Genomic DNA, 72,089 nt, shown 5'->3' with positions numbered 1-72,089 from the left:
GCGGCACGCTTGCGCATTCAGATATGTAAAGGGGCTGTGCGAGTGCGACATCGTGTTGCACGCATCCGTGTGGCGAAACTTCGTACTTTAATGCATTTTCGAAAATGGACGTGAAGGCTAATAAACAGACGCTATGGCCACCTACATGCGGGCCACTTCCTGCCTGTAGTTTGAAGCCATCGATCGATATGTTTGCCCGCTCTTATCCGCTTATCGAGAGTCGCTTGTTAGCTGCGCAGAACTGTTGCTGGCCTGGAATAAGGTAAGCTTTAAAAGAAACTGTAGATTGAGGTGCTCTTTCAGGAGACCACGTGCTCGGACGCACATTGCCGTGCAGGGTGTACACAGTTGTTTATCCAAGCATGTTGTACATGTATTCTTGCTCTATCCTCTGCGCCTTCACTTATTCCAGTGCAGAAGGTAAGAAAGATTTGCCTAATATTTTATTTTATTTTTATACCCCTTTCCCATCGATATGTCTCTATCCCTTTGAATCTCACCGCCTTTCCTATCCTGTCTCGTCTTTCTTTCTCGATTACTCGTGTGCGGAGCTTTCACACATGCTCATGTTCTTATAAAAGTGCCGTCAATACTTTTAAGTGGTTTCTTGGTGATTTTATTTTAATGCGAAACTATCTTTGCCACATTCCAGGCTTATTGCGATATGTCGGTAGGTCTTTCCTGTCTCACCACACTTCGAATCTCGGTAATAAAAAACAATTAATGACCGACAGTGCAATCGAGCCTCTGCATTCCAGCACATCAGCCCAATGCTCCAACCCCTAGGCCATGACGACACGCATGCTCCTCTTGTGCCAAAGCAGACAGCTCTTTGAGACATTTGGCATTAGAGTCACGTGCCATTTCTAAGTGTTCTTTCCTCATGTCAGCTCGCGCTCTGAGACACTGTGTAAGACTGACTGTACAGCCTCCGGGGTCGGCCTGCATTACTCAGTACTTTCCTTGTAGGAGCTGACGTTACGTAGAAACTGTGCGACGCTGTATCGTCTTCCCGACCGGTCCAGGTACAACAGGATTTAACGTTTCATCGCCGGAGTGCAAATGCCATCGTCGTTTTAACATACTCCCCATGAAATAGCCATAGGTGCGTATACGATTGTATAGCACGCAGTCGCTTATGACGTCTCAATCCATGTTCTCTCGCTTAGGCTGGTCCAGTACCTATGTAGAACTCCCGTCGTAAGCTCGCGTCAAATGGCCGGAGTAGAAATCATGCCGTTGGTGTCCCAGGATCGTCATCCCCGTCGTCTTGCTGTTGTTGTCACACACATACTCGCGTCACACGCATCTTACACAAAGACGTTGGTCCACCTGGTAACGCTTTGGGTAATCCTAAATGATGCAAACAAAGCATCGTAGGTACTTGGGAGGGAACGGGGTGGATTGCCATTCCCTCAAAGTGCGTCTGTTTTACTGACTAACGCTAGGAGCATTATTATTAAGCATGATTCGTTATACTCCCTTACATATTATTCTGGTGCAGATATCGACGCCCTATCATAACCCCCTAACAGCGCTATATGGGACAGTGATATTTTCCATGAATCAACTGTAATCGCAATCTACCATCGCGATCTCATTGAGCGTCAATGGGGTGGTGTTCTACTCGACATATCTATTTCACGCAAATCCTTTCAAGTTGCTATCGAAACGGGGCCTTCGTTGTATTCGGGAACCATACAATAACAATCGGCGTTTGTTATTGTTCCCCTAATGACCATTCTAACTTTGTTTCTGAATTGGACGATGCACTCTGCAGTCTTATTTTAACACGGTATCCCTCGTCACCTATAGTTTTGGTAGGTCACCTTATTTTCCTAATATATTATGGTTCTATGATCCACCCTCTTCGACACCATATTACTCGCAAAGTAGTGACTTCCTGGACTTCTGTTGTACCTTTTCTTTTCGCAAGTTGTACTTCGGCCTACTCACGTCACTATTGTCACTGCGAATACACCTGACGCAGTACTGGGGCACTATAACGTAAAGCTATTCCAAACTGTTTCTATTCCATTTCTGCCATTAGACATCCGTTATTGGTCAGAAAGTTTGCGGCTGCACCCACATCACCTTTTTTTTTTTGTCACGCGACGTCACAAAACCACGCCACATCAAAGTGACGTGTACGCATTAAAGATGCATTAATATGCCGAACAAAACCGAACGGTTTTCAAAATAGCCGGAGACTGCCCCGTTCTGAAAGACGTCGTAGTGGTCATTCCAGGCTCCCCAGTGCATTGTAAATATGCCAAAATCCTCAAATTTCATTGCGTATATTAAAAAAAAAAATGTCACAGTTTCGCCCTAAGGGCGAAGCAATGAATGCGATAGCAACACAGCAATGTCATACGAAGTAAGGTGAGCGGCTTTGGTAGCAATATGAATTGTAGTAAACATGAGCTGATTAAGTAAGCAGGTGTGCTGCGGCGTAAGTAGACCGACATGAAGAGAGACTCGATGACCACGAGAAGGCGCGTGTGAAACGGTGGTGTTGATGAGAAGCGCTTCCCGTGGGCAGCGCGTGCGAAGGGACACACCTGTAGCGCTGCACTGCCGACCCAGGCAGCATTGCATGTGTAGCGTGCGTTGGAAAATGTGGCCCGACTATTACTAACTGATTGAACAAGCCTGGTGTGAGCGCGCACAAACAAACATGAATAGATCACACTGAATGACTGCAGACAACGACTGTCAAAACGCTGGCAGCAAGCGCATACGCTGCAGCGGGCGAAGGTACGTGCGGTCTATCGCTTCAACAGAAACTGAGCGGCGAATGCACAGTGCATAAAGGTCAGAGCCGTGTGGAGATAAGAGACGGTGCGGTCGAGCGACGAGCGCGGTTGTTGGCAGAGTAGAAGTGCCCCCCCCCCCCCCCCCCCCCGCTCCCTCCGGCGCTGGCTTCCCGCTTCCTTGCTTGCGCGTGGGAGATTGAGTGCGTTCGCTCTCCGTGATAGCGCGCGTCCCCGCACGCTTCCGCTCGGGCATACGGCACGCGGCGAAGATTTTATCTATAGGGAACCTCACGGCGACGGCGATGGCGACGGCGACGACGACGGCGAACTTGCGAAAGAGTAAAATCAGCACTACTACAGTTACTGACTTTTCACAGCGTATACCACAGAGTATACCACAAGGAAAACGCAATGTCGTGTACTTAGCTGCTGTCGCAGTGAAACAAGAGACGTAACCCACGAACTGCATTTACGCGCGTGAAGAAAGACACTGCTACTACTACTAGTAGTAGCAATAATAATAAAAGAAGTGGCTTAGAAAAAGTACTACGCCAGAAAAGCAGATGCGACATGCACGTAGGCGCCCCTGACGTCGAAACAACCTGCCAGACAACCTGAAGCCTCGTGGGATGTCGTTTGCTTCTCGTCAGTATGCGCTTATTGATCCACCCATTCGACTGACAACGTCCGCAAATTGCATATCGATGGAAGCCAGTCAGAAAAACGTTGCTGCTTCAGTTTTACTTTTTTTTTCTATCTCGCTTTGCTAAGGCCGGTCAGGAAGGAACTTTCTTTTCGACACCCCTTTTTCTGGATTGCGGTGGGGCTGCCCTAAGTAGCGTCAGGTGACAGACATTTCGAAGAGTGCCGCAAGTGACTTGGAGTCAGAGCTGACACGACGCGGTGGTTTTTACGACGTGAGGCGTCGTCTGCTTGGTGTCTTCTGTGAGGCTGGACAGACAGAAATAGCAGAAAAAATTGCGTACCTCTACACGGACTGAAACAACTAGCCCGGCGTATTTGAAAGTTGCAGCTAAAGGACAGGCTAGTTCCAGCTAAGTAGTCTGCATTAAAATTGTATTTCATCTGTACCATAATGTTTCCGTGCCTAAAGATGATTTTTTTCAAAAAAATATAAGACGTCCTGGCATGCATTTTTGATTCTCGTGAAAAAAATAAACGTTTCTTGAATGTGTTTTCAAGGAAAAATGCTTTCGATTTTGTCAAAACCGGCCTAATTTTCATTACTATAGAGAGAACAGCTGCTATATTAAAACTCAATAAAACATATATTTTATACCCCCAATGGAGAGTTTTTTTCTCTAGAATGATCGAAAAATATTTGCTACAATAAGCCTATTTCATTGAAATTTATTTATACTTTCAATATGTTTAGCCAGTGAAAAAAAAATAAATAAACGACACATGAAGAAAACGACGCATGATATCTATGTGCTAGCATTATGCTATTTGAAAGCAACCATGTTCGTGAAGACGTACTCAAAAGTGCGATAATTTTGAAGGGTCAGGAATTTCACGGTGTTTCTTTATTATAGACACATATTCACTGTCCCTTTCCGTTTGAATCCCACAGGCCACATTTTGATACGACGCAGTATTGCTTAGAGACACTCGCCCAGTTCACACACAGCACGACGCGAACAAATGCATTGTTCGGAAAAGTGCTCGTTGTTCGTTTAGCCGAAATACATTTTTAAGCAGAAAGAACAGAGTAAGACGCCGATGAATCAAATATGATATGAAGGCTTGACCATCATAGCATTTTTGTGGTGGTGATTGTTTTTACAGCGAAGCTTTATATGGCTAGGCGAAATCGTATATGGTTAGCCGAAATGGCCTGTGTACAGAAAACTATCATCATCAGCAATGGCTCGAGGGTCGTCATCTTCCGCAGCTGGCTCGTTGGCGCCTCTAGGAGTTGCGCTCATGCTCGTGCTCGGCACGCGCTTGTGCCACTGCTCCCGCGTTCGTCGTTGTTGTCGTCGTCGTCTTCCACAGCTGACTGTGTTGTCGCTCATCATTCCAGCGTAGAATTTCACTTCTCTTCTGTCGTCGTAATGGGGAGGCCGCGTTTACGGCGGTATGAGCCATTCATTGTCTTACGTAACGGACAGATTTAATTTTGAAGCAACCCGCCGTGGTTGCTCAGTGGCCATGGTGTTGGGCTGCTGAGCACGAGGTCGCGGGATCGAATCCCGGCCACGGCGGCCGCATTTCGATGGGGGTGAAATGCGAAAACACCCGTGTACTTAGATTTAGGTGCACGTTAAAGAACCCCAGGTGGTCAAAATTTCCGGAGTCCCCCACTACGGCGTGCCTCATAATCAGAAAGTGGTTTTGGCACGTAAAACCCCATAATTTAATAAATTAATAATTTTTTAATTTTGAAGCAATTTAATTTCGAAGAATCGCAAGCGGCAATGGCGGGTGAATGCTGCTAACAACGCCGCCGAGCAAACTCGAGACATCGAACGCAAGTGACAACGGCGGACTGCGGGCATACCGTCAGTGACGTCATTCTCTCCGTCGCAGCCGAACGTGTGTGTAACCTCATAATTGAAAAGTACTTTAATGAACCCTCGGGATTAACCCAGTGATAAACACAGGGGCCGCACGTTTCAGCTTCGCTAGTTAACCATCTTCACGGAGTGGAAGGGCCGAAAATTTTTTTTTTGTCTTCCAAACTTTTATACCTAAGTATACTTTCTCCCGCATGAAAGCTACGAAGAAGTACTTATCCAGTTCTATTAGAATCTGTAGCCTGCACCAACCAAAAAGGAAAGAGGGGGGGGGGGGGGAGTGAAGAATGATTTTTTTCTTGCTTGAGAACACAGACTGTCATTGAAGGAGGCAATACGTAGGTAGGACGTCGGCCTCCTCGATTTCTGGCTGCAAGCTTTAGACCGAAAACAAATTAAGTTTCGTGGAGACGCCCACACTGAGAAAACTTATGTTGCCAAATGTATATGGCGTGTGCGCTGAAGCAGGGCAATTCTTTGTGCAACAAAACAAGAAGAATGTACGCTTTGTGCGGTCAACTATGACGCAATTTTCGTTGTTGTTGTTGTTTGCAGTACGAAATCAATTTTTCTTAGTATCGTCAGTTATTATTTGCGGGCCATAATGTGCCGTCTTCGCAAACTCCACATGTGTGCTGTACTTAAATAAAGAACCTGCTGGCTCTCCCATAATCGAGAGTAGATGTAATCATGAAATGGCTACCGGCAAAGCAGATTGGTGCCGCGACGCAGATCTGAAAGCTTACTGATCCGAAATAAACCTGTTTTGAACTGAACCTCGTTGCAAGTCTCGTCTCGGAAAAACAATCATCCACGGCGCGCCGGACCCTGCCGGCCTGGTCATGCAGCGTGGCGACACCTGTCGAAGGAGGCGGCGCAAAACCCGCGCCGCGAAACACATGGACCATTGGCGTTGACAAAACCACAGGCAACCCCATCTCAGCGCTAAAAGATGACAATAAAGTGTATGGTGCACTGTACCTGCCTTTTCAACGTCGCTATTATAGAAATGACTAATTAAACTTCAGCGTACAAGAAGTTACAGCTTGAGTGATATTGTGAACAAACATTAGGAAGAACTCGGAAGCAATATTTTTAAAACTTGTTTGGGCGGTAAGTATATCTTATGTTATGCGGTCCTGTGTAAGGGGTTGGGGGCCAGAGACCGCATTTTCTTAAATTTTGACTGGTTGCCCAGATGACCTCGTTTTGCTCTCGCAACGATGCCCCGATGTTCTCGTAGGTTCTCGTTTCGTCCTCACGCCCATTCTCGTCTTGGGTGCCCGGGTCGGATAACGGCTCTTGATTTTGATTTGATTTGATCTGATTTGGCGTGTATTTCTTTCAAACGAAAGGGGAAGCCAACGCAAAAGGCGGTAGGCTTGACTGGGCCTTGGCTCCCTGTTACTTACAGCAGCACACAGGAAATGCATATACAGCAAGAAAATACATGTGTAGATCAAATACATGACTTGATATAAAATACCAGGAAATACAATCGTTAAGTACATAGAAAACAACTATGACTATGCATCAATACAATAGGTTAATATTTATACATAAAAAAGATCACAAATAAAAAAAAACTTGTCCTACAGCGAGAATTCCACATCTAGTGAAGTTTTGTTGATGACAAATGGTACCTGAAATCGAGAGACCTTGAGCGAACACCATTTCGCTCAAGGTCTCTTGAAGGTCGCAGACAGGGGGAGCTAAAAGCATTTCATGCCTAAGGTTCCATGTTTGCGCTGTCTGTAGAGTAGCTTGGGCTATCTAACCTCTGACTTTGTTCTCTGAAAATGAAAGGGCAGCTTCTTCCATTAGCTCTCTTTCACCTGCAAACTAGTAGGACATAATGAGCTGAATTAATTCCGAGACAAGCCACTAGAGCCCCGCTCAACTTTCTCACTATGGCGAATATGCCACAGACGTGAACTTGCGAATAGACTAAACTATATTCGAGACAATGGCGAATTAGTAAACCTTCTCAAGCAGAACCCTGACACAAAAGACTGCTTGTTATTACACGTTTCCCTGGTTTGATGGTTTGAGAAAATCAAGAAAACGAATGAATGCGCGCCCAGACAAGCCACTAGAGCCCCGCTCAACATTCTCACTAAAGCGCATATGCCACAGACACGAACTTGGAAATAGACTAAATTATAGTCGAGACAATGTCGAAATAGTAGACCTCCCCAAGGAGAACCCAGATACAAATGACTCTTGGTCTCCCTCTCGCTGTGTCGTAATGGACTGAGAACCATCGTAAAGCACGTGCCTCAACAAATATACTTCTTTTGGGAAAACCCATAGGTGTGCAGTGATCAGACGCGCGTAGCTTCATGCAAGAAATGTGTGAAACTTTCGATTCATAGGACTATTTCTGATTCCACAGTTAATTAAAGTTGCTGCATGAGCTAGTTACCGCAATGCTAACATGCGCGGCTGCTTGTTGTTCTATTACTACGTCTTCTTTCGGTGGTTTGCCTAAACTAGATTAAAAACGCGTTTCTGTCTGATTGCCATACGTTGCACTCTGCCAGTGGACTACGTTCATCCTGCTACATTGAGCGCAAAAAACAGAGAGAGAAAGAGAGAGAGAGAGAGAGAGAAATTGACTTTGAAAGCGTCAATCCTTCATCCGTATTGCACTAGTTATCGTGCATGGCGATGCCTTGTTCACGACGTTAGCGGAGTTATCTAATCTTAAAACTTAAGGCACAATATGCGACGCTTCAGTCGAGAAAGATTTCAATCTGGTGGTATTTTGCCACAATGCAAAGAGTGTGAATTATGTGATGGTTTTGATATTATTAACTATATTTAGGCAGCGATTGGCGCCTTTATAAGCGGTATTGGCTATTCCCCCTCTCTGACACGGTAGTTGTGCTCGTAACATTGTGCTCGTAACGGTAGTTGTGTTCGTAACGATTCAATTGTGTTCAATAGCGTTAGTTGTGATTTGTTCACAGAAACAAAAAAAAAAGCACAGGCGCAGTAGCGTACACAAAGTTCGGGTACACAAAACGTAAATATTCACACAGTGTACGTGCTCACAAAATATAAAAATGTTCTTGAGCAGTTATAAATGAGGCACGCCTGTCTTAGGGCCCGCCCAGACCCCATCCTGCCTACCCTCAACTGTACCTGGTCAAATTTTGGAATTGACTGGTTGGAAATTATTTGTGCAAGTTGTGCGTCCTGCCTGTGTGGAGCGCAGTGCGAGGAGATAGTCCATGTGCTTCTGGGACACACCTTATACTAAGTTTAGGGAAATAGCTGGAGGCGTTACTGCTTTCTATCTCCTTAGTCGGACCCCATTTAGTACTACCTAGCAACCTTTGCGCACAACTTTGCGTGACAACTGCATCTCTATTGCGTCAACAGGACGAAAGGTCCTCAATTAGGCACACCCTTGGTGTAAGTTTACATGGAACTAATTCGAAGCCAATGTGTACTCAGACAACGTGGCACGCGCCTAAATACTTTAGTTTTCGACGCTTCAGCGTTGTCAGATTTTTTTTTCAGAATTACGACACCATACCAGAAAGCTTTCTGACCAATAGTATCTTTAAAGTAACTTCGGCCAATACAAAACACCGGTCCGGTTTTTGTATTGTTAACTTGAAAACAGGTGTCTTCTTTGTGACGGTCCTGGCTACAGTGTGTTTAGAAAAGAGCTCTCGGCCACCCTAGATAGAGTGGGAAACCGCTTATTGCTAGAGGAAAGACTCCTGGAACACTAGTACAGACACTTTCTAAACACAAAATGCTTTACACGCGACCTGATTCGCTTTCTGAGGACACGCCTTTTAAATGTGGTCGCCTACTATATACCGCACTTATGTGCATAGCTTATGTTCTTTTTGTTTTATATCGCATCTTCTTCTATCACAGTTCATTATATTCACCCCCTCCCCACCACAGGGTACACCGAATAACTTCCTTGTCTTTCCCTGTCTCTCTCCCCTCCTTCCAGAAGGGAAGTGATATTAGCGCGGGCACAAAAACGAAGTGCACAAGCTGTGGGCGCTCGTTGCAGTAGTCACATTACAAATCATTGTGTGGCGATGTCACAATAGAGATACTATTATTTAAGGAATAGTTTCGTCTTGACCTATTCACTTTGTGGCGGCATAAAAAAGGACAACGAAAAGAAAATACCTCACACCCTCAAATATTTCTATTAATGACTATCGCGGCACGCAAATAGTTTCTCTCCCGATATTCCGTTCTCCTTCGTATTTATTGTTTACTTGCGATAGCAAGATATACTAAGTATTTACACTTGTTCGTGAAGCCTCTTGTATGAAGCTTAATGTATGTCACATGGGCCTCAGAAATGTGAAATCAGGCGAAATGTTATATTCGCCATAGCCGGTTATACTTACTGTTTGCACTTGTTCATGCCATCTTTCCTGAAGCCTCTTCTTTTATATCTAGTCATGCAAGAGGGGAAAAGATGAAAAGGATTCATTAGACTTAAACCAAATCTCGGAGGGAACAGCAGTAATCCAGCGAACATGTGCTAGATGACACCACAAAGCCACGCCGGAAGAAAAACGCGGAGGCTTCGCCGAAGCGCGTAGTACCTCCTCCTTGCTTAATGCAAGTTCAACAACGCTGACTTGAAGCGACGATTCGTGAACAAGCTTACATATTTAAGTGGCACCATGTGCACGAAAGACATCAACTTCCTATGGCAAGTCTTTTCAGTTGGAGTCTTATACGAATAGACTTAACTTTTTTGCTTCGTCAAATGTCACTTCTGCCAGCAAGATGTTGCCTTCGTTATCATCGTATGCGCCAGCTTCAAGGCTTGACTTATCCTTTAGTTTGCCTTAACTTGATAGGAGTACAATTTGGACAGTCAGTCGGCCTTATAGCAGTAAGCTGACGGCTGCTTGCGCAAGCAAAAAAAAAATTTAGCGCAATAGAGTATACGTTATTGGGACCTCTAGCACACGTAGAGAAAATGTCACTGCCGGCGACAGTCGGAGAGCCCATGCGGAAAACGAGAGCTCAAGACTGTCAAGAAGTGACCTAAACGAAACGCGACAGGCATTAAGTCTACTCTGAGCTTCCTTGGACGTGCCCTGACATGGGAATTCTAACGGCACCGCTTTTAATTTATGCTCCCTTCCGTTTCATTTGAAAACCATGTGTTCGCAGTTTTATATCTCTTTTCTGTATGTTTGGCTCGAGCTATTTCCTCCCGTCACTTCAAGTTTTGCATCTGCTACCAGCTGTTGCAGGCAAGTGGTGGCATGGTACATAACCCTGCTAGAAAATACACTGAAGCACTTAGAGGGACTTATGTTATGTATTTAGGCTATACATAGCAAAAGAGTGCTGAACTCTGTTGTTGAGGCTTTTTTTAGTTCTATTTGATTGCTAGGAGGAGTTCTATTTGATTTGTTTTTGCTAAATATAACAGGAAAGGTAATGCAAATACAGAACGCTGTGGAAACAAGTTTATACCGAAATAACAAAACACATTGCAAACAAATCCATCAAGCCTGGAGGAAAACAGCGATGTAAAAAAAGAAAAAAAAACAGGATGGCAAGAGTACAACAAAAGTATGAACGGTTCAATATTATACAGAGATATACAATATTGTTTACACACAAAAGGTTAAGTAGCTGTTCCCGAGAAAATCACCTAGTTTTGAGAGATGGTATTTCTTTGGTGATAAACGACCAGGGTCCAATAACTTTTTTGCACATGTCTCTGGCCTCAAATGAGCCACTTCGCATCTCATGGCGGGCTCGCAACAGGTGTCAGTGTTATTATAATATGGCTCAACAGCCAGTTTCCCTGCTACTTCATTGCCTACCATACCGATATGGCTTGAAATGCACTGTAAACGAATGTGATTTCCATAAAATGTTGCAAGAGTTGATGTTTTAGTGTATTATTTTTAATATTTTGTCGGTAAGGGATAGCGTATACCCAGCGCTGGACCAGTCTACTGTCTCTTTCTGTGTGAGTGTTTAAGTGCGTGCTGCGAACATGAATGTCAGCTCCAGCAATCAACTAGCCTGCCTCCCCGCATTCACAGTGTGTAGATGCGTTTTTCACACTACAAATATTCATGATGAGAGTTTCCTTATGGCACAGGGTAAACTCAACATAGCATTCCAGCTCTTCACATTTTCGATGCTATTTCCCAACAAAAGATTTGTATTTAATTCTAGTCATGTAAAAGGCACGCTCCCGAATTTGTGTCCCTAACACTTTAATCAGGAACATAAGTGTTACGGGTATGTTAAAAAGCTTTTTATTGCTTGCTGTGTGCCTTGTTTGCCTGAAACTAATATTACACCGAGCTTTAGAAATATTTGGGAGCAACACAGGCACGTCGAAACGTTTACGAGTTTAGTTTATGGAGGAAAAAGTGAGAAATTCAAACTTTGATGACTCCACTATTAAGAGCGTAGTTACGCTGACTTCGAAGCCAACAACATGCCTGTGTTTCACGGTTGTTCAGTTGCTATGGTGTTCTGCTGATGAGAGTGATGTCGCGGGTGCGATACCCAGCCGACCCAGCCGCTGTGGCGGCATTCCGATTGTAGCGAAAAGTAAAATGCTATAGTGTCTCGTGGTTATCTTGCTGGTTAAAAAAGCCATCAGGTGGTCAACTACAATCCGGATGCACTCCATTACGGTGTCTCGAATAGCCACTGAGTCTCTTTGTGATCAACGCTCATTGCTACTTCGTTAATCAACAGAAAAACACGTACCACAAGAATCAACTGCCAAGGGCATCTGTTGACTCCAGATGCGGCGTAATTGTAAATATATAAATATTAAGTGAAGCAAATATTGAAGTGGAGCTTGTAATGCAACTGCCATTCGCGTTTTTGGGACTATTTTAGGGGTTTCAAGATGTTGTTTACCAAAAAGCTAAAGATTAAAGTAATTAGCGGTATGCTATTCACTGCAGTTAGAAGTACATAGTTATAACCTGAACGTTGGAGGGCGATTTTTCTGTTGAACATCGTAAGCTGTGTTTCTGTTTGTTTTTGTCACTTCGGGCTATAAACGCAAGGACTACCACTGGGTGAAAAGAGTTGGGCATACAGGCTGAAATTCGCGTGATCACTAGTTTGTCGTTTTAAAGTAGAACTTCCTTGTATTTCATCACAATTAAGTGACTTTCAGTTAATGGGCTCAAGCGGCAGCCAGGTTATTATAAAATGGATTTTACGTTCAAGTAGCCGTTTAGCGTTAGGTAAATTGGGCCCAAGCACCTTCGAAAAAAAAAATCACGTTGCATTCATTTCCTGCAGTGTAAAAAGAGCTACTTCGACACCCCAGAAGTAAAAATATGCAGACATGCGTTTTATAAAAAGGTACTTAACTTCGTCCAAGTAACGCTGGCAAATTTTGGCTTAACTTGGCTTAGAGATAACACTTCCACAGCACCACCGGCTTTGTAGCACTCTTTGAGAATAAGAGAGGATGTTGAATTCTATAGAGATAAAAGGTAATTCTTTGCCGACTAACAGTAGCTCTGGCATACAACTCCAGGCTCAACGGAAACTCACTCCGACAGCCCTGCGCGAAGTGCAAGGAAAACTGTCGGCGTGTCCGCTAATCCGACAGGGAAGCCTTTAGGCAAGCGGTCCTTCTTGGAGCTATTTGTTATTGGCTGACAAAGTCGTGCTGTGCTATCAAACCACCGCGCTGACATGCAGAACCTGTCCTCGCGTTATATCGAGTGCGCAGTCGAGCACTCTTGCTATTATAGAAGCAGGACATTCTTCGGGAGAAGGCGCTGTCAGAGCTTCAGGCGTCGTATTCATTAAGTCCTGTCACCTTACGTCCTACGAGTAGAGTAGGTGGGCCGTGCACGATCACTTTACGAAGCCCCGGGATCTCATTCTGTGCCACTCATTAAGCAGGCATCGGACGCAAAAACAAACTCGCTCACGTCGTGCTTCTTTGGAATCAACGCCAACTGTGATAGCACATCGCCATTTGACAACATGGAGGCACGCGAGCGGCCCACAAGACGAAAAAAATCCTTCGTGACAGATAGTTCTGTCTCATCGCCACGTGAAGAGCAAACGTCCCACAGTCCTGGTTCACATTGAGTTTTCTTGCGATGCTGTTTGATGCACGTCGTCGCTCCATCTTTAGGCTGCTCGTCCTTTGAATGCGAGTTTGTAAAGTATAAATTTATTCTAATACAGCTACGCTCGCCCAATTACGTTATAAATCAGCTTCCGTCGATTGAGGGCATACTGACACTTCGACTTAGAGACAAAAGGGGCAGGTATAATGTAATAATTTATTCCTCTTGCCCAGTTCCGAGTAGCAAAGCGCATATTCGAATATGGTTATTACCCCTAACTTCCCCTTTGTTTTTCTTTCTCGTTAAAAAATCTATTCTATTCCTTCCGTATAATCCAACGCTAGAGTCAACCTAGGGAGGACCTGGGTGAACCTGGGGTTCCGGTACACTGGCGAAGGAAATATTGGGAAGACAATTGTTCATTATCCCAGTCATTATATCGGGCAATTAGACATTTGAAGCGGCACTATTTATAGATGGAGGAGGAAAGAAAGCGAGAAGGCAGGGATGTTAACCAGAAATGCGTTTTGTTGGCTACCCTACACTGAGAGACGGGAAAAGGGGAGTAGAATGATGAGATAGAGAGACACAATGTGAAGAAAAACATAAGGACAAATAAGTTGAAAGAGTGAACGCACGTACAACTAGTAGAAAGCTTCAGCAAGAGGCTGCGGCGGCGCGCGTGCGCCGCAGGCAAAAAAGCATACAATACATTTACGCCTAAAGTTGAAAGAGTGAACGCACGTTACAACTAGTAGAAAGCTTCAGCAAGAGGCTGCGGCGGCGCGCGTGCGCCGCAGGCAAAAAAGCATACAATACATTTACGCCTTATGTTGTAGGTTTGAAGTAAGGCAGCATAATTACAGCGTGAAACAAATATGGTCAGTTTACGGCGACGGTGATTGCGACCAATGTAGCGTGCCGTCCGATCGGCACACCGCATCGGCTGCCGTCACGTCGTCCCATAAGTGGCCATACATGTCTCATGCTGTATTTCAGCTGCCGGTGACGACACCGCCTTCTTTTAATATCTTGGCTGGTGAACCGAGCCTTGCGGCGCTGACTACGGTGCGTGATGATCATTAGTCCAGTCGGTTTACCTTCTAACAGTGAAGCTGTTTAAGGCAGCCGTAATTTGTGGTGCGTAGCAAGACACTGAAAAGAAAGAAAATAAAATAAATTATCTTGCCGAGGCGGGATTCGAGCCCGCGTACCCCCGGTCCCAAAGCGAGCGTCGTTCTTTATTGCCTTTGTTCAATTCACACAGAAATATGGTGTACAATCATGCCAGCCCATCAAAGGCTGAAAAGGGAAACAATCAAAACTCGGGCATGTAAATCAGCCCTTCTAACCTAGGAAGCCAGTCTGGTTCGGGTTCTTGAAGTTTATGCACGGGAACCATTATGCTTATAGATTCGCGAAAGTAACTCTTTATTGGCCTTGCGTCAAGATCAGCATGACGATCGGCCATTCTTGTCAATCAAATACTATGTAGGCCCAGGAGCATTATCATGGAAGGAAAGGAAGGAAGGAAAGAGTGCAGAAGGAAAGGCAGCGAGGCAGGGGGCATTATCATGTCGAATGGAATGCCTTCGTCGTTATTGACCGGTAAAAATCTAATGCCGTAGCTATCTATTGGTAAGTCTTTTTTTAATTATGGAGATGAAATCGTCGCCGCGCGCCGCCGAACGCTGTATGTGCGAGTGAAAGGGCGCGATGGACGCGCGCTTTCACGGGGAGTGAACGCACGGCGGAGAACAAACGCGTGTTCTGCGCCGTGCTCCCTTAAGGGCTGCAGAAGTAGGCATCTCTTTCCGAATCCTTTACCATCACTATATATGTAGAACAAACGCGCCTTCTTCTGACGCACGAAAGGCCGTGGGGGGGAGAGGGAGGGAAGGGAGGCGACGTTTAGCTGCGGCACCAAGTGCCTATTTATATCAGAGGCTCCAGCAACAGTCACCAACGCCGCACGCATTTTGTGCGAACGCGGGCAAAACGCCGACGGCGTCGACAACAGTTCTGCGCGTTGCCGGTGCTGCTGCATGTCCAAGTTTATACAGCTGATAAAGCTACTATCATTACTCCGTATAGCTCTCTGCAAATTTGCTATCGCAATTGATGCTTCGCATTTCAGGTGAAACTGCGACAACCTTTTTTAAGTTCTTTGAAGAATGTCCCAAAAGAAGTAACCTCCGCAACAATCTAGAAAAACGTGTTCAATTATCACTTAGCTATAGATCCACGCTTGCAGAACGCGCATTTATGCGAACCATATGATTGCGCTCGAGCGTTGTCGTCCTCGTCCACAGCTGCGCGTTCGTACGCTCGTGCTCTGCGAGGTGAAGAGGTTTTTCGCGCTATGAGAGCGAGGGAGAGACGCATTCACGCAGGGGGTCTCCTGGAACGCGGTGTCGGTGTTGCAAGCTGCGCTGTGCAACGCGCAGTGACGGCCGTAAGTACGAAACGCGCGAAAATAAATTATCATCATCATGAATAATGAGATGATGATGATGATGATGAAAATGTATTTATTGGAGGATGGCTCGAAGGCCTATTATGTGGAATAGGAAGGAGATGAGATGAAAAGTTCGCGCGCACTTCCGGAAAATGCTGGGCTACGATCGCCCAGCTTCGCTGTTTCAAGCGTTGCACGGCCGAGTGCAAGGTTAAGCGTTTTTTCCCCTTAGTTTGAGTTTTTCAGTATCATTTTGGAAGGTGCATTCGATTCACGAGTGGTTCACTGCTCCACGTGCGCCCATTAGCGGCGCGCGATGCACGACAACCCTCGATTCTCTGATGAAGAAAAATCGCGCTTCTCCACTGCACTGCTGGCGAGGCGGTGTCCTCGGGGAACTAAACGAGGCATCTTGTTTACATTTGGTCAAAATAATACGGATTATGCGGAGGTCTGAAGGCTATATGGGTGATTTGTTGGTGAAGCTTAAAGTGTGGTGGTAAGTTATGGCCCTTACAGCGAATTACTTCCGTGAGCATTACAATGTATTTACGTGCGTTTTAAGAACGGCGTACAATTTAGCTAGCAGTACTGGAATTAGTATATAAGCCAACGATATCAAATTTGGTAAGGGGGGGGGGGAGGGGGGCTTCATGGCCGATGGCTTCATGGCCGATGGCTTCATGGCAGATGCGAATGATGGATACAAGGGGTTTTGAAGTCCCAAAGCAACCCTGGGCCTATGAGAGACACCATATATATATCGGAGTGCTAAGGATTAATGTTGAACACCTGGGGTTCTTGGACGTGGACCCCTGCCTAAGTATTACACGAGCGAAAGGCAAGTATTGCCTTTCGCCTCATCTGAATGCATCCACCGCAGTTGGGAAACGCACCTGCGACCCATTTTTCTGCTCAGCAACACAACGTCATAGGCACTGCGCCAACGTGCCAGTTGACGCTGTGCATCTGAAGCTATGAAAACATGTGAATGAAGTACAGTCCTTGCTAAGCATAGCCAGTACACTTGTCTTATTAACTTCTGTTTTCTACGCTTTTCTTCCCTCTCCTCGATTGCACCGCAAACGTTCACCAACAAGCAAAACCACCGAATGCGACGGACTGGTGTGGAATATCGGTGGGAATATCCTCATGCATTTCGTGTCCTCAACGCCTGAATGAAGGCATGTGAGGGCGCGCCAGGTACACCTATAGAGTAAATGAAATATGTTGTTGGAACGTATTGCTCTACGCAAAGGTGATAAATATGCCACACAACGCTCTCCGAAAATGTAGCGAAAAAAGAAGAAGAGCAGGATGCCAGGTTACTACGTAGCACGCGAGATGAGAGGGCGTCCTTCAGTGTGTGTGACTACTCAAATAGCATGAGTTCCCAGTATTAATAAGAATTCAGTGTAGCAGTCGAGGGGGCGAAGCGTGGCTTAGTTTTGAAGCCTTCATTTTGAAACTGCTCACACCAAAGGGTAGCAAAAAGAGAACAGAAAACACGGCAAATTGGTAAATGACTCTGACAATCCTGAATTCTGTCTTCTGATTTCTTTATACTGCACGTATTTGTGCGCTCTCGCAAGGAAAAAAAAAAACGAAGAAAAAGGAAGAAAAGAAGAAAGGTGCCTAAATTTTGTCTTTGTACATTTATTTTAAGTATTCGTGCTTTACCATACTGATTTAATTTGTACATTTATATGACGGTAAAGACGTATTGTTCTCGGCGCAAGAAGTTCGGGCTTACTCAAATATAGTCTGACGAGGGACATTTGACATGCTATATTGCAAAATTCCTTCTATTCGACATTGATTAGGTTCAAAGAGTATTAGAATGTGGGAAAGCTTTGTGTCTTATTTTGATCGCGTACACCCCAGACCTCAGTCGGGGGCTGACATTAAGCCGTGGATTCTCTCGAAAGAATATCAGTTGTCCTTCGAATTCAACGAGTTTAAGGTCATCGCACTGGAACTAACAATTCCCATTTATTGAAGAGATTGCGCTCACAAAAGTGTTATGGTTCTTCAGCGGCAGACGAACACTTCGTTTTGAAGTATATCTTTAAGAATAGAAAATTGCGTTAATGTCAAGAATAGTTGTCGATGCTCTTGCACTTGCTGCATCGGGAGTGGAAGTGCAGCAAAAGTGAACAAGATAGCTCGCACTGTGTCTGGTACTACAGGACATTTATTCCATGGACACTGCGGAATGGGTGAGTGCTTTTGCTCGGAGCGCGAATTTAATTGTGGCTGTGTACTGGCGTGCTCAATACCAAAATTAGAGAAGTGCTTCAATTGGTTGTTCTTCAGTTCGCCCTCGACAGACAGAAAGAGATGGATAAAGGCAGTCTCCAGCTTACGTATTCTCGCCTACATGTTGCTCTACAGGGCAGGGGATGCATATGGAGATGAAGGAGTAAGCTGGAAAAAAGGCTAAGTGAACAACAAAGAAAAGAAAAAAAAGTTGCAGTGGCTTAGCTCGGCTATGCCAGGATATACGTAGCGTTAACAAAGGTTCAGATGATTATTCTTAGCTTTCCTGGTTGTCTCCTACGCTCAACCGCTAATTGCCAGGCAACTACTTCGGGATCCGATGAGTCAAGCTTCTCCGTTCTTCTGCGCTGTTGAGCAGCATCTGCGCTCTCCTTCTCCATGGCTATACCACACTGACAAACGCCAGTCAGAAGCGCAGCGGCTCCAGCGCAGTGTCAGACGGCGACTGCACAGCGAGCGAGCGCGCGCCGGCGCCAGTGCGTCTACCTCGGCTACGACGTCACTCCTCTGGAATGCGCAGACCGGCGGCGGTGAGTCGCGCGCGGCGGCGGCGGAGTGCGCGAGAGGTGCCGGCTCCGGTGGCTCCGGTGCGCAAGCCGTGTGACATCACTGATCCTTGCGCATGCGCAGCACGGCTCTTGATGTGCCGCGCGAAACGGGCTTGGCTAGGCCAGTGAGCCCAAGTGTCCTAAGAGATGGAGGCTGGGTTTCGGTACAGAAAATGTAATCTTGTCGACTAAAGTAAAAATCAAAACGAAAGAAAAGCAATGACTGGGGAATTTACCAGGTTGGAATACTGCCTCTCAGCAAGATCATTGTTTTAAGGTATAAACGCAAGAAATTCAGTGCTTTGCGTTGCATTGATGGGCAGGAGGAGAGAGATCCGACACCGGATGCCGGTGTCAGATCTCTCACCGGCATCCGTTGTGCTCATTTGACTGTCATAGCACCGATGCTGTCGCAAGGGGGTTTTGCAATTTGGCCATCGTGGAAAACAAAACTGCTGTTTGCATACGCGATGTTTAGTCAAATCCCGCGATAGGGGATCTTCAAATAACAGGTAGACACGTCTCGATCATTTTCTCCAGCGAAGCTTGTATTGGCTTACAAGTATCGGTGGCGTTCTAGTCACGCAAAAAATCAAGTGTGGCGCATACCTGCATAGCATATGGGGGTATGAGCCAGGGATATGCGAGTGTGAGCCAGGGAAAACAAAGAATGAAAGAAAAAAAGAGGGATGACAATAAATAAATAAATAAATAAATAAAGAAAGAAAGAAAGAAAGAAAGAAAGAAAGAAAGAAAGAAAGAAAGAAAGAAAGCTGCGCCTGCGCCGGATCACGTTACGCGCGCGACCAATCAGGGTCCTTTGGTGTGTCGCAGGGAGTGAAAAGGAAGGAAAGGGGGTTGGCGCGCACTCCGCCGGGCTTCCCTCGCCTCCGATCAGTTTCAGCGCCCGGATGGGAAGGCGGCGAGTCTGGCGCTGAGCCGTGCTCCCTCAAGGGCTGCAGAAGATAGCGCCAACCTTTCCCTTTTCCTCAAGAACCACTTATATATATATATATATATATATATATATATATATATATATATAGGCGGCGAGTGGTGCGTTCCGCCGAGCAGCAGGCTGCGTTTGAGCAACGGCGGTGCGAACGCTCTCGGGAAAGGGCTCGTCATCGACGTGCCGATTCTAGCGTGAGGGCTTCCGAAGCCCAGGCGAAACGTCAGCGAAGAGGCGCGGACCTCTAGTTGCGGGAGCGTTATGTTGAAGCAAAACGTGAACGAAGAGCAGCCGACCGCGAGTTGCGGGAGCGCGATGTTGAGGCCAAACGTCAGCGTCGTCTTGCCCTCCAGGAACCCGACAACGGTGGTGCACGCCTCGGCAGCGCTAGCGTCAACTTCCCCGGTGCAACAACCAGGTTTCACCGCGAGTTTCTCAACCAGAACTTCGGAGCCAGCTGCAGCGCGTGTGACCGGTTGTGGTTCGAGCACAACGTGGTACTCGCCAGTGCAATTCGTTCCGAGGAACACCGAAGAAGCACACGACAAGCTTCGCTTACCACCACTAGCCGCTTTTACATGAACGCGACAACTGGCGCATCGCATCGCATCACATTAACTTTCTAGCGCATCGCATCCATGTAAACAGGGATAACGCGCTTGCAAAGCGCGTCGCATTAATGCGTCAGACAGGGGTGGATGGAGACGAGAAGTCGACTTTCGGAGTGCATGTAAACGTGATCACATCACATTAAGAATTATGGCCAATGCAATTTGCTGTGCATCTTCTGCGCTTGCCGAGCTGCGGCGTGGTGAGACGCCGGATTCGTCTGCAAGCGCTGGCTTGCCTTCGATGTGCGACACCGCTACCATCGCACCAGGGCTTATGCGCTGCATGTAAACGCTGGCGGATCGCATTACTCGTGATGCGCTACTGTCGTATTCTGTCGCATTCATGTAAACGCGGCTACTTCCTCGACAGGGTAGGGGCTAATAATAATTTTTTTTCTGCAGAATGCACCAGCAGTTTTCACAATCACCGAACATCCCGCACGTTTTTGTTCAGCGTCACCATACGTAATTCCTCGTTGGAAATCGAGGCACATCTAAAGCGTGACGTACTTACGTCATAGTTTCCTGTGCGCTTTACATTTCACTGTGTGCAATATTCTTTCTTTATTTGTTGTTCATTTCGTGACTCTACAGATAAAGATGGTTTTGGTAACGCAGGCTGTGACTGGGAGTTGCCATGACGGCCAGCACAGCGTGCCCTGGCTGTGCATATTCTATAGGATAATATGCCTGAGATGCTCTATTCCTGCGGCTATTCCTTTTTGCTGCTTTTTTATTTTCTGATTTGCTTTTGCTTTTTCCATACATTTCGAAGGCGTTGTAATTTACTTCTGACCATCGGGATAGCAGGCCTTTCGGTGACCTTTCTTCCCTCGATGTCATCACTCTATAAGCAAACGACCACTTCATCACCCTCTATATACCATGTGCGCGGGCATGGGTAGCATGAAAGAGTCAGTACTACTCCTTTAATATTGAATTACTTGATTCTAATTGCACTCTTTCATTGAGCTGAACAAACGCTGCCATAAATTAAGAATGCGTCTTGCTAACACAGCGAAGGTCGTTATGCAGGTCTCTCAAAAAGGTGTCAACTTCTCTTTAGCTAAAAAGTAGTCCTCTATACAGAGCGTTTTATTTTGGCTGCCCCAAACTTTTAAAAATTGCCTGGGTCAGATAGCACAATTCTAATCCTTCATCTAAACTACTCTATGAGGCGGCCATTAGTTTCACGAGAAATGAGAACGCCTAATGGAATAATGAACATAATTATCCTAATTACATTTTAATGAATTACATTGCAGCACATATTTCATTCTACGAATGATAGCCGGTGAGTTCACAAGGCGTATGCACTTGGAACGAATTCTCAGGACTGAACCAGTTTCGAGATATTAATTTTCAAAGTGTCCGATGAAATTCATTGGCGTTCTTCACTTTTTATTGCGATAGCAATTATATGGACACTCCGAGCGGATTTCTGCCATCGTCGCCGTGAAGTTCCGTATAGAGTCCAACGGCGATGAAAAAGTCGCCGCGCGCCGTATGCTGTATGTGCGAGTCAAAGTGCGCGAGGGACGCGCGCTTTCGCGGAGAGTGAACACACGGCGGAGAGCAAACGCCGCTTCATCCGTCGCGCGAAAGGCCGTGGGGGGACGACAGGGAGGGAGGGGAGGCGACTTTTAGCTGCGGCACAAAATGCGTATCTTGCGACCGGGCGCAAGGGGAACTGGCGACTCAGTCTCCCACGCGAAAGGAGGACAGCGGGAATGCAGCGTGGGAGGGAGGGAAGGGTTGCGGCTTCTGCTCTGCGATCAACTTGTACTTTGAGCGGCGCCGGGCGGTCGCGCGCACCGTATCTTGAAAGCGATCTGCAACACGGCTCCTACCTTTGTATGCACTGTGATTTCGCCGCTCCGTTTCCGTTGAAGCGATAGACCGCATGAACCTTCGCTCGCTGCTACTGGCGCGCTTGCTCACGCCAGCGTTGTGACAGCGGTTGTGTGCGGTGACACAAACAACGCGCATAACTGTTATCGACGGCGGCGGTATTTTGCCCGCGTTCGCACCGAATGCGCGCGGCGTTGGTGACGTGTTTATGAAGAACGTGCCAGCCTTAACCTACACCTTACGGCGGTGTACCGTAGTGACCATAAGGCCATGGTCCCTGTGGTCACTAAATAAATGAAAACCACCGGATCATATATATTTCTGATTCTTTAATAGTTCAAATAATCAATTACACCATCACATCCTAATAGTCTTAATTGGAAATACCTAATTTCCACCATAGCACAGCCTTTACTGGTCTTCCATCTCCACCACAGTGGAAGGGCTGACAGTTTTTTATACTTTCTTTGCCCTTTTAAAAAAGACATAGGAGACAGGACCCATTTCAGTTCGAAAACACCATCGGAATTGGAGGACTCTTAAGCTTCGCCTTTAAGAGTGGAATGCGATAGCACTCAAAGATCCATGGCTGCTTACCAGGCTTTTTTCTCGTATATTCAAATTACAGTCCGACGCTATTACGTCTGTAGGTTGTAGTTAAGTCGTACCTTACGATTTTTTCTGACGGACTTCATTTAGAGAAATTCAATTTTTGTTCATTAACCCCTTGCGCCTCGCGCAGGGCCTGTGTGGTCGGGGTGGTTCGGGATGAATTTCTCCGCCACGGATGCCACGGACGCCGATGCTTACGCCGAATCCGACACCGACACCGATGCTGACGCCAGATTTTCTGCAACATGGGGCCCTTGACGTTACAAATTATAATTCTCACTTTAATCGCGAGCAACTCTATCACTTTTATGACTGTGAGACAAGGTCATCTTATTTCCACCAATGTCTCTTAACACATTCTGGTCAGTTAGTCCCTTTGAAGAATCCCAATTGGTCAAAATGAATCCGGAGCCCCACCTACGGATCCTCTCATAACTCATTGTGCATTTTATCGCATCAAATTTTACAATTTCGTTAAACCCACCTCAAATGAAGTTCACAAAAACGGAAGCACTTTTCCTGTGGTCCGGAAACACACGAGGATTCTTCCTGTGGTCAAACCTTCAATACAGCCTTCGCCGGGGAAAGCCTTGTTTGTTTACGTATGGTGCAAACGAATGTCACGACCGCTTGAGTCGCTGCTTGAGGTAGCGGATGAGGTGGCGAGAATTCCACTTCCAGAAGAGCGTTCTGTATTATGTTGCCTTGCCTTTCCTCAGAAACAACCTTTCGTTACTTTTGCCAGGGCACGCTGAGATGTCACTAAGAAAATAAACACTTCCATTCTTGTTGCTTTTACAAACATTGTAAGAAAAACACACTCCTTAAAATGTTTCTAGTTCAATAAAAAGTAAGAAATGAAGTTGCCCAACTACTATAAAAATAAAATGAAAGTATGTCATTGATCAAACCCTTCAGGGAGAAAAACAAAAGTCTGTAACGAAAAAAAAAAAAAGGAATGAGGCTACATGGAAATACAAGTTGTATGTGTTATATCACGCTATTTGAACTCTCTCTGAACAATGCGTGAGCGCTTTCCAAATTGTATTAATAAATTTTATTATTGTCGTTGATCTGTTTGCTTGAGCTTGAGATCTTTCAGATTTATCGGCTAAATGAAAAGTCGCAGCTGGCACCACTGATAAAGTGAACTTCTCCTGCGCAAACATTTATTAAGGCGAAAACCTTGTGTTTCTCATCGTTCAGTCGCCGTTTTACGTCCTTGAGTGAAAACCGTGTTGTCGGATCGAAATCGTGTTTAGGAAAAAGTTTACAAGTTGACGATCGTGTCTTACCTCTACGCAAACGCTCACGCAACAATTCTGATGGTGTGCGGGTCACCGTCGACATCGCGTTAATTGAGATAGAGTTAACTCAGGCACTCGAACCCACGACCTTCGGTGGGAGTCGAACGCTCGAGCTTATGTGGAAGTCGAATCCACCGCCGTTGGCGTTAAGGCGAAGTTAATTAAGACACCGTTAATTAATATAGAGTTAAGGCATTTGAACCCACGACCCTTTGGTGTTAATTAGGGCGAGGTTAGTTAAGGCACAGTCTTTTAGGGCAGCGTCAATTAAGGCACTCTAATCCACGACCTTTGGTCGGAAAAAACAAGTAATAAGAAGTAACAACGCATTCGAGTGAGAATGCCAAGTAATTTATTGAATGTCGCTTGAGCGCGCAGGCTTTCGCCTTCAACCTCTTTGGCGTGTGCTAATGTGACTGTCAATTTTTTAAGAAGCATTATTGCAAGGAAAATTTCGATTTTAGCGTGATAATTTGTTGCTCTGTGATAAGGAAAACTAACTTTGTATAGTAATCAATAATTTATCCGAAAGGGATGTGTTAGTCGCATGTTTATTTTATTTGATTTCTTTTTCTTTTTTGTAGAAAATCTCAGTGCGCCGTATGAGTTCCAAATGTCTTCTAGGATAACAAAAGTGACTACGACAATGAGAAATGCCACAGTAGTTTCTTACAGACAAAGAACAAACGGTTATGAAGCATACTGATTGACTATAATTTGGGCTCCGTATTTTCCGTATAAACTAAAAAAAAGCCGAAATACATACACTCGCAAATTTTTTGACGATTCTACTTTATCTGAAAAAAAAAAAGGAAATGCCGATTATTCCTCCGCGACGGCTGGAGAAAAAACCCCGAATTGACTTATTCGGACGGGAAAGCAGCACCGACCCAAAAAAATGTGGTTGATCCCTCTTATATAGGAATCGGTATAGAACACGAAAGTGAAACGTGTCTTCACAGAAGTAGTGTAATGTTTATTGCACATTGATATATAATGTCTATTGGTGTTTTGTGGCTAAAGCGCCCTTAGGCGTTGATGCACCCACGCTGACGCCTGGTGGCACGTCTCCTCCATCACGACTACCAACGTCGATGACCATGAGCAACCGTCGTGCATATGGAAGCTGCACTACGCTGCACACGCTAGCACAACGCGAAAGACGAAGCACGTAACTGACACACTAATACAACGCACAAGACAAAGCACGTAACTGAATCGTCACCGAGTCAAATCAGCGCGTACAGCGCGTCGTAATTGCAGCCTCCGCGATCAACTTCAGAAACATTTTCAGAGCTTATTGCGGAGGCCACGCTCCGCTGTGCTGAGTACGGTGAACGCCACCTATGTGGCGTTGGTAGTGCTTCTTGATGCCAGCGTCCCTTCGAATGCTGGCATCGAGGCGTCGTAGTGCTGAGACCACCGAAGCGTTCACTGTCGGTGCGCGTTATTGTCATAATGCAGTACTTCTCTTTTATGCTCGTAGGCGGCGGCACCGCCCCGAGCAAGAGCGCGGGTACACGGAGGAGTGTTAGATATATAAGGCGCGTCTGTGTAGCTCTCTGCAAATGCGTTTGTGGCGCAATGGGTTAAACGCTCGGCGATCTATCGTCGCGGACCGAGAGGTCGTGGGTTCGATTTCCAAATTTTGCATGTTTGTGGAACTTTTTCTTCTGGTTTCTTTCTTTGTATTATGTTCTATGACGTATTTCCGTGACGGAAATACGTCAGTGAAGTCTTGGTGGACCCCGGCATAAAACACTTTCGTGTTAAAAATTTCAACGACGAAGTTCGATGGTGTCTTGGTTTGAAGGCAAGCAATAGTGGTGACCGTGCCTTTCGGTATCAGCACCTTCAGCACAGAAGGTTGTGAACAGCACCGGCTTCCGATTCTACGGTGTCAGCGTCATCACTGTGACCAAGCAACATAATAGTATATCTATATATATGTACTATTATAAAGTTCCGGCCGTGGGAGCGGCCTTAATCGGTATATATATATATATATATATATATACTGTAAACACTGATCAATACCGGTCCTCCGGTCTAAACTGCTGAAATTACATACTTGTTCACCTTGTAGCATCGCTCAAGTTCTTTATATATATATATATACTTGATTAATTAAGATGGAGCACACACGAAGAACGCATAGGAGTATGGGTTCTCGCGAACGCTTTCTTAATACGTCTATATAAGCTCTCGGCTCGAGCTAAACGAAATTCTAATTGAAACGTTACGAAATCACAGCGCTGCTCAAATCAGAAGTTCTTACATACCGAGCTCGATTGAACCTTAATAACAATAAGAAGTCCTCATTTGTAGCCTCTACGCTATGCTATCGCGTCAGCACGTGCGCGTGGGTAAAAAAAGAAAGAACGAGGAAAAGATTACTGCCTGTATGAAACGTAATTCCGCAAGCATTTTCTCAAGCTGGAAGCCTGTTCGCAAGGTAGTGGATTATATCTCGGACGCACTATGCTACAGCGAGGCCCAACATTCGACAATGAGATCACGTTCCTAAAGAAGAGTATATTCAGGGCATTGTCAATGCGGCTAAAATTTACGACCCATGATTAGCTGCCCTATCGCGTGCGGTACCATACCAATCTTCTGCGTGCGTCTATTTTAATTGAAGCGGGAACAGGTACATTCCGTAAACGCTGCTTTCATCTCCAATAACATGCGCACGATTGAAAATAATATTTTCGAGAAACTGATCCCTCACATATTTGCCAGTCGAATTTTCCTCGCCCACCGAGTACTTACGCTAATGGTCAATAGCCACTTAGCGTCAGCGTAATCAAACGCAGCAATGTCTGAAGGAACATATGAAGAGATTTTTTTTTAATGAGGACCTGAACGAAAACGGCTATAGGACACACGCAAGAAAGCGAGAAAGAAATAATCAGGGAAGCTGAGGCGATCAATCAACCGTATGAGGCCAACAAAAACTTAGGGGTAAAATTAACTGTATAGTTCACATGTAGAAATAATAAGCAAAATGTAAATGAAAGTGGAAAAACACTTGCCGCTGGTGGCAGCTGAACATGCACCCTTTGCATGACTCCTTCCATGCTCTATGGCCTGAGCTGCTGACCCACTATCTCGGGTATTTGTGTATTAGTATTATAGACAGCTTTGGGAGTGTTAGCCAGCGCCACTTACGGCCATGGTGACCGATGTGAAACATTCTTTCAACCGCAGGTGCCACGCTGCACACAAACTTGAGAGAAGACATCATCATCATCATCATCATCATCATCATCATCATCATCATCATCATCATCAATCATCAGCCTATATTTTATGTCCACTGCAGGACGAAGGCCTCTCCCTGCGATCTCCAATTACCCCTGTCTTGCGCTAGCGTATTCCAACTTGCGCCTGCAAATGTCCTTCCTAACTTAATCACCCCATCTGGTTTTCTGAGAGAAGACAACTGGTCAGTAAACCTTCGAATGCTCTACCTCGAGGAATAAAGGCTGCCAGAGTCTACGCTCTCGCTAAGCAGTGAGCTGGAAGAAGAAACACACGATGAAGGGAAAGAACAAAGCGCGTAAGCATGGTAACCTCAAGAAAATGCTGCAGAAAATCTGAGAATTGTCGGCTAATGCGTAAGCGTTCTTTGGCTCGACTCCTACATCGCTTTTGCTTACTTATTTATCAAGCTTATGCACGTCTGCCCATCGCTACCGATAATCTACTCTTACAATATTATAACGATCTCATGTGTCAATTTGACCAATTATGCATTTATTTTGCAGATATATCGTATCAACTGAACCAAAACGCCGTCACCACCGTTCTTTTTTTCTTTTCCTACACCACAGCTTTTTTTTTATTATTATCCTTTTTTATTTTCCGTTTTGTAACGAAATTGACGCGGCGATGGCGACATAACCACTTTTTTTTTTCATAACGCTACCAACCATCTACTATTACACTACTATAACGATTAGATATGGTAACTTCTATATTTTTGTTTTTTGTTACGACCTTGGCGCGGTGATGGTGACGTAACCAGTTCTTGTTTTATTCTAACGCTACCAATCATCTAGTATTACATAATTATAACGATTAAATTAGTTAACTTGTCCAATTATGCATTTATTTTGCAGGTATAAGGAGTCACGGGACAGACGGATTTTGCTGGGGTACTGGCCTTTGAATGCTTCCGAATTAATATTCGTGCTATCTTCAAACCAATTTCCGGAAAGTTCTTGTTTCCGCGTTGTTACCTTCTCCGAGTGAACAACTCTTTGTTGTTCAACATTTTTGCTCGTTTCAAATGTTTCCGATAGCTCAGGTATGCAACTGACCATTCCCTGTGCATGGCGCACCAACAAACTTACCTAAACCACGCATGAGGAGACTCGTGTACTCAGTGGTGTTATGATAAGCCCGGAATGTTGACGGGAGGGGAAGGTATTTGCTTTGCGAAGCCCTCTCAGAGACCGAGACCGCTCTCGGATAAGTTCAATATTTGTTCTCTGCTGCGTATTTCACTTATATTCTCGCCTATACTGGTGATATCCAGCGGCACAAAACTGCGAGAGAAAGCCTGTCTCTCTCTCCCTTACCCCAAACAAGCGCCATGGCAATGCCCAAGAGAACCAAGTGAATATAGTGGGAGCTCTGGGACGCTTACCAAGCCCACGCCGAAAGTGGCTGTGCTGGCGCTCCTACCGCGAGCAATATTTCTTCGAGCAAGCACAAAGGAGTCGCCTTCCTACATAACACCTTATTCAATACCATGCGGCCAACCTTGTCAAGTTTTCCCGGCGATATTGCGTAAACAACCGACGGTTTCAAGGGCACTTAGGGAGCCAAGGTCGATTCAGAGACGCCGTTCAGGAAGACTTCTCGAAATGTTAACCTGTATGGCATGATGTACGAATCCCCTTCGCCTCCACGATTGATTGGTGAGTGGCCACATTATGGTGGCACCAGGTAGAAACATTACAAGCCAGTTTATAAGGGTAGGCTATTCGTTAAAGAAACTTTGTTTTTCATTTATTTAGTGGGAAGAGGTTCGGTATTACAGGAAAACAGAAAAAAATGAAACTTAGCCTTTGCTAAACATCATAGCCAGCCAAACCGCGTCATGGGTGACGTAAGGCTGAAATCGTCAGTCTCACAGTTTGGTTATTCAACTGAGCTAGTTGGTTCATAGCTCAGACGAATTTGATCAGCTGAACTGAAAACACGGGACAAATGGAGAAAGACAAGGACGTCGCTGAACTATCAACAATTGTCTCCAAAGGCGTGACAGACGCGCAGTGCGTTTGGCTGCAAAAAAGGCGAAGCCAAGTGGGCGGGCGCACAGTCACGTTCCGCTCAATCGGCTCTGTAGCGGAGCCTGAGCAGCATTATGTCTTCCGCTGCTGGCAGGAGCATTGTGTGCACGAACACTCCTGCTCTGCACTATTACGTGCATCTCTGGTCTGAGTCGAACAGGCAGTGAAATTCAAGCTACAAACGAGGGGTTTAAAGCGAATAGGTTTCTTTGGCTCATCGCCCGTTTTCATCGTGGTTCTTCCTATCTTCCAATACGTGATGCACCAACGCTAACTACCAACACTGATTGACAATGGTACAAAAGCCTTTCCCAACTCTGTAGCTGCTATCAGAACTCAACGCAGTTTCCAGGCTTGAAATTGACTTTTTTTTTTTTTGAAGCAGTTCCTGCGACCATTGCATCTAATCACCTCCCGCTGCGAAATTTTCACATCAATTAATCATGGCTTATTGTTTACATTTATTTTTTGCGAACTAAAGCCCTGAAATGACCAGTGCATAAGTTTTTTTTTCAGGTAAGAAAGGTAACTGTTAATTACGCATGTTCACCCGTGTAAGCAAACCAAACATAGAATCGATAAATAAGCAATTTTATTACGCCGCTTTTGCATGAAGTTTCAGCAAGCGTTATAGCAGACGAAATTGGTGATTGCAGATCTGACACGTATTAGGACGCCAGATGCAGACTGCAAAAGTTAATGCCTGCTAGCAGTCTAAGCTTAGAAATTGTTCTTGTTTCTACGAATCTAAGCAGACAATTCACGACCCGGGCGCATTCTGCTTGCAGCGCTTCGAAACCTCTGCACTAAACCCGGCCCCTTTGAAATGCAAATCATTTCGCTATCGTTGGTGCAATAAATGACACGAAGAAGCATCTGAGCACTGACTCGTTTTCTTTTCATTTTATTTTCACTTTCCCTTTTTTAAAGAAATACACAAATTCGCCTTCCTTAAGTACAATCTCCTCCGTCGGAACGAAAGCCCGAGGAATGCTTGACACAGACATCAGTCTCTTTTCTGAGAATTGGTACTACAAGAGTCCTTACACGTACGATACGGGAGAAGTATATTTAGGACCTATGCGAGAAGTGCATTCAACCAAAAGCTTAAGAAATACAGTACACATCCCAAGCAACGCCCGAGGTAGGAAACTTGTAAAAACGCAATGCGGAAGTTTTTCATCAGAATTGAAAATACAGGTACCGCCGATGTGCAGTCTGCATACGATAAGAAACGCTATATAGGCGGCATCTTTGACTCTTCTTCAAAGGAAGCAAGAATCCTTATTAATAAGATGCCTTACATGTTTATACCTTAGTCCCTGCATCTTTCGCAAGCCGTTTACTCTGGGCTATTATATTCCTCTGCTGACAAACGAGGCATAACTTCAAAAATTTGTTTTATGTGAAGTATAAGCAGGGGCGTGCATGTACTGATTTATCTGCCGAGACGATTTAGCACACAAAGTTCGCAATTTGCGTGACAAGTGCAGTGTAGTGTTATGTATTCTACTGTAGTGGCAGTGTGGTGGCAGTGACATTTTGTGGGGATAGCCTCCGTACGTATATATCAGCAGCGCTAACTATGTATGTGAGACAAGCAGCGGAATAGAGCACCTGGCAAGTACAGTGTCACCGTGACTGCTCTGCGGATGGCACACTGCCAACATGAGGCATTTCTTTTTCATTGAAATAGACCATAACATCTTGCATTTTAGCTATTCGATTCTTGTCAATTGACGTACGTGGTGTTGGGAACGATCTCACATGACAACGGTGTTACCAGCGACGACGGCAAAAAGCCGTCTGTAAAATAAAACTGTCTCTCTTCATTTGGTGTCACTAAAATGCTAAGCTTTATCTTTATTGCGATAGCAATTATATGGACACTCCAAAGCGGATTTCTGCCGTCGGCGCCACCGTCACCGTCGCCGTGAGGTTCCGTATGATGTCAACAGCGATGAAATCGTCGCCGCGCTCCGGACGCTGCTATGTGCGAGTGAAAGGGTGCGAGGGACGCGCGCTTTCACGGGGAGCGAACGCACGTCGGAGAGCAAACGCGTGTTCTCCGCCGTGCTCCCTGAAGGGCTGCAAAATTAAGCGTCTCTTTCCTTCTTTACAATCACCATGTATAGAGAGCAAACGCGACTTTCTCTATTCCCTCCAAAATGGTTTGCCTACCTCCTCTAGAAGGGGAATGTGTTGCTGAGACACAAGCGGTGCATAATCTTATATGTGTTTAAGTATGCGCGTGATTCTCTGTACATGCACACATCTTATCGTAATTCTGCCCTCGAAAAGCATCGTATATCGCCTTCAACCTCGAGCATCACGGCGTCGATGTCTCACACTGCATGGGCAACCACCCAAGTCGGTGTTTGCAGCTTGGGAACTGTGTGTTGCTTAAGCGTTGCGCAGGACGAAAATTAACGCAACTGTAGGCATCTCATTTCGTTGTATAGCATTTAAGTAACCGCTTCACGAAAGCTTTTGCTTCACGTAGATTCCCGCATGTTTGTTGGAACTGGATAATTTCTTTCTGGAAATATTAGGTAAGATTTGACTGCGACCGCAGTTAAATGCTCGAAATTGGGTTTGCCTTGTCCGTCCGTCTCTTCCATCTAATCTGTTGACGACGACACAGAATGACAATTTTTGTCGCCGTCAGGCCACTTGGTCATCCCAAGCTTCGTCATTGCCAGAGCGTGAAGTAAAAGAAAACTCCACAACCGCCTCCAACAGTAACCACTACGCAACCACTATGTAACCATTAGGCTCTTAATTGTCCAGTTCCTTGTAGTGGGCAACGCTATTATTTGAAGAAAAAAGAGGCAAGCGAAAATAAGATGGTGGTCTTCACTGTTGGCAAAATGCTGCTGGCGCAGTAAAGCATCTCAAAGCAGTAGGAATCGCTGAAGTCTGCCGTCTCTCTCTCTCTCTCTCTCTCTCCCTTTTTTTTTTTTACGCGGGCCAGCGAGAGACAATACAACTTGCAGGATGAAACAATAAAAACCCGCGGTGCGCTTCATGTGATAAATACAGAGTCCTGGAAAATGGGCCGTCTTGTGCGATTCAAGGCCGGCCTTACAATGTGTATACAGTCGTTTCTCCGACATGGAACTCGCGATAAGCTGACGTGCGAAATCGTGGAACATGTCCATCACTTGACAGAAAATGGCCATGATATCTCTTTTCAATGGATACCAGGTCATTGCGGGATCGTTGGAAATGACGTTGCAGAAAAGGAAGCTCGGATGCCAAACCAAGAAGGCCGCCACGTCCCCATTCCTCTCTCAAGGACCGACACTGCGAGACAGTGTCGCATTCTAGTACGCACACTCTCGTTCGCTGAGCGAAATACTGCACATACGAGGCGCACCAGACTGCACAGTCTGGTGCACCCTTCGTTGCAACTCGGACCTCCTACCGAACTGCACCGATGAGATGCGTCTCTTCTGTGTCGGTTGTGGTTGGGAGTGGCCTTCACGAAAGCTTATTCAGCATTCACTGGAATGGCTGACAGTCCTGCATGTGATGCCTGTGGATGCGAGGACAAACATTGACGACTTATTGTGCCGCTGTCCTCAATTTGAAGCAGAAAGACAATCTATGATTACCGTATCCAGGAAACTGGATGACCGTCCTCTGAGTGAACAGATTATACTAGAACACCGTCCCCATCGATCATCGGCACAGAAGGCAGTGAAGGCACTTTTGCGCTTTCTCAGAACGTCTTGTTTGTACGAGCGCCTTTGATTCTGTAGTATACCGATCGTGCACGTCTATATACCCCCCCTCTCTCCATTCCTTTTCTTCCCCTTCTCCCTTCCCCCAGCGTAGGGTAGCCAACCGGACTCTTGACTGGTTAAGATCCCTGCCTTCCATCTCTCTCTCTCTCAATATAATTGATTAATACGAAATGAAAGAAAAATGAAAAAACGAGATCATTATAAGCTTGACGCGCCATAGTAGCTCAGTGGCTATGGCGTTTCGCTGCTGACCGCGAGGTCGGTGGTTAGATCCTGGCCACGGCGGCCCCATTTCGACAGGTTCAAAGTGCAAAAAAAAAAAAAAAGGGATATCGCTTTTTTTTTTTTGCCGTGCATTAAGTGCACGCCAGAAAGCGCCAGGTGATCACAATTAATCCGTGGCCCTCCACTACGACGTCTCTCATAAGCCAATGTGCAATATCGGGACGCTAAACCCCACCATTTAGTCAGGAGCTTGCCTTATAACCCTGTCACACGGGCACCCGCGAACTCCTTTGAACTCCGTCCTCTTTATCTCGAAGGAGATGCGCTCGGTGTCACACGGTCTCCCTTTCGCCAAGGGAGTTTAATGGAGCTTTTCGCGAAGGGAGTTCAGCAATGACCATTACGGCTGGACGGAGTACTCTCGTTCCCAGATAGCTACAGCTGCGAAGAAAACCATGTTAATAGAATCGTCGTAACTGGCTCGCTTACAAATTTTAGCATTATTATTTGTTTTGCCTTTGGTTATACACCACGTAATTGGAGCTTTCAATTTGTTTTTAAGGACATGAGCACCTGTACTCGCTACACCAAGCTTCGCCATCCCGCATGGGAAAGTGTTCCGCCATTTTGTTTGTTTATCCGCGCGCGAGCCGCACGTGTCGTACGGCAAAACTCTCCTGGCGAGAAACACCGCAATGAACTATCCCGGAGCCTATACTTTAACTACCTATAATTTACTTTAACGGCGACTATATATGTGAAAAGTTGCACGGAGAAGTAAGCACAGCAGCGCCGTTTCTGTCCCATGCGGCGCCCGTCGAAAGCTCGCACTGTGCCGTGTAGCACCGCCGCAACTCCATTGCCATAAATCTCCATTAGGGAGTTTCATGTTCAACGGAGTTCGCGGGTGCCCGTGTGACAGCGGTATAATACTGTGTGTTTGTGTTAAGCTCTACGGTGGCTGTGCGCGTTATCTTGTTCTTGATAGACGAGAGAATTTGAGAGAACGAAAGCGAACAGCTTTCTTTCGTTGAGAGAGCGAGCTATGCAATGGTGAGCGATGCTCTAGCTGCCTTTGAGACTGGGGAGGTGAAAGCAGGGAGGAGAAAAAAGAAAACAGAAATATATAAGCAAGAAAGCAAGAAAGAAAGAAAGAAAGAAAGAAAGAAGGAAAGAAAGAAAGAAAGAAAGAAAGAAAGAAAGAAAGAAAGAAAGAAAGAAAGAAAGAAACGCGGTAGTGCGAAGAAAATGCGTGAAGGCGGCCTGCGCGACGCCACCGGTAAGGGAGGACTCGACTAAGCGGCAAGCCCTTCTCAGTCTTTCTCCCCTTTCTGCTACCCCTCTCTCTCCGAGTGTGCGGATCGGCGCGGAGTGGCGTTAGGGCTCCGGCGACTCAGTCGTGCACTCCCAGCGCTCGCACTTGGGTGTTCCTCGCCGTGCCGTACGGTTGTCGCGTGCGCTTGCGCGAGCCGAAGGAGGCGCGTCATGCTGGGCGAAGTGAGTCGCTGCTGCTGCTGCTGCTCTCCTGCGGGACCCGTGTTGTCCTTTCCGCGCGAGTCATGGCACTGCTCAGGTCCTGTTGCTGCTGGTTGTCAGTGCGGAAAGGAAGCTTCGCCTGTGGTGTCTACACGCTTGTGAGTGGGAATCTGGCGAATTGCCCTGTCTGGCTGGCCATGGACTACAAACAAATTATTATTATTATTATTATTATTATTATTATTATTATTATTATTATTATTATTATTATTGTTGTTGTTGTTGTTGTTGTTGTTGTTGTTGTTGTCGTTGTTGCTGTTGTTGTTGTTGTTGTTGCTGCTGCTGTGATTTTTATTATTCACGGAAACTCCGACGATAGCAAACGATTATAGGAAATAATAATGATGACTGTGGAAAATTACCTAAGCTGGGAAAGCAGAAAAACAATTTCCTTCTGTTTGCCAGGAGTGTGCTAGAAAATACAACATCGGGATCAAAAAAAATTATTTCCTGAGGAACGGAATGGCCACGATAGACGATGCACATGTACATGCTTTAGGAATGTATATATATATATATATATATATATATATATATATATATATATATATACCTGAGTGCATTTCTCCGAAACAGTGTTTTGCATAGCTGTCATATGACAGGAGAGTTTGCTGGAAGAAATGTCAAACTTCGATTTGAGTGCGAGGTCACGGTCGCAGCCACAACATGTGGATAGCGTGGTGGATCTTCGGGCGCCTGTGTGTGCTTGCGTGTTTGTACGTTAGGTTCAGAAATAACCTGTGGCGAAAACTAAGCTGGGTATATGTACAGGTGCCTTGCGACGAAAGAATCGGCGCCCTTTTCACAGTTAGCCTAACTTTGTTTTTTCTCTATGAACTAACTCTATGAATTACTTCTGCCATATATCTGACCTCAGTTATTTTTTTTTCTATTTCTACTGCCGTACTCTATTATTGAACGTTGTTTTACTTTAATCTTCGCGATCTGTTCATCGTGTTCTTTCTTTTCTCTTTCATTACCTTCTCCTTGTCTTCCATATTTGTTTGTATTACTTCTTCCTGAAGAGCAGGCAGGCGTTGTGCCTTTTCCAATAGTAGTTGGCAGTCGGTTCCTTTTGGTTTCTCTATGTCAATTGGACGTTTTCAAACTTAATAATAATTATGAAAACCAATGAATCAATCTTTATTTTATGTGCCCAGGAAAAAGCGGATGTCCGAATACTGGCGCGCAGAGAAATAAAAAGGAAAAATACCTACGACGAGGACATATGGGATAAAAATTGAATGAAATGACAAGAACAGAATAAACATATACACATAATGAGCGAAAGTTGAGCAAGGCAATGCAACATTTGGAAACAGTACAGAGGTACACGAGGAGTGACATAAAATTACGGTGCTTGAACACCAGACGATTGGTAGAAGTGCACATTTGACGAGGGATAATGTACGAAAGAAGAGAGAAAAAATGAAAAGACCGGCGACGAGTGCGGCTAGAAAGAAGGCTCTTCAGGAAGCTCGTAGATGGGACAAGAAAGACGAGAAGTTATCAAGAGTGAAAAACTGACTGTTGCATAAACGTGCAGCAGCGAATTTCTGCTGAACGTGGAAGAATCTTTGCTCCCTGGTAGTAGTCTGCGGAACCCGTAGGAAAACAGAAGCTAGCTGATTCCACAGATTACTGTAAACAAAAAGAGGACGAACGAATGACTGACTACGTCTGCAGCTAAGTGATGGAAGTATGGAATTTTTATCCATGGTTGAAAACTTGTTCGTCAAAGTCAACAATGCTCCTCAGCGCTTGTTTCCAATACTACAAACTTGATGTAAATGGCAGTGCTTTGGCACTCCGCAGAAGTGAAACATACCAAACGAAAGTACGTGTTTTGCTCAGTGGAGCACCTCTTTTTGGGAGTAATGAAATTGCATCGTCCACCATCTGTTGAAACCTCTATTGCGCTGGGAACATCTGTATGCCTGCTAACATCTCAACTTAACAAATATAGATATTGCAGCGACGGAAATAATAAAAATCCGGAGCTTAAGATGTAGTCCTCTCAAACCTTCCTTCTCTTACCCCAGCGCAGGGTAGCAGACCGGACGCGTGTCTTGTTACTCCCCTTGTGTTTTTTTTCGCTCTCTCTTTCTCGCAGACCTCGATTTTCTTGAAGAGCAAACTAATATTCGACAGCAGATCATGCTAAGTCTAAGGAGTATTTGTTCTACGCACGCTAGACAGAAAAGCGTTTTAAGTTTTCTTTTAAAGCACTGTTTACAGTTTTGTATTTGGAAGCGAAGCTTTCCCTGCGTAGCCCACCAGGGTTTAGCATCCACCGATCGGTCAGTATTGCGTCGGATATGTAGTTGTTTACACATATACAGCCGTCCACCTTTGACGAGTAGCCACAGGGTTTCGCTGCCGTTCTCGAGGTCGCGGATTTCATGCCGGTCACGAGTGCCGCATTTTGATGGGGGTGAAATGCTAAAGCGCTCGTGTCTTGAACTTGTGCAAGAGTATACGTTTATGTGGGCGTCATAAAACAATAAATAATATAACGTCCGCTGGTATCTCCCAAGCACATAGTCGTCTTAATGAAAAAGCGCATGGTATGCAACACCTTCTTCAATTTTTTCATAGATCGCCTATAACCCATTCTCGGGCCACTGGGTACATGCCATGGGTATACATATACAGGGTGTTTCATTTTAGCTGCACCAAATTTTTAAAGATTGCCTGTGGCAGATAGCACAATTATAATCCTTGACCTAAACTACACGATGACGCGGCCATTACTTCCACGAGAAATCAAAACGCCTAATTCAGTAATTAGCATAATTACGCTAATTAACTTTTTAATTTATAATTTTACGGCACATCTCTCAATCTACGAATTATAGCCGCTGAGTTCGCAAGGCGTATCCACTTGGAACGAATTCTCAGGACTGAACCAGTTTCGAGATAATTTTCAAAGTGTCCGCCGAAATGAATGGGCGTTCCAGTTAACTTTGTGCTTCAATGCACAAAAACAGCGTTTTTCTCAAAAAGTTAACTGGAACGCCCATACATTTCGTCGGACACGTAAAAATTAATATCTGAAAACTGGTTCAGTCCTGAGAATTCGTTCCAAGCGGATACGCCTTGCGAACTCAGCGGCTATAATTCGTAGATTGAAAGATGTGCCGTAAAATTATTAATTAAAAAGTTAACTAGCGTAATTATGCTAATTACTCAATTAGGCATTTTGATTTCTCGTGGAAGTAATGGCCGCCTCATCGAGTAGTTTAGGTCAAGGATTATAATTGTGCTATCTGCCACAGGCAATTTTTAAAAATTTGGTGCAGCTAAAATGAAACACCCTGTATGTGCCCATTCTTGGCCGATTCAGCATAACTGGTACGTGACACTGCGTGTCGTGGCCTGTATCGTACTTCTTTATGCACACACCTTTTATCACGATTCTCCCTCGACATGCAGCAACATCACCTTCGTACTCGCAACATCACTACATCTTTACAAAGTGGGCATTCGCATGTACGGCATGTACGGCAATTTGACGTCAATCTGAAAATTTTTTACGTGTTTTTACTTAGTGCGCCGTCGGGCATTTTTCGTACCATCGCTCGGTCACGCCGCCGCCGCCGACGACAACGGATTTTTGTGTAATGGTGCATATAATGCTTTCGAATTAAAAAAAGATGGTAATGTGGAACTAGAAAAAGCTGCACATGTTCGGCAAATCAAACACAAAGTTAGCCAAGAAGAGCAAACGAGGCCTCCCGCTGTAATCCAAGATATGTTGGATCGCATACAGATAAACGATGGCAGTAAGCTGCCTGTGTACGCTCTTAGACACCGAGTTACAAAGAGTTAATGAGGCACGTTAGTGTGCGATGTGGTCTGAGGTGCGCAGTACACAAACATCAGAATGATACGCAGATGAGGTAACACGTGCATGCAGATACAAATGATGAAAGTGGGCTGAACTATACGAAGCGCGTAAGGTGAGGATGACACACTTATTATATAAGATCATACGCGCCCGCAGGTGTAAAAGAAAACGGGCTTTTATGAGATGAATAAAAGTGAATAACAGCCTGAACTGAACTCTGAAGAATCACCGAGGGCCTACTGACTTTGAATTACCGCACACATCGACAATATAACAGCAATAAAAAAAAAAGCGCTTTATTCTATGGTAGGCCATTGTTCGCGATATGAACGGTAGTGAGAAAAAAAATTACTTTTGTCAGCAATATTGGCGATAACTAATTTGCATTTTTTAAATGAGTGTGATTTAAGATACGCTATACCTTCTTTAGAAAACGGGTTTTTTATCAGCTGAATAAAGGTAAATAAGAACCTGAACTGAACTCTGAAGAATAATCGAGGGCCTACTGACTTTTAATTATCGCACACATCGACAATATAGTGACAATACAAAAAAAAAAAAAAAAGATGCGCTTCATTCTACGGAAGGCCTTTGTTCGATATTAACGGTAGTATTAAAACTGCTCTTTTATCAACAGTCTTGACGATAACTAATTTGTTTTTTTAATGAGTTTGATTTAAAACTTATGCTATACCTTCTCTTCATTTGTCTCTTCTCTTCAGGTCTTCATTTGTGTTCGCCGCAATAGGCCATCGTTCTATATGAATTGTAGCGACGAGAACTACGGCGGGGGTATAAATTGAACGGGTGCTATCATTTTGGTTGCTCTATCCGAGCATGGTTTGAGACCTGTCATGTAACAGGTATTTGAACTATTCTTCATTTACATTTGCCACTGTGAAACTTTTGAATGCAGCCACCGAGGGGGGCTAAGCCACGCTCAACGACACCGTAGCGTCCTTTATATTTGCTTTGTGGCTTGAGCTTAGCACTTTGGCTCATACCTTCAGTGCACGAGTATAGGGAACACTTAACTCACTATGGAGCTTCGCATGCGAAGCTCCCATGGCGAGCCACACTAATCCCTCTTTCAATTATTCTTACACACTCCCCAAAATAGGCTATGAGACTCAATTTAAATCTAATATTCTCTCTCTGTATAGAGTAGGTTTACGTTTGCAAATGTATTTATGTTTCGGAGAACGGGAGTCAATTTTAACAGGTGTCTTTGTCTTTCCTATTTTTTTTTCAAGCAAAGCTTGTATACGCTAGCCTGCGCCGGCGATGTAACGCTAAAAAAAAGCAGCTGCTGTCAGAGCTTCACAGGTGCTCGGCACGCGCTTGTGGCACTGCTCCCGCGTTCGTCATCGTCGTCTGCTTCCACAGCTGTCATCGTAATGGGGAGGCCGCGTTTACGGGGGTATGAGCCATTCCTTGTCTTACGTAACGGACAGACTTAATTTTGTAGAAATTTCATTAAAATCCATCCAGAATGAACGCGCTCGCGAAAGGGCTCGTCGTTGACGTGGCAATTAAAGGGTGCGCATTGTTGAGGCCAAACGTCAGCGTCGTCTAATCCTCCAGGACCAACGTTTTTAGATTAGGTTCAAGTAATCTAAAAACGTTGTCCAGGACCCGACAACGGCGGTGCACGCCTCAGCAACGCTAGCGCCAACTTCTCCGGTGCGCCAGTCAGGTTTCAACGCGAGTTTCTCACCGGAACTTCGGAACTAGCTGCTGTGCGTGTACATTCTTGTACACTGTATGTGCGTGTGACCGGTTGTGTTTCGAGCACAACGTCGTACCCGTCAGTGCAATTCGTTCAGCGGAACACGACAAGCTTCGCTTACCCCCATTTTCTCGACAGGGGAAGGGCCACTATTTTTTTTCTATTTCGAAAAATTTTAAGAAGTCACCTGTGCCAGATAGAATTCTACTGTCAAGGTAAATTACTCAATTTAGCCGACAGAAATCACACGAGAAGTAGGAATAAATTTTCGCGAACTAGCAAAATTTTAGAAGAAAATTCGAACTAATTTGTTTAGGGCACGTGTACGCTGAGATAGATGAATTAAATGCCTCGAGTTCTCAAGGCACGTCTACTTGGAATGACCTTTGAAGCTAGCGCCAGTTCTTGAGATAAGCGGCGTTGAACTTGAGGCAAATCGTAGTGTTGTTTCAGTTACCGTTTTTTCTTCCTTTTATTGCGATAGCAATTATATGGACACTTCAACCGCATTTCTGCCGTCGGCGTCGCCGTCGCCGTGAGGTTTCGTATAGATAAAATCTTCGCCGCGCACCGTATGCCCGAGCGGAAGCGTGCGGGGACGCGCGCTATCACGGAGAGCGAACGCACTCAATCTCCCACGCGCAAGCAAGGAAGCGGGAAGCCAGCGCCGGAGGGAGCGGGGGGGGGGGGGGGGGGCGCACTTCTACTCTGCCAACAACCGCGCTCGTCGCTCGCCCGCACCGTCTCTTATCTCCACACGGCTCCGACCTTTATGCACTGTGGATTCGCCGCTCAGTTTCTGTTGCAGCGATAGACCGCACGTACACGTACCATCGCCCGCTGCAGCATATGGGTTTGCTGCCAGCGTTTTGACAGTCGTTGTCTGCAGTCATTCAGTGTGATCTATTCATGTTTGTTTGTGCGCGCTCACACCACGCTTGTTCATTCAGTTAGTAATAGTCGGGCCACATTTTCCAACGCACGCTACACATGTAATGCTGCCCGGATCGGCAGTGCAGCGCTACAGGTGTGTCCCTTTGCACGCGCTGCCCACGGGAAGCGCTTCTCATCAACACCACCGTTTCACACGCGCCTTCTCGTGGTCATCGAGTCTCTCTTCATGTCGGTCTACTTACGCCGCGGCACACCTGCTTACTTAATTAGCTCATGTTTACTACAATTCATATTGCTACCAAAGCCGCTCACCTTACTTCGTATGACATTGCTGTGTTGCTATCGCATTCATTGCTTCGCCCTTAGGGCGAAACTGGGACATTTTTTTTACGAAACAACTTCTAAGCAGTGCAAGGCATTTTGTAAAATATTTTGAGATTGCATATCTCTAACCCGACGCCTACCTGGGTAATCATTCCGAGTGAAGTGTGCCTGCGAATTCTCTCGCTCCAATTTGTAAATTGCAATATGTAAGTTATTAGTTTAGGAGTTAATGAGTGAAATTTCGTTATTAAGTCAATTGTACATTTAGATTTCTCGTGTGCTAGTAATGTCTCCTTTTACAAGTAGTCCCCATCAAGGAGTGGAATTATCGTACTGCTACAGTTGACCTTAAAAAAAATCTGATGCAGCACTGTTTAAGACCGTAAAAATTTGTATCGTGGAGTATGACGTTTAACCTGTAATCACATCGATTTCATTTTCGCTTTATGTATAGCGTGGTCATTGCACAGTTGCACGCGCTGGACAAACAAACGCCAGAGTGACGCAATAAATCAACAAGAATACAAGAAGTAAAAAGGCAATCTTGCATACTTATCCATATAAGGTCCACCCTTCTGTAAGCCCTCCGCCTTTAAAGAGTGAAAGTTAAAAAAAAAAAAAAACGTTTCAGCTACCTCCACTCGCAAATAGTGGATAGCATAAGTAAGGCTGACTGGTTTAAGGTCCGCACCCTCTAAAAAAGTTCAACAACAACAAAAAAAGCTATAGGCCTTAACCGAGTAAATGCGGCATTCGGTTGCCTCTAGTAAATGTTAGGGAAAAGGTGAGACTTTGCAGCTATTGGAGCAGCTGAAGCGGCAAACCAGTCAGCCTGTTCGACCGTTTCTAAACCTTACGCGTCATTCTCACTTGACGCTGCCCTCATGGTGCTTCCTTCGCAGACTGCTTGTCTATGATGTGATAGAGCACCCAGTTCGCCGCTGCGAACCGAGTGAAACTACTGGGTGACAGTGTGCACGTGCTGTGTCACCGCACCCGATTTACTATCGCGAAGTTAGCAGCAGTGACTTCGCTTTGTATCCAAAGGCGAATACGGACTGGTTATTTCCTAGGGCTCTAGAGCAGAACTGTGGACGAAGGCCCTGCTGTTATGCTAAAGCCAGTCATGACTTTTAACAGCGAAACTGTTCTTGGTCGACTCTTCGCCGTCTGCTCGGCGTCACGCAGGTCACGTGGCCAGCAGAGGAGGAAAGGCATGCTAGAGGAGGAGGCGAACAATCAGAGGCCGCAATGGACGCGAGGAGGAGTGGCGATAAGATAACGTGTTTCCGTGCGGCGTGCCCTTTTGGATAACGCACAACGCGCAGAGCTGCTGCTGACGCCGTCTGCGTTTCCCCGCGTTCGCGCCGAACGCACGCGGTGTCCGTGACTGCAGCCGATGGCTCTGGCGGCGGCTCGGCAGGTTTCGACCCAGAGCTGGACACTCGTCGAGTAGCGTCGGAAGTCGCTGCCTCTTTTCACCTCGCAACGTTTCAGTATAATATAACTTCCTGTTATAGATCTGTGTTTACGCAATTGCATCACGTGCAACACATGCACATGCAACACTCGGTGTAACTAACACAGCTTCGCTGTTCGACTATCTTCACAGAGTGGAAAGTTGCGGTGAATTTTTAGGAGCGAAGCTCCTTATAGCGGCACCCGTTCCGTCCCCGTCGTCGTAGTAGTAGTGTGTAACCAGTCTGAGAAAAATGAGAAAAAAAATTCCGAAGTTGTGTCCGTAGCGCGGAATCGAACCAGGGACCCCTCGCTTCCGAGCGCGCGGCGTTAGCCCACTACGCCACGAAGCGTACATAGACACACGCACCACGATGGCAATAAATACCCAACATTAACGAAAGGCCGCGTTTCTAGCGCGTTTCTACCGCGTTTGTGCTAGCGCGTTACGGCCCGTGTAAGAAGCTGGTGTAAGACGCTGTGGCCTCTCCGCCTTACCTTCAACGCGTTTCGAACGCGCTGCCCAAGGCGGTGGCAAGTCAAGTTCAAGTCGAGGAGCGTTTATGAATACAGGGGGTATACTCTCTCAGCAGTCATGTGATGGCGTGGGCAAACGCGGTGCACGTTCCGGCATGTGTAAATGGCTGCGTAAGACGCTGTGGCCGCTCCCCCTTACTAGAGAGTACTGCACGTTTCTAACGCGTTTGTGCTAGCGTCTCCTTAAGCGGGAGATCCGATGATTCCCTCCGGAGCTTCGCCCACTCATCATCATTCACCCCGTGGATATGCTGTGATTTTTTATTATACATTCTTCAACCTTTTGTTAAAGATCGTGGCTTTATTTAGTTGTTTATTTCTATTAGCGTCTTTCTAATTATTTCTTTTTTTGCTTTTGTTTGTATTCTTCGTGTGCTCTCAAACACCTTATATGAAGTAGCAAACCTTGCCTTAATAGAGCTGACATCTTCAGGTTCTATAGCACGATTCGTCTTAATTAACAATAGTGTTGTAACAATATTTTAACCATTCCAGATCTTGTACACAATGCTGGTCGCTACAGGGGGATCCCACGTCAGCTCTGTGTTCCACTCACCGGGTAAGAAAACTGTTTTCGATTTAGATAGAAGAGAAGACGGAAATTGCATTCTTATTCACAACAGATAAAGTTTCCATTCCAATTGGCTTAGCATTATAGTATACACAGTGTGGTAAGTGTTCAGCTGTGAAGAAAAGATGAAGGCAAAGCCGCAGTGATAGGTGACGACAAGCGAAAAAACTTCAAACATGATGTGCAAAGCACCAACGTGCAAATATTTCGAGCACTTAAGTGACGGGGAGGTGTAGGAGGAGGAATAAACATTTATTGCGGAACCAGCACTTTAAGATGGCCGGGCCTAAGCCTCCCATGAGGGGACGTCGAGGGCTTGCCTCGCCGCCGCCTCACCTGAAAATTTTTCCTCAAACGTTTGTATGTGTAGAACAAGAGATGCAACTGTTTATGCTTTCTAGGAGAAGCCGTGACTAATCTCGAACTTTATTCTCTCTTTCCAGTGGGATTCTCACTGATTCTTTTGCTCTTGAGCTTCTTCGGACTGTGCGTAATATTTTCCGTGGTGCTTCTCTTGGCCTTGATTATCGTAAGCAGTGCATCAAGCTGTGGTATCTTTGCATAGTTAGCTCATTGTTTCGCCTCGAGTACGTTGTATGTTTTCAACGAATTTTTTTATTATAAAGCGTAATTTTCCAAAGCAAAAAGCCGAAATCAAGCAAAAAGTACTGTGTTTAGTGTCGCTCACCTCACGGGTTATGACAGACGCGTGCAGGAAACACTGTTTACTGATAAGCGATAATTCAAACGAGGTTACGATCTTCCAATAGAGCTGGATGTTAGGTTACGTATGATTAACTGCATGCCTCACAACATTAAAGCGCCGATGACTGCGAACACGCCTGGTTCATATTTGCCGTAAGCGCATGTTGTTCCCTGTAAAGACCTGCTGTGAAAGTTTTGTATTACATACTTCTTCGTTCAGTTGCGTGTTTGATATGCATGTCTATTGCACTACGTTCCCCGGTACTTTTGGTGAGTAGTGTCGACTTTCTTATTTCAAGGCGCATATTGTCAGAGTTATGTGTGTTTCATAACCATATATCTCACTGGCCGTGATCTTGGTTACGTGATGCTTTTAAATGGCCTCAAGAGTTATTTTTACCAGTACTCTCCAGCCTGCCAATTCTGACTCTTCTGGGATAGTAGCAACTTGGCTTGCTAGGTATTCATTACGAGAAGTAGACGTAGTGAATTTCGGACGAAAACAAAGAAGTGACAGCTCGAACGCATGTCGCTCAGTTTGTTTTGTCACTTCTTGTTTGTCCTTGTGCGCAATGCGTATGTTTACAGCTATTTCTGTTATTATTATTATTATTATTATTATTATTATTATTATTATTATTATATTATTATTATTATTATTATTATTATTATTATTATTATTATTATTATTGTTCTTCGTCATTTTTGGAACGACCAATTCAGAGAGAAATACGTAGCCCCTCGACCTTTGAGGGACAACAAGCGTTTTAAAGTTCCTCGTTCATCAACTAGGTATGGTGAGGCACGACGATCTGTCTATGTGCCAAAAATCTTTAATGATCTGCCTGACGAAATTTTCTCGGTTCAGTCAAAAAGGGCTTTAAAGAAAATGTCATCTTCCATTTGAGTTTTTCTGTTTTGTATGGGTATATGTTTATTGGATGTAATTTGGTTGCCTTAACCTGTACGTATATATATATCTGTGAAAAAATGTTCACTACTTTGTCTTAACATGTTTTTAATTTTGTTTTTTGGTCTATACATGCGTGAAAAAAATGTTCACTACGTTGGAATAACATGTATTTAATTTTTGTTGCCTATGTAAGCGTGAAAATATGTTCACGCTACATTGGAATAACATGTATCTAATTTTTTTTCTTTGCACAATTTTTTGTCGGCATTAAGGTAACGTCTGTATGTATATACGCTGATCTCATCGCTGTTGCCGGCGCTGCCGGGCCTAGTCACACAAGCCATTCAGGCTTCGACAGGCCCGCCTACTATGTATTTGTTCTTGGTGTGCATAAATAATAATAATAATTATTATTATTATTATTATTATTATTATTATTATTATTATTATTATTATTATTATTATTATTATTATTATTATTATTATTATTATTATTATTATGTGACATTAATCATACCCTTGGTGCTCATATCTGTATACTTCTGGTCCTGTTACTTACAACTTCACAACCCTAAGTGCCACATTGTTCCGCTCATTCTTACAGGACAACCGCCTTTTGCTACTTCCTTGGTTAACATTTGTGCCCATGACAACAGCGCTGGACGTTGCACTGTCACTGTATTTCATCAAGGACCTTGTAAGTCTGCGTTCTCTGCAACACTGACTCCTATATTGCCGCAGAGTGCCACCATTTCTTTCTTTCTTTCTTTCTTTCTTTCTTTCTTTCTTTCTTTCTTTCTTTCTTTACGTTCAGGAACGTTGTGCACCTTTCTACGTCTTGTCTTGTGTCTGAGTTAGCGGGGGTGGTGACTGTCTTGTGGCGGTAAACGTACACTTGCGAACAAAAGTTTGTAGTCCACAGGCAGACCACAGGTTCCGCGAACGTCTTTTTCCAGCCGGAAATCAGCCCGGGTGCGCCCATAGCAACGAGTGCAACCTACTGATTGAATTCCACGCTGCCCGGCTGTGCATGAATATACTTATTTTTTTTTTCTCTTGCTGATAGCGCGGTCTCTAAACTATTGCTCGCTCTCTAAACTTTCAATCGATAATTTTCGGGCACATCGCTTTTCAGAACGCGTTGATTGGCTAAGCCACTGAGAGGATGTTCATTGCTCAAACGAGGTGCAGAACCGGCCACTACGTCGCACGAATGAATTAAAATATCCTTATTAGGAAGGAACAGTACTGGCCTGCGGCCTAAGTGGGGGGCAGGGTTATTTTACAAGGGGGAGGGGCTGAGAGGCGTATAAAAGTATTCCCCAAAGTGACTGACCAAGAATCCTGGCCGCTACGTGCTACATTTTAGGGTGCTCTAGCTTATCCGTAAACGTATACAGCTGCAGCGGGAAAAGATTAGCACAAGTGGCTGATGACCGGAGCAGAGTAATTGCGGCACGCGGCACTCTTGTTACCGTGCACACTGACATCAAAGGTGCCACATGATTCATGTTTCAAAGAGCCTGGCACTCTCGTTTCCGGCGTCCCATTTAACAACGGCGCCGCGTGCCGCAATTGATCTGCTCGGGTGATCGGTCACTTGTGCTAATCTTTTTCCGCTGCCGCTGTACCGTCCTTAGCGGCACACCAGGTTACGGGAAGGTGCGAACGTGAACAGCGGTGTTGGTGGTGCCATACGGTGGGGAAGACATTGAGCTATTATTGCAACAGCCGACCTCATTCTACTTAGCTGATTGTGTAATAACATTGGCTACAAAACAAACGTTGACCCGCAGCCTTTCTTATTGTTCTTCGTCGAGAACACCGATATAAGTCATGCCTGTCGCGTTGTAGTTGGACGAAGCGTCCCAAGGTAATTGATAATGCATACGGCTAGCAAGCCCGTAAATGCACCATTATGTATCCCAACACGAGGCCGTTTACCTTAAACTCGAAGTGACGAATGCAAACAGTTCGCGTCTAGAGAGGATCTTGTTACGCAGACATAACTTCTTTCTGTGGGAGTCCCTGTGTGGTTTTCATACGCGAAAACCGGTCTGTGTAATATACTTTAGTAGGAAGTTTCAGAAATAGGGGACCAAATGTTATATGGAGCAATCTACCGGGTGCACAAAATAAGTTTGAAAAACGATAAAAAAAAAACGAGAAGAGAGTATAAAAGAACGCACGAAGCCTACAATAGCGTTTGGGTTTTTTCCGTACGCTAAGCCATCTAGGATATGTTATTTCTAGAACTCCCTATTAAGCAACAAAATTTGTTTCGCAAAAATGAGCTGAAGATGCACGAAGATCAATGACAGGCATGTGTGACATTTGCCTGCAGATAGCATTCACTTTCACTTGGCTGCACAGTTTTTCTTACATAACGTGCTCGATTTTCCAAATAAGACGTCGCCTATCGCTTTTCGTGAGCACCGATATAAGTATATGCATTCTACACTGTGGTCCAGTAATCCTTTTTTATTCAGCCCCCCCCCCCTCCCCCCTTTTGTAATGATCCGCAGATACCAACCATGCATTGTCTCCTTTTTTATTTTTTTTTGCAGAAATTCGACGCTTTTGTGATTGTCATGTACATCGTGGACTACACATTGTGTTCCATCAACGTAAGTTACCACATGCTAAGTTGCCACAGGTGCACGAAGTGGGATACATGGAGGACAGCTATCGAATTATGGTTCACTTGGTGCCAGCCTGTTGTCTTTTCTGCATATGCTTATGTATCACTTGGAAGACAAGGTCTTCTTAGGCGAGTTAAAATGGATTTCCTGTCCGTGAGATCTGGGTATCTAACTATTTCGTATATAGTAAAAGACAATTTGATGCCTTCTTGTGCGGGTAGGACTACAAAAAAAAAAAAAAAAAAAGAAGGCGTCAAAAGCAATCTCGGAATGGGAAAGACACACCAAGTTAGCGTCGAGCTACGTACAAAGCAATGATAATGAGTAATTAGCGCAAAAGGGCCGAAATGAAACCCGGATGCACTCGTTCATATGGCGCGCGCCTAAAACCGGAAGCGGAAGCGTGGCTTTACTCAACCAAAAATGTAGGCCAATCTCGAAGGCATGGAGGAAGGAAAAGGATAGGAGGGAGCATACCGCAACGTGATTAAAGCCGAGAGTGGTGGACCAACACGTGGTTAACGTGGTGAAAATGTCAAAGCACGGATGATACGTCAGAGCGCGCGGTAGGTTTTAGTACTCCCGGTTGATTTTTTTTTTTTTTCAATACTCGGTCGAAACCATTTTGGACTCTTCAAATAAACAAAAAACAAAATGAAGGAAACAAAAAAAAACAAGGAAAAAGATACTTTGCATTCCTGCATGTGAGCAGGTGCCGGCCAAACGCGCACCGAATAAGAACTACCGGTAACCAAACGTCTCGGCAAATCTCGATTCTCCGTGATCTCGACGCAAGATGTCACGCGTTGGGTCACCACTGCTGGCTACACGGAGCGTTCGCTTGCCAAGGCTGGCTGCTTGACGTGATGCTCCCGCTTATATTTTCCCTTCCTCCATGCCCGAAGGGTGCGCAGTCTAACGAGAAAGAAAGTAAAGGTTTAGTAAAAGGTTCTATGTAAGAGTAACATTATACTCAAGCTAGGTGAGGGGGCATGGGTGAAGTAAAGGCGGCTAAAGTGCGGTTGACATCGAAGAAAGAAAGTCAAGGGCTTTTGAGGGAGCCTCTCTTCCCTCCCGATTAACAAACCTCGAAAAACATGAAACAACAAACCCCATGGTACATTAATGCGCCCCAGAAGACCTTGCCTTTCGTCGATGTCAACCGCTGCTGACTCGCCTTTTTGCTCGTGTCAACAAGCGGTCGTATGTTGTGATGCTTTTGTTCGTCATTGGTCAAACTTCGAGCTGCAGTCAACAAATCGTTGCTCTATTCTAGACAAAATAAAAAGGGACTTTAAAGGCGTCGTGCCAATACTTCTTCATAGCGTTAACCGTTGCAGCTTAAAAGCTGCGGCTTAATTAGAAAAGCGAAATGGTGTAATTGTATAATAGGCTTAACAGAAATGCTAAAAGATAAAAACAAATGAACAAAAAAAAAAAGAACGTCTTACCTCCGCATTCCCTCCCGCCTTCCGAGTCCAGTGCGTCCCACTCGATCAGCCTACCCGACAGCTTAGTGGATATTCGAACTTCCGTGTCCTCCAAAACCGACTGATGATGCTCGCCAGGGCTGATATTCGACGAAATTGAAACACCAGGGGGTCTTAGCGTAATGTAAACATACAGTGAGCGATGTAAAAGAAGAAAAAAACTAATTTCTTCGAGAGCGCTAATGCACTTCACAGTTCATATCGCAAGCATACAGCCTCGTGCGTTCAAAAACCGCGTTGCCAGTGCTGCAACGACGGAACGTCCGCTCAAGCGAGGTGCGATAGTCAGCAGGGTCGTCTGCAGCTGGCATGACGCAGCGTCTGTGTGTTTGCAGACGACCGACACTGCTATTCGGTGATAGGGGTGGTGGCGGCTTGTGGTAGACGACTCTGCAGTTCCGTCAAAGACGTCGCAAAAAAAAAAGAAAGAAAAAAGAAAAAGCCTGAGTCAAGGAAGCGTTTGAAGCCGCCTTCCACTCCATCCATAAAGAATTCAAGCGTGAACAGTCGAAGTTGGGCCGGTATTTTGTAGCGATGCCTTTCCGGTGCTAATGCCTTTTCGCGCTTATCACGCTTCGTCAGTGGTCAGAGCGACGGTCCGCTCGCGTTATCAACGGGATCAGCCTGCCGTGAGCCGTGGATGATAAGACTAGTATAGAATAAGTCATAATGCATCGCTACAAAATACCGGCCTTGCTCTCTCCATTATGTCGTTCGTTCAAGAAAGCAGGGAATAAGCTTCCCGAAAATATATTTTAGTGGGGCGAGGGCGGGGGGGGGGTGCGAGATCATCTCAAGAGGGCGTTTTACCATTGCGTATTAGACAGTAAGTTTCTCGTCAATGTATACTATCCTCTAAGGAAGACGTTTGTTTGAGTAGCCGCATTGTTCGTACCACCTTGTGGCCCAAGCTATAACTAGAGAGGACAGAGAACTATTATTCCAGTGACCTCTTACATTCTGCTTAACTGCGGTTGTTTCGTGTCATAATCGTTCCCATTCAGTCTCTCTCTCTCTCTTTTATTTTATTCAACGTGAACACTCGTGTAACACAATAAGGTTTCAAAGGCGTTGTAGTTGGACAAAACGTCATAAGATGTCGATGCCAACATTGCTATACTGACACCCACAGCTTCAGCAACCAAGTATTCCATTGCAGTTCCTGTCTCTGTCATCTTTCGGTCTCTTTTCCTCCTTCCCCGCACTGCGGACCGACGTTTCGGTGCCAGTCGTGAGCTAGAAAGTTACGACATTGTCAACAGGCTTTTCTCTGCCAATCAACTCCCCTATCCCCCCCCCCTCCCACCTTTCTTTCTCTCTCTCTCTCGTTAATAGTGATAATTTACGGCCAAGCTAGAAGTCTCTACCAGAATACTTGAATGCCAAAAACGAGCCGGAACACGCGCGCAAGCTTGAGCTATAAATCAAAGCGATAACACCTCGGAGTACAAGGACACAATGCATGCAAAGAAAAAGAATGCATGCGTGCGAAATATGCAGGCCTGTTTCAAAGCAGAGAAAAGCTACGCAGTGTTCTTTTTTCCGGCGGTGATGTAAAACTTACGCCGCGCGCAGGGTCATGTATTGCCTTCGCAAGAAAGTATTTTGTGTAACAGCGTTTACCAGACACGACGTAAGTTACCGGAAACGTGTACGAGAAATAAATATCTGCAAATATTAAAAGAGGAATCGAAGGTGAGTACCGAGAACTTGAATTGACTGAAGTTATGTTTGATCAGACGTGCACAGCAGGCTTCATCTGCAGTCACGAAATCACATGTAAGATCGATGTGCCAAAATGAATATTTTCTATAATAAAAGAAGAATGAGTAGACAGTACAGGGAATATGAATGCTGGGATTCGAGGGACTCGGCTGGCAACGTAAAGCACGCACGGTGGGGAAGATAGCGACCTTCATTACATTCGGATATAGTTCGGCCGATTCCACGATCACTGCATTGTTTTTGCATTTTGACTAATAAATAAGGTTGTGCCAAGAAACCTGCATAGAAAATGGGTTACCAGAATTTGCAGCCCTCTTCCGCGTCGTCCGTAGCTTCATAAAAGATGATATGGCGATAGGGGCATAACGAGCTACCTTCTTTATTTCCACGCAGTATCTCGCCCAAATGCCAATGCAGTAACTCGGCACTGCGTAGGCTGCACTGGGGCCTGTAGGAGATATAAAAACATTCTTTCCTCTGATACTACTGGAGAGCTGCGCCAGCTCTTTCAAACAAGCCGCATATCAATGCTATGAGTGAGTGAGGCAGATCAGTTGACAAAGAATGCGTGGCAGCAAAGCAAACATTATACCGTATTCTTGCCAAAGTTCTTTGTCGATAGTGAAGTGGGCTGCGAATATTCTAAAAAAAGTACCAAGAACGAAGGTTAGAATTTTAAATCTTTCAAAAGTGCAAATGAACGGCAGTTCCAGGAAGCCTGATAGCTTTACTTTCCCTTGTTTTCGCACCATCTCTTAAAGATCGTTCAAATTCCTTTGAAGAGTACGGTCCGGACGAATCGTGATCGAGTGATAAGTGCCTTGAAGAAATCTTTCAATTTAGCTCTCACAACATGAGAATCGGTGCTTTATTTTGTCTTTTTAGAGAATGTACTTGTGGGAGCCGACGTTGGAGCAAGGGGGGTTATTTAGGTCATGCCGCCTGGCGGGCTTTCAAATCCTCACGTACGCTGAAAAGAATAAAAGCTACTAAAACGTGGACACTAGTGGAAGTTACAGAAAGAAAAAGTTAACGAATAATGAAGTCTGAAAGTTCGTGGATGTTGAAATTGCGCGACTGCTTGGCGCTTGTACTGAAGCTTCCAGCTGGGAGTGAAAATTTCCGACTTGTTCTCTCTCACCAGCAGCATTAACCCTTTGATCTTGTACCGGCACTTGACAACACACACACACACACACACACACACACACACACCACACACACTATATATATATATATATATATATATATATATATATATATATATATATATATATATACTTGAACTTATCCGAAATGCGTGTGGTGCCAACAACGGTCTTTCCACTGCGGGCCACTGTAAAAGCTCCGGCGAAGTTTCTCGCAGAGTTCGTTTTCTTTTAACTTATTTTATTTTCCTTTTTTTTGTAAACAAATAAATAGTCATAGCCGCGCACACATGGAAAGAAAGCTGCTGGATGGATATCATTTGAATTTCTCAGTGTCTTTAGCATTGGCAACTTTCACACGTATCATGCGTCCATTTTGCCACGCGCTCTTGTCCTCTGTACTTCATTTTATTGTCGCTCCATCAGTTTGTCGAAATATTGCTACTGAACAGCGGCGGCTCTCTAGAGGTCTCAAGTTCGTCAGGTCAGTGATTACTTGAGGAATAGCTTTATTGCGTTTCCTTTTTTTTTGTGCATCATTTCTATCATTCTTTTGAAGGAATGGAGTGAGCAAAAAAGGGAAAACGAAACTATGCATATCAAGTAATTTGAGGAAGAGTAATTTAGTTGATGAGAACGATACTTTAAGAGTTCGAATACTTACTGTATGGCTCCGAGTCGTCGAATATCCCTCAGTGGTGGCGTTTCCCGTTATTTTTCTTTTTTTGGTTGCCTACATTTCTGTGCGGCATTTAGCACCCAGAGAAAAGGTCCCGACGGTGTAACTAACATAATACAAAAACGTCAATAATATAAAATGAACTGAAATGAAATCAAGTCTCTACTTCACATAAAAAGCGTTCCTGTATGCAGAGGAATGCAATCGCATTTTCTGTGTACAATAGGGATGTCCGTGTGCACACAAAAAGCTTACAAGAGATTGACAAGGTCGGCACCCTATCCAATAGCAATTGATGATCAAATCAAAATAAAATTACATCTTTAACAAGTGATATCGGCATATCAAGAAACACAGAAAGGAAACGTTCGCTTAAAAAAGAAAAAAAAAACGCTAACAGATTTTCATTATTTAGTTAAAACATTTAAACCGCGGTGTCGAACCGGGTTCAACACGCCCCGATTTCCTTCCGGTTCAGTTCCATTTCGGAGAAATTAAAATATATAACGGTTCGCGAACCGGCTCACAATATTGAATCGGTTCGCACACCGGTTCGGTGTAGTCCATTTTATCCTGTCCCATGGTGATATGCTGCACAGGACTATCGACTTGTTCGCATGGCGCATGCACAAGTTTCATCAAAAGGAGTTAGAAATTTAAGAGATAATTGCACAGATGCAGTGGAATTTTTATGTACATATAAATACAGAGGCTATTAGTGAGAATCCGTGCGTCATGGTAAGGTCTGCGTAGCTTCCACACTCGTTACTTTACATCAGCCCAGTCAGTTATTTTCGCTTTGCTTCAGGCTTTTTGCTACAGGAGTGGTGGTGAGGGAACTGTGGCATGCGATCGATGGTGTCCAAGGCAGCACCGATTCGCATAGTACATGTTACGTTGATTGCAAATTCAAACTGCCATCCTATAGCAAAGCAAGAAGCCAGCATTTGAGATTTCACTGTTTTCTGCTTTTTTAGAAGCAAGGGAGGACACTGATTCTGCTGAACAATGAACAAGGATGGTTTGTGCTGAGAAATACATACGCCGATCTTTCTTGTGCATCTGGACGTCACGCGCAATCTTGCTCTGGCTAAGCGCGGACAAAGTCAAAAGCGTGTGCACTGTGCTTCACGAATAAGTTCTACTACTGGAACAGCGTTGTACTCTTCTTGGCTAAGCACCACACATGCGGTAAACCATGGCACGTAGCAAAAACACACTTCACGTGCCGTTTACAGACACGATTTCCGCTCATTGAAACGTTGACGGCATTCATTAGCGACCGCAGTGTGATGGCTGCATTAAGTCATGCAGAGGAACTCGTTGATATCCCTCCTCGATGACATCGTCTTTACAGCTCTCCGTGTTTATCTAATTTATCCAGTTTTAGCAACAAGTTTACCTAATGGCCGGATTGGGAGCGTCACCAGAAATGCTGATTCCATGGTGCCCCTTGAAACAGGTTTTCGGTCATGGAGTACAACTGGCATGGCCGAATTCAAAAGTTCAAGTGTCTCTACCGAGATGGTCGTAGTCGCCAGCACATACCCACCGTCTACCCCATTCTCGAGTTTCCTACTTGGTGGGAGAGTCACGCAAAAAGGGAAAGCAAGCCTACAGTGCGAGATATATCTTACAGCGAACCTGCTCTGCATGAAAATTCGCTGAGATGTTTTACAGGAAAAGAAACGCCGAGGCTCTTTACGCTCTCGTTCATTTCAATGCTATCAGACACAAGAGTGAGGTTCACTCAGACACAGACACAAGGTCAGTAATTATTAATTTGATTTTCGCCCGACAAATAACGCCTTTGTCGTGGACGTATTTACGGTCAAGGAGACACCCTTACCTTTCCTGTGAATAAACTGCGTCTCTTTATGGTCAAGAAATTTTCGTTACTCGAAGTGTTTATTATCTTCCGAAGGCTATTCGCGTTTGCTTCGAGGTAAGGTTAATTAAGCCTCGAAATAGATAAGCTTGTATTATCAGCTTTTATGATGAACTTGCTCTGTCACATTAGTTCTAGGTTATTATTAACGCGTAGCTAATAATAGAAAGGCTACTAAAGTTACCACTCATCGGCTGCGACTAATTTCTCGTGGCAAGCGCACGGGATAAATTTTTTTTTCCTGCCGGCGCGAACTTGAAACAGTCAGCCGTCGCGTTGGCCGAGAATTCGACTAGGCTTGAAGCTGAGGCTGCAAAAAAAGGCTCGTAATGTACCACCAACGATGTGATGCCGAATGATGGCATGCTTTTCTCTCACGTCTGATCTCTCACAGTGGCACGTCGCTGTTAATTTGGTGCAAAGTTAACACGAAAAGAGAGCAAACATTTATGGTTGAAAGACGACTGTAATCAAGGAAGAGGCTTGCCTCATTTGCTTCACTAATGACTTCGTGCTTAGGCGTGTTTATCATCATGCATGTACATTACTCTCGCTCGGTTTCTTTGTAACAGTGGACTAGGCGTGGGTAGAGTAAATGACGTGAAAGTGGTCATATGTACCACGTGTGCGGTAGCGCCTATAATTAGAAAAGTAGTCGCAGCATTCTCAAGTCACGCCATAAACCTTTCTACACACTTTAGCAACAAAAATATATGAAAGAAATGTATCATAACTAACCATTTGTATACCGAAACAGGCCGCAAATAATGGTCGTATGCAGATGAGTGATGTTGCAAAGCAGACTCGTTTAATTAAGGACGTGTTGGCGTAATACTTGACACGCCCGCATTACCTGCAGGTCTACTGCATACTCTGCGTGCTCTCCCAGTACCAGATGTACGCGCTTGAAAGGAGAACCATGGGTCAGGGAAGCCGCCCGTCGGTGAGTTTTCATGCATGATAAAAGGAACAAAAAAGAAAAAAAAATCTGCGATAAAGGCATTCCTAGAGTATTCAAATTACTTAAAACGATTAAAATTGTGCACTTGAACAAGAGACGCCGTAGAGGAGGGTCATGGATTAACGTTGATCACTTAAGGTCTCATTATGTCAGCGTTCTCAAAAACCTTAAGCACCAAAATGGCTAATATAACAGGAATGATACTGAAGAATTTCTACGTAATAAAACTATGGTGTCGAGTTTCCTTTCATTCCATTCACTTATCAGTCATCGCAGAAAGTGAGCAATACTGGCGATAGCCCAATGTAGCGTCATGCCAAGGAATGACGAAGGGACCATAAGATAAAATATTTAAAAAATCAATCTTCACGCAAAGCGGTCATGGCGTTTGTTGAAGCCGTAAAGTAACACACGAGAATTTTTGTTTGTTTTTTTTTTTTAGGTTGCATTCATTCTAATCAGAATGCGGCGCACAGGGCCAGACAACCAAACCCACCGCGATGGCTTAGTGGCTATGGCTTTGCGCTGCTAAGCACGAGGCTGCGAGTTCGATTCCCCGTGGGACTCGAACCCGCGACCTCGTGCTCAGCAGCACAACGCCATAGCCACTAACCCACCGCGGTTGGTTTTAGGGCTGTGAGCCTCCACGCGTTCGCATCGCAAGGGATTCTTACGCACGTCTGACGTTGTTGTGTGAGAGTAGGAGTTGTTCCACGTGCACCTTTTTTTCAAATATTTAAGGCATCGCATGAAGGTTTAGGGCACATTCCAGCAGCGCTCTATGGCAGCGCAGCCCACTTGTTGAAGGGCGATGGCTCCGAGCACTTCAGCCGCAAACTATTTGGCGGCATAAAACAACGAGGAAACTCTCATCTCGCGCATAATGTGTTTTTACATACTTAATACGTCGCATTAACGTTGCAACCTTTTTCTGTTATTTACCATGCAAAAAAAAGTGCGTTTGTCAATATTTCAAGCTATACTGTCGGCCATGGAAGGAGTAAGTCGAGCTTCACAGTGCGCTTAAGTAAAACATTTGTAGCTGTCGGAATTGTGCAGGGTGGACTAGCTTCGCTTCCCATAGATTACAAGATGTGCGTTGGATCCGCATATTTATGTAATTATTTTTTAAACAGCCTTTTTTTCTTCAGAAGCCAAACGTCGTCACTTTAACGTGACATCAAAACTGGCCTCGGTTTCACGCCGCATCAATTTATGCCAAAGTCTTTACTTCCTTTGTCACAAGCATACGGGCTACTTCAAAAAATGAGGATAGCTACTGCCGAGATGTTTGAAGAAGCTGACGTCACACTTTTGACTGCACACGCAGCTATAATTTTATGGTGACAGTGATGCTGCTGTGGCAGTGACGGCCGCACCGCTCAGTGACAGCTGCACCGCGGTGACAGCTTTTGGCGCACGGCAGGCTATCCAAAAAGAAAAGACGAAGAAACGAACTCGAAGGCTGGTCGTCCGTGGAACATCCCATCAACAACCTGTAGCATCCCTCAGAGCGTCGAGCCGGACTATAGTCGGGACATGATGCGAAGGTAAACAGCGCTACAGACAAACACTCAGAAGTGCATAGCAGCAGACGATGCAGGCGAAGCCACATACGTGAGAAGAGCTTTACTACTGTCACGGTTGTCTTTGGGCAAACGACGGAAGCGCTGGCGCAGAAGTAACAGTGGAGCCGACGAATCTGTCATCGGCATTTTTATTTTTTGTCGCCGCCTACGCTTGGGTCGTCTGCAGTTACAGAGAGATGCTGTCTTTAAGAGCAAGCTGTATCCTCAAGAGCTCATGTCTAAAACATGAGAACGGAAAAATTGTTTTCCTCGGCATACACTACACCAATTTTGTTAAGGATTCTTGCCTTTGAGTGTAAATGTCACAGTCTACCGCTTGCAGTGAGTAAATTTTTTATTTAGGCCGTCAATTTTTTAAATAAGAATTCTCGAAGGAACCAAACTGCAGCATAAAGTTTACAACGTTGTAACTCAGCAAAAAAGAGCGATATCCCAATACTGTGAACTGCATCCATAGAAACTTAAAGCTGGCAAATTTTGTGCACTTAAATCACTCTCAAATATATCACAAATTTGTGTATAGAACTCTTGTAAAACCTCTTGTAAGCATCGTAACAGCTTCGTGTAAGCTGTAAACTTATCCGCCGTGCTTGTTTGCGGCTATGGCGTTCGCTGCTAAGGACGAGGTCGCGGGATAAAATACCGGCCTCGGAGGACGCATGTCGATGGGGGCGAAATACAAAAAAAAGCCCTTGTACGAGGCGTTCGACGCACGTTAAAAAACTCCATGTCATCAAAATTAATACGAAGTTTCCCACTAAGGCGCCCCTCATAATCATATTGTGGTTTCAACCCCAGAATTCAATGTTGTTTAAGCTGTAAACCAATACTACATTACATTTATTGCGTCTTAGATTATCGAACAGGTGGAGTTCAGGAAACTGCGACGTTTGTTCTTTGTGCAGAGTTCGGTATTTGTAAACTCTGTGCCTGTCTTTTTTTTTTCAACAAACTGATTGTTTGTTAATTTCAAAAAAAAAAAACTCGAAGCCCTAAACAGAATGCTTCCTGCTGCTGGTAGAATTCAGATTTGTTTTTATGGAACAAATTTTATTCAAATCGGTGGAGCGGTTGCTTAGTGTGATAATTACTGGGTTTTATACGCATTTGCGTGTGGATCAGAGAACAAACGGGGATAGCCGATATTCTAGTTGACATTAAGCGGAAGAAATGGAGCTGGGCAAGCCATGTAATGCGTAGGATGGATAACCGGTGGACCATTAGGGTTACAGAATGGATACCAAGAGAAGGGAAGCGCAGTCGAGGTCGGCAGAAAACCAGATGGGATGATGAAGTTATGAACTTTGCAAGCGCAAGTTGGAATACGCAGGCGCAAGACAGGGGTAATTGGAGATCGCAGGGAGAGGCCTTCGTTATGCAGTGGACATAAAACAGGCTGATGATGATGATACGTATTTGCATAGTAAGATCGAAATTCACCTTAATTAAAGCCAACTTTTTTAAAATAAGCAACTGGAAATTGTTGCCTTTCTAACAGCATAGTGTGGTACTCTGGGTTTTGGGTGAAAAATATGATATAAACGCTGATAAAAGCAAACATACACAGTTGGCACACACCGAATAAAGCCCGACCACCGGACATCGATCAATGTTTGTTTTAGAGTCCTCAATTTGGCGCAGAATGTAAAGTGTTAATAGACGGACAGAAGCGCAGGATTGCCCCGCACTCAGGTGCAAGTGACATTTTTTTTCCCGCGAGGTCGCTCAGTATTTAGCGGAGAGGTGCTTCGGCTCCTCCCAAAGTTCATTCGTGATACAGAGCTATAGTGTGAACGGTGAGCCGTGTAGGTCGATGTGTAATGGATGGCGCGCAGTACTGCGCCTCGCTGTACTGCGCCCCGGGTCGAATCCATTTTGTGTCAACAGATGGAACAGGACGGGCCTCAGATACGGCGTTTGACAGGTGGCACTCGAGCGGAGCATTGCGGGTAACGTTTGCAACGCTAAGTACGCCTGCAGCAAGCAACACTCTGCCTCTTCCTCCAGTATGTTCCATTTTTGCGGTGTGAATCTTTGGATGAGTTTTTCCCAACTATGTGACGTTCCGAGTAACTACGCATTTCACCTTGTCCCCAATAACTCGAAGCAGCCGCTTAGGATAACTGTGTCATCTTGCTGGGGGATCAAGTGAAAACAGTTACTGAGAATTGCGCAGTGGCGTTCAAGTGAAGACCAATCTTGAACATTGCTTACGTAAGCTTTCACTCAGTTGCACATGACTGGGGTTACTGGGTCGCGTGAAGGGATCCATTGCAGTGGAGCTGCTTAGGCGGAGTCATTGACTGGGTGTTGTTTAGTCTGTGTCTTTTGTCTGCAGAGCTGTATCCCTTTGCTACACTCAACACGAAGAGTTTGAAACAATATTTTTCATCTCTTATTTTCATGAACAAGCCGAAGGAGACGACACCGAGACGACCACACAGTGCCTCGGCGATAGTTGCCGTACCGCGCTACACAGGTGGCAGTAACCATGGCAACAGCCGCTGCACCTTCAGCCGCATAGCGTCGTGGCCCAGTCGCCGGATCTCCCACAAGGCGACCTTCCCACAGAACGGAGCGCGTGTTTCACCCTGCAGTTTCATGGCCCTTACCGTTCCTGTTGCCACAGTGACCACCACCACGACAGGTAATGCACCTGTTTATTAATGTGAAATCATTGTATGACTAATGAGGCGGAAAATCCGGCGTTGGCGTGACCACGATGTTCCAAAGAGCTAAGTGAGCCCAAGTGAGTCGATCGACGCAGTTGATGACTTCAATTAAGGCAAAGTAATTAAGGTAGGGTGAATTAAGTCGAAGTAAATTAAGGGACATATTTAATTAATATAGAGTTAAGTCACTCGAACCCACAACTTTTGGTGGAAGTCGCACCGCCGACCTTTGGTGTTAATTAAGGTACATGTAGTTAAGAAACAGTTTATTAAGGTATAGTTAATTATGGTACATGTTTAATTAAGATAGAGCTCATTGCGGCACTCGAACCCACAACCATTGGTGGGAGTTGAACCCACGACCTTTGGTGGTCGAAGTGCTTTCGCATTCATCCACGTAGGGATAACTAAATGCCCTTTGAACTTTTTTTTGCTGCTGTCCTGCGCGAAAGTAAGTAACTTGTGGGAGTGCCCATTGGCTCTCACTTTAGAATCTGTGCCATCAGTGTTCAAAAATATTTACAACCAAGTGCTGCCGCTTCGTTCATAAGTTTGTGCCCCCGCACGTTTCAAATTACACGGCATGTTAAGGAGAAATAAATTTTATCGTTGTGTTGCCATGCCTTGAAATGAGTCTCGGAATGAAACGCTTCTTTAAACTTTGCCAACTTACGTGTCAAGGTGTCAGCGGAGAAAACAGTTGCTGGAGAAAACAGTTGAAGCAGCAGTTGTACGCGGACTGCAGAATGGTCACCTCATGGGCCAGGCTTAGTTACTCACTCGTTCGCACAATGTTGTCTCTAACGAAATTAAAACGAACGTGCAGAGACCTGGACGGAGGCCTATGACGTCCTATCACTCGAACATGGTATTCCGGCTAGGGTTAAGGATATTGATGGCACTTCCTTTTACGAACCACTGTAGTGCCCGAACCGCTTTTAATAGGGTCCAGATCACACGGCAAGGCGTGGCGAACGGCCGGCAGAGGGCGTTCTATTTTTAATAACGTAGCTTAGTATATCAAGCCTATTGAAAAATTTAGATACGCCAGAACGACATTGAAAAAAAAAAAAAGAAGGAGATTGGTGGCATGTCCACCACCCTTTGAAACGGGTCCGTTTTTTTTTTTTTCAATGTTGTTTTGGCGTATCTAAATTTTTCAGTAGGCTTGATATACTAAGCTACTTGACCGCAGCGATGGCCTAGCGGTAGAGCATCCGCCTCGTATGCGGGAGGTACCGAGTTCAAATCCCGGTGCCGCCGGGAACCCACCGGTTTTTCTAATGGGTAGAGATGTCCCCTGGCCTGGTGCTCGGCTGTCGTGGTGGTCCACATCTCGAAAGAGGGCCCAATAGAGATTTCAGCTCTTGTCTCTGGGCGCCTCTTGTCCAACCACAGACGGCCTTGTAGAAGAGCATCCGTCGCGGCTGTGGGAGGCAAGTGCTGCCGCCGGGCACCTACCGGTAAAATAGGTACAAGCGCGCTCCCCGCCTGGTGCTCGGCCTTTATGGGACCTCAACGTTTCGAAAGGGGTGTTTGACCTCAACCCGAAGGCGCCCCCACCTCAATAGGTGCTTGGGGCGCCACATGGGAAATGACCGCCATGGGAGCGGTCCAGACATCACTTGATTTCCGTGCTCACGTTGGTTTCGACGGGAATTCAGGGCGCAGGCTCCTTTCCCAAGCGTATCACCCCTGAAGGAAGCCGAACGCCAGGCCGGGGTACGCTTGTACCCTTCTGAACCAGTGGGTGCCCGGCGGCGGTGAGAATCGAACCCGCAGCCGAGGCGGGCGTTCTACCACACGGCAAGGCGTGGCGAACGGCCGGCACTAAAAGCGGTTCGGGCACTACAGCGGTTCGTAAAAGGAAGTGTCATACAATCGTATTATTGAACACACGTATAGCAGTGTATTGCGCAAACCGGCCAGTGAAACGCAGTTTGCTGCCGCGATATATGCTACCTTCCTAATGCAAAGGGAGAAGGAGCAGCATTATGACGACATTTCACAAAGGTTAATTCGAGCTACAATTTCAATTTATGGTTTTAGTATAATTATCAAGGTGCCGATTTGGGCCACATATAGGTTGGTCATTTTCGGCGCTTGCCCTTGTCCCTTCGTATTTCTGCGCTGGTTCACCTTCTCATAATCAATGATATTTGCATCAGGTACGTTTTTTTCCTGAATAGTTAAGCACTTGCGATTTCTTGAAGAAACTTTGAATAGTGATTGAGATCAGCGGCCCCATTCACGAAGCTCTTCGTTCGTCCGAAAATCATGACTGGTTCGCACGTGCACTTATGAATAGTTCAATATGGTGCCAGGGCTCGGATTCCCAAAGACTTTCGTTCCTGTGTGATGCTTGCCACTGACCTGCCTCGTTCGCTAATCACAGTTGGCTGGCGTCAGCTCTTAGGAACAATTCTAGCGTAAGAACGTTTTGGTGAATACGAGCCCAGATGTTTCGAGCACTGCGCACATTACACATACGTAGCGGACGCACCAGCGCACCCACAAAAGATTGGGCACAGGCAGCGAGATACACGGCTGGAGTACGCAGATAGACTCGAACAACGTTCTTCGTAACGCCGCACACTCGCTCCTTAATTTCTGTTTCTGCAGTTGCCAGAGTCAATGTTACTTTTCGTCTGACCCCTAGTGACAAGGCGGTTGCCTCCCCCCCCCCCCCCCCGCTTCACTCTCTCCCCCAGACAGATCCCAGGAGAAGAAAGTCACCATTGCGCCGAACAGCGCTGACGGCTGCTTGATTTTGTCTTGGGAAGTCAGCTCATTAGGTGTCCACTTGTGCGATGTGTGGCAACGTTAAGTGTCGGCGGACGTTGGGCTCTCCCACAAGGCTCGTTAGACGCGCTTCTCGCGTCACTGGCAGGCCTTCTGCTGGGTGTGGCTTGCTCCACGATGGGTCCTCTCCATAGATGCTGTTTTCTCCCTTGAGAGTCAGTCCCCAAACAACTTTGGGTAAACGCTTGTGTGTGTACGTGCGCTCACTGGCGGCAGAATTAGGCGAGAGGAGAACGCGCTCTTGAAGAAAACGCTGCCCGCCGCCAGGGAGCCAGTTGTCCGCATAAATAGCGTTGACGAGCGAGTGATGACGATACCAGCTGTGTGTTGACTGCTTGCAGAGTTTTGTGCCGACTGCCTGCGAAGATTGCGTAGGACATAGAAGCCTCGCACACAAACACCGCAAGCTCTCGCACTGGTTCAGCGTCATACGGAGAGAGAAAGAGACAGAGAGAAAGAAACAGAAAGAAAATACAAAGAGGTTCACAAGACGCACGTCCGGTTTGCTACCCTGCTCTGGCAGAGAGGAGATACAGGGACGAAAAGAGACAAAGAAGGGCGAGATAGAACACATAAAGTGGCCCGCACACGTAAAATTGCGCATTCCATGCGCAGTTTTACACAGGTGTGTGCCACTGTTCATTGTGCAATCCTCCAGAATGGGTATGTTCCACTGCGACAGAAGAGGTACAGAATCCGTAAATGTAACTTTCCTGTGCATACACGTATCGTCGTAACCTAATTGTACGCATTGGCGTTAGCTGTAAAGCTTTTACTTACCACTTACGCTTCGCTTCGCATAGTCTTCAACATGGCCATTGAATCTGTATGAATTCTTACAGCGTAAGCTGTTATGGGCTCAATCTAATAGCTGTTTCGGTTGGCGATGTCCGCCGCCACCGCCGCCGTCACCGGTGTTCGTCGCAGCTATAACCGGGAATGAAAAAATGTCACAGTTTCACCCTAAGGGCGAAGCAATGAATGCGATAGCAACACAGAAATGTCATACGAAGTAAGGTGAGCGGCTTTGGTAGCAATATGAATTGTAGTAAACATGAGCTGATTAAGTAAGCAGGTGTGCTGCGGCGTAAGTAGACCGACATGAAGAGAGACTCGATGACCACGAGAAGGCGCGTGTGAAACGGTGGTGTTGATGAGAAGCGCTTCCCGTGGGCAGCGCGTGCGAAGGGACACACCTGTAGCACTGCACTGCCGATCCGGGCAGCATAGCATGTGTAGCGTGCGTTGGAAAATGTGGCCCGACTATTACTAACTGAATGAACAAGCGTGGTGTGAGCGCGCACAAACAAACACGAATAGATCACACTGAATGACTGCAGACAAGGACTGTCAAAACGCTGGCAGGAAGCATACGCCGCAGCGGGCGAAGGTACGTGCAGTCTATCGCTTCAACGGAAACTGAGCGGCGAATGCACGGCGCATAAAGGTCAGAGCCGTGTGGAGATAAGAGACGGTGCGAACGAGCGACGAGCGCGGTTGTTGGCAGAGTACAAGTGCGCCCCCCCCCCCCCCCTCCCGCTCCCTCCGGCGCTGGCTTCCTGCTTCCTTGCTTGCGCGTGGGAGATGAGTGCGTTCGCTCTCCGTGATAGCGCGCGTCCCCGCACGCTTCCGCTCGGGCATACGGCGCGCGGCGAAGATTTTATCTATAGGGAACCTCACGGCGACGGCGAGGACGACGGCAGAAATCCGGTTGGAGTGTCCATATAATTGCTATCGCAATACAAAAAAAAGATATACCTCCCTTCCATTCCGTGAAGATGGTCGAACAGCGAAGCTGTGTTAGTTACACCTACTACGAGCATTACATGTGCATGTGTTGCACGTGATGGAATTACGTAACCACAAGTAAACACAGATATACAACAGGAAGTTATACTGAAACGTTGCGAGACGAGAAGATGCAGCGACTTCCGACGCTGATCGACGAGTGTACAGTTCTCTGGTGGAAACCTGCCGAGCCGCCGCCAGGCACATCGGCTGCAGTCACGGACACCGCGTCCGTTCGGCGCGAACGCGGGGAAACGCGGACGGTGTCGGTGGCATCTCTGCACGTTGCGCGTTATCCGAAAGCCTTCTTCCGAAGTTGGAGGTTCGCTTGCCTTTGCTGTCGTTTGGCTTGCACTTCTCGCTGACGACCCGCGGTGTTAGCGGTCTCACTGCGGTTACGTCTGGCTTGCGCTTCCTTCTTCCGTAGCTCCGGGTTGACCTTCCGCCGGAGCTGTTTCACTGCGGATTCCTTTGCGCGGAACTTAGAATTCGCCCGGCGACGACGTTGCCGCTGTCGGGCGAGCTCCCGCAGCCGCTCGCACCGCGCGGAATCCATGGCGAGAAAGGGCGCGCGCCCGAATCCATGGAGAAAAGTACGCTTGTAACTTGTAATTAAAGCTTTTAACAGCGGAGCTGTTTAAGCCGAGCGTTATTCCGTAACGTGCGAACAGAAAATGTGGGCCGATCCTGGTGGCAGTGCAGAAAGGGTCCAACCGCAATGGCACATACCCCTGTGAACTATCGAAGATGAGCGTGGTTAAGTCTAGCTAAGCATGGTTGGGACTACTTAAGCTTGGTCAGTCATCGATACCCAATCGATAGCCAATGAATCGCTAATCGATAATCGATTAATAATGAATAAATTCCGGTAAATGCTGGGGTTGACTTGGTAGTGCTTAGCCAAGCCCAAATACGGGGCCAATACCTTGCAATAGCCAATCCATAGCCAATCAATAGCTAATCGTTAATCGATCAACAATAAATAAATTGCGGAAAATGCTGGGGATGACTTGGTAGTGCTTAGCCTAGCCCAAATAGGTGGCCAATACCTTGCGATAGCCAATCGATAGCCAATCAATAGCTAATGTGTAATCGATTAATAATTCATAAATTCCGGAAAATTTTGGGGATGATGTGATAGTGCTTAGCCTAGCCCAAAAGCCAGGGCTAGCTAGGTGCCCATCAGCTCCGCTGTCTATTTAGCATTGCGCCTCCACAGCAAGCTACGCTAATTCTTTTTTTTTTTATGTCTTTGTCGTTGACTCGTTCCAGAGGTAGTGCTTTTTTATAGCATTCAGTATAAAAAGAGCGAAACTGTTTTAGTGACAGCTTGACTGTCAGCTTTGGTTTCGGCAGTTTGGGCGGAACTATTTTGAAAGCTCCAATAAGGTTCATAACTGAGCCCGCTATGGGCTATTTACTAGGTCTAACTAAAACAACGCCCTAAAAATGAAAAATCAACATTCACTATAGCGAATCCCAGCGCAATTTTATCTCATCGCAGGAAAATATCGACCCTGCAGAATCCGTAATAACACGTTTGGTGGGGTGAACTTAGGAGAGGCGGGAATGATGGCACTCCTAACATTTCGTGGCTGCTTTTCCGAACGCGGTTACCCCAATTTGTTTCACTACTGTTTCATTACTGTGCCCTTTTAATGCTTTAAACCACGCAGCCTGGGGGATGGATGTACGTGCTGTAGTGTCAGATTTCGACGGATCGAATTGCCAAAAGTCATTACTTGCTAAATAAAGCTCGTCATTCGACAAGCGACTGACTACAACCAGCGATGCGAGTGCCCAAACTGCTGATTAATTCTGAACTGTTGTCGCCGGCGCCGGCTTTATAAGTTCAAACAAAACCTAAATTACACCGTTTCTAATTTATAAAAATATTTGTACTTATTTACATGAGCACCGACTTCGTTATCTTGTGCACCTCATGGCTTACAGACATTTTACAGACTCCAGTTGATTATAACTGCAACTTGTAATAAGTCTGGATTACTACGTAGACTACTAATAAGTCTATAAACTTCAAGACCACGTGCGCTCTCTGTAGACGGTCCAGACGCTTAGATGTGATATCGAAATAGAGTGCAAAAGATAGAGTGATACAAATTTAACTGGCATCACACTTCGCACAGCTGATTGCACATAAGTACACGGTTCGCGATTGGCTAAGTGTAGGCAGGCGCCTAAATAGCGGAGGCACTATTGAGAGCAGTATTCCAAATTGTGCCTGTCAGGCTGGCTCGTGTTCATACCGCCATAAATAGGTTTAGGCCATCCGTAGAATGTTTAGGACACCTTATAATTTACTTGGAGATCACAGGGAGAGGTCTTCGTCCTGCAGTGGACATAAATATAGGCTGATGATGATAATTTACTTTCCATGTGTACAATTTTTTTTCCTGTTTACTGTACGTATTTTTCATAGAAGCGAAATCGACATTCTATAATAATAGTGTAGTGCTCTATGCATTGGCTGCCTGTCTATACGAATAGACTACAGCGCCCTCACTCCCTGTTTGCCTCTCTTCCCACTGTAAATCTGTGTTTTCATATGAAGTACTAATTTCAATCAATCAATCAATCAATCAATCAATCAATCAATCACTCACTCACTCAATCAATCAATCAATCAATCAGGTTTTATTTTAGAGCACAGAAGCAGCTATGGGGCCTTCGTACTGGTGCACTTAAAAAGTAATAAGCTAGACAAAATGTACAGAGAAGAGAAATGTGATAGACCACAGACAATGTAAGGTCAGGAAACAGAAACAAATAGGGAAACAGAAAACTAGGATGCGGATGCAGAAGAAAGCTCATCATGCAACATGATGATCTACATATACAGGGTGTTTCAGCGAACACTTTCAAAAATTTTAAAGGTTGCCTGTGGCCGATAGCACAGTTCTAGTTCATGAGTTGGTCTACTCGAAGAGGCGGATATTACTTGAAAAAAAATTAAATGCATAAGTATTATCACTTATGCAGACAGTATTATTAACCATGAAATTAGGGGTGCATTGAAGTCTCCCACAATTAAAATTTTGTGGTTATTATGTGAAATATCAGCTTTATTAACGTTGTCCACAACCACGTATTTTGTATACATGCCCTAGAAATCCATACAAAGCCTTGGAAGACCTTACAAATCTATGAATAGTCCTTGAATGTCTATATAGAGCTTACAGATTTGTAAAATTAGCAGATTTTTTTTGACCATCTTCTCAAAAGCTACGAAGAACGGTAGACCATAAATAGCTTACATAAGTTGTCTATTCGTAATGAATAAACTTCGCGGATAAAAGGTTCATTTCTGCCGGACCCTCCAGAGAAACTCCGAAAGTCTACAATATTTTTTTTAAAGCATAGCGTCCATAAGAGTGCACGGTTTTATCGAGGCAAAACGTAAGCCTGGTGACTCGATCATATGTTCTCTTTCTCCTCCGAGAGAGCACTAATTTCAGTTCCGCAAGCCCCCATTTATCGGAACAGCGACACCATCGGGGCTTTCGTAACTTGAATTATAGGGTTTGAGGCTGGCGTGAGCGCCTCCCTGCGGCGTACTGTATACGAACAGTACACCGCAGTAAGGCGCTCACGCCAGCCTCAAACCCTATAATTTGAGTGTACGGCACGTCATAAAAAATGACCCATTTTGCTTCAGTTTTGACTGGCACGCACATACTTTACCCTTTCTCACTGCTTCTCAGAGCTTTCCTCTATGCGCCTACTTTAACCTTCCATTCTCTTACGGTTGAAACATCGGCCCTGAATATGCATTGCATGGGTTCCCGAATGTTAGTTTCGTCATTTCGCCCCCTGTTCAGAGAACATGCTACACATGGTTGCCTGTAAGTACTTTCTTATTTTTTGAAGGGTTCAGAGAGTTACGCATACCGTATATCCTAGACAAGATATATTACAAATACGCACACACACAAACACATTCCCCTTACGCAGCGTATCTGAGTGCTCGTGCGCATAACTCGTCGCGTTCAACTTCAAATTCTCAAAGCATACACTTATCCAGAAACTAGTAACTGCTTGTCACAAATATAGTTAAGATTCTAGTAAGGGCAGCTAATAACGGCGACGGTAGTTGGATTTACTACACAAAGGAGGTGGTGCATACGACTACCACAGGGGGTCAGTTTGCTAATACGATAGTAATGGTGCCGGTATAGTGACTTTTTCTAACGTATAAGGTTAGTGGGGCCTGTCTTGTTTGCAAAAGACACTTCCATTTCCAAGAAATAATTATGTCGCGTCCGTTCTAAAAGTGTGTTATAAACATCTAAGCAAGAAAAAAAAACGAGAACCGCGTTGCCACACAGTTTGGTCATATTTATATATTCATGAAATAATGGCACTAAATGTCATGCGTGAAAGGAACTTCAAAAGTTGTGTGTAAGAAACTGCACTGTACATAAACAGACAAACGACAAAGGGGAACAACGCATCGCATAATACAATGATCGCGACGCAAATCTGGGAACGACATTACAGTATGTAGGTATAGCCATAATCTTTAGAAGCACAGGTTGTGTAGGAGGGCACCTTTGTATTCGAACAAATAAACAAAGTTATGAACCTATATTATTGCGATAGCGATTATATGGACACACGAGGCGCATTTTTGCCGTCCCGTCGCCGTAATGTTCCGTACCAAGTCCAAGGGCGATAACACAGCTAGTCTCCGCGCGCCGTATGCTGTATGTGTGAGTGAAGGCACGCGAGGGGAGCCTACGATCTCGGCTCAATCTGACCCGCGCGAGGGAGGAAAGTGGAGAGAAAACGCACTGTCTTCCGTCGCGCGAAGTGCCGTGGGGGGATCGGAGGGAGGGAGGGGGGGGCGGCGTTGTGCTCCCGCAGCACCTGCGTATCTCGCGACTGAGCGCAAGGGGAACTGATGATTGCGGCTCAATTTCGCGCACGAAAGGGAGGAAAGCGGGGAGGCAGCGCGAAAGGGAGGGGTGGGGGGTGGCTTCTACTCCGCCGGCAACTGCGTACTTTGCGCAGCCACGCGCGTTCGTGCGCGCCCTATCTTGAAACCGATCTGCAGATGGTTCATACCTTTGTGCTTGTTGCGTTCTCGCTGCTCAGTTTGCGTTGAAGCGATACGCAGCACGAAGGTCACTTCACAAAGTGCTTTACACTTCGCTCGCTGGTGCAGCCGCGCTTGCTCACGCCAGCGTTTTGGCAGCGAGTGTCCGCGATAATCGAGTGTGATGTGTTCATGTTTGCCTGTGCGCGCTGGCACCATGCTTGTTAACTCGTTAGTAAGCGAATGTTTTCAAGTTTATACAGCCGATAAAACTACTATATCCTTACTTCGTATAGCTCTCTACTAATTCGCTATCGCAATCGATGCTTCGCCTTTCGGGCGCAAATGCGACTCTTTTGTTGCAGTGACTGTCGTTTAATTCGGTCTAGTCTGCTTCATGGTCTGAAGTTCGCTCCTTTCCCACTGTTTTTAGGCAAGACTACAGAGGACGCTAGTAATAACCCAGCACGGGAAAACTCGCCGACTCCGGAACGTCCCAAGGAGTGCGGCTACGGAATCGACGACACGTCAAGCGCTCTGCCCCTGTCCACAGCTGAGGCGTCGCTGCAGCATTCAGCTGCAGAGGCCGAGGTACCGGAAACTTTCTATAACTGGTGAGAGACGAACTATGAGAGATCCACTACAAGCATGAACACGCCTGCAGTTTGCTTTCTTGGATGCACAGGGAACTCTGGACAGGTGTTTTCCTTTGTCCGCTCCAGTGCTACGCGGAGAATCGAGATCTTTACTATCTGCTGAGCGAAATTCCGAAAATTAGTAGTTCCGGGACAGAACAGTTAGGTAGATCACTGTTTTTAACTATCAGTGTTTGGGCTGAGTCAGCTGCGCGAGCAAGAAATAATGCGAGGACGCACAAAGCGCTTTGTGCGTCCTCGAGTTCATGGTGCCAAGAGAAGGAAATCACAATTGAAGAAGGCGGATGGCAAGCGTCGACACCACGTAACGTCATTGCACTAATCACCTGAAACTAACACGCCAAAGTTGACAGGGCCGCCTGTGACAAAGATAGTTCCACCTATCGAAACGTGAGTCAGCGTGTCTGAGGCTGTTTCATAAATATTTTATGCCAAAAAGAGTATACCCGGCTTAGGAATAGGTAAGAAACGATGTTTGACTTAGAATAGAGAGAGAGAAAAAGCTTATGAAGCGACGTAGTAGGGAAATGTTAACCGAAAAAGCACACGGTTTATTGCCTTAAACAGGAAAAGAGGGAGTAGAAAGATGAGAGCGAAGTTTCCCAAAGCAAAACACATGCTTAGGATAGACACAACGTTGTTTGCAAGCTTGCATTTTGTGTGTTCGTATGCCTAACCTTCCGCTAGGCGTCGGTGTTCGTGCGCTCTGTGGGATCAGTATTCCGCGCTACTACTGCAGAGGGGCTGCCAACATGCTGGGGGAATACGAATAACAGCGGGTACTTAATTAAATCATCGTTCCTTTCATATTGGCAGCGAGCCACTTTCCATATTAGGTGCGGGCGCTTATTGAGTGAGCCCCGTTTGACGTGTGGCCATGCAGCGTCGCTGTCCGCAGGGGATGAAGCCCGATCCAATACCGTGTCGATGTGCGTGCAATTCCTAAATGGCATACTGGCGCACACGCAAAACCGAGCACGTTGCCCGCTGTTGATTACACCTCGACGTAATGCAATTTCGCTGTCCGGTAGCTTTCTTTTGATTGACAGTGGCGAGCCTCGGCAGTAACACGACTTTCTGCTCGCGACCGCGTCTCCTACCGCCTTGTCAACATGATTATCGCGAAGAAACCGTTGAATGTACGGATGCTCTTGCTTGCTATTCCTCGTTGTTCACGATAGGATGCCTACCTCGTAATCTTGT

General features: G+C 45.5%; 1 protein-coding gene across 1 annotated transcript; it reads left to right on the top strand.

Moving 5' to 3' along the window:
- The first annotated feature begins 34,618 nt into the window (after window positions 1-34,618).
- Window positions 34,619-70,848, top strand: LOC119448501 (uncharacterized). Its single transcript, XM_037711765.2, has 8 exons — window positions 34,619-34,907; window positions 44,097-44,160; window positions 44,616-44,701; window positions 46,395-46,487; window positions 48,358-48,417; window positions 56,222-56,305; window positions 60,325-60,559; window positions 70,664-70,848. Exons 1-8 carry the CDS (start codon window positions 34,833-34,835, stop codon window positions 70,846-70,848), a joined length of 882 nt encoding a protein of 293 aa, XP_037567693.1. The 5' UTR covers window positions 34,619-34,832.
- Window positions 70,849-72,089: the final 1,241 nt, after the last annotated feature.

This window comes from Dermacentor silvarum, chromosome 4, assembly GCF_013339745.2.
Source record: "Dermacentor silvarum isolate Dsil-2018 chromosome 4, BIME_Dsil_1.4, whole genome shotgun sequence".
Taxonomy (NCBI): Eukaryota; Metazoa; Arthropoda; class Arachnida; order Ixodida; family Ixodidae; genus Dermacentor; species Dermacentor silvarum.
The sequence above is the reverse complement of the archived record's forward strand: the minus strand, read 5'-3'. Positions and strand labels throughout refer to the sequence as shown.

Bases quoted from the DNA above. Each gene is read 5' to 3' on its own strand.
- LOC119448501 (XM_037711765.2), top strand. From the start codon at position 34,833: ATGGCACTGCTCAGGTCCTGTTGCTGCTGGTTGTCAGTGCGGAAAGGA. The intron at 46,488-48,357 runs GTAAGTCTGCGT...TTTTTTTTGCAG, and splicing joins TGTATTTCATCAAGGACCTT to AAATTCGACGCTTTTGTGAT. The intron at 56,306-60,324 runs GTGAGTTTTCAT...TTCATGAACAAG, and splicing joins GTCAGGGAAGCCGCCCGTCG to CCGAAGGAGACGACACCGAG.